Source organism: Lutjanus erythropterus, chromosome 7, assembly GCF_056507025.1.
Source record: "Lutjanus erythropterus isolate fLutEry1 chromosome 7, fLutEry1.hap2, whole genome shotgun sequence".
NCBI classification, from domain to species: domain Eukaryota; kingdom Metazoa; phylum Chordata; class Actinopteri; order Lutjaniformes; family Lutjanidae; genus Lutjanus; species Lutjanus erythropterus.
The window spans coordinates 12792524-12864612 of NC_139323.1; the positions used below are offsets into that span (position 1 = coordinate 12792524).

The 72089-nt window shown below is 40.1% G+C and overlaps 2 protein-coding genes across 2 annotated transcripts; both read right to left on the reverse strand.

Moving 5' to 3' along the window:
- Window positions 1–4979: 4979 nt before the first annotated feature.
- Window positions 4980–27671, reverse strand: pdgfra (platelet-derived growth factor receptor, alpha polypeptide). Its single transcript, XM_084722780.1, has 28 exons — window positions 27614–27671; window positions 27238–27528; window positions 25743–26003; window positions 25206–25345; window positions 24145–24307; window positions 22923–23115; window positions 21678–21793; window positions 21296–21592; window positions 20938–21204; window positions 20630–20760; window positions 19965–20133; window positions 19672–19861; window positions 19395–19510; window positions 19134–19260; window positions 18183–18379; window positions 16517–16611; window positions 15335–15467; window positions 14913–15017; window positions 13779–13889; window positions 13214–13370; window positions 10921–11081; window positions 10489–10604; window positions 9298–9420; window positions 8990–9101; window positions 8806–8905; window positions 8511–8616; window positions 7224–7459; window positions 4980–6931 (listed from the first exon to the last, which is right to left on the reverse strand). Exons 1-28 carry the CDS (start codon window positions 27669–27671, stop codon window positions 6784–6786), a joined length of 4419 nt encoding a protein of 1472 aa, XP_084578906.1. The 3' UTR covers window positions 4980–6783.
- A 10939-nt stretch (window positions 27672–38610) lies between these two features.
- gsx2 (GS homeobox 2) lies at window positions 38611–40153 on the reverse strand. Its single transcript, XM_084722169.1, has 2 exons — window positions 39598–40153; window positions 38611–39390 (listed from the first exon to the last, which is right to left on the reverse strand). Exons 1-2 carry the CDS (start codon window positions 39971–39973, stop codon window positions 39050–39052), a joined length of 717 nt encoding a protein of 238 aa, XP_084578295.1. The 5' UTR covers window positions 39974–40153; the 3' UTR covers window positions 38611–39049.
- Between the last annotated feature and the right edge of the window lie 31936 nt (window positions 40154–72089).

The following is a 72089-nucleotide window of genomic DNA, read 5'->3' on the forward strand; positions in this document are numbered from 1 at the left end:
CATGAAGTGTATCAGCAGCACACCAAATCACTTTATAAATAAACAAGTGTTGACACAGTTAATAATGTAGGTCTTTGTATCACCCTGCTCTCCCCTCAGCAAGATGGTATCTCTTCACATAGCACATTTGTTGGGTTAGCTTGTTAGGTTGATTTTCTTGGCCTGAACTGCAATTATGTGTGTGTGTGTGTGTGTGTGTGTGTGTGTGTGTGTGTGTGTGTGTGTGTGTGTGTGTGTGTGTGTGTGTGAGACAGTGGCGACATCAGTCTGTCAAGTGATCAAACACTCCACTCCAGACTGAAATTCTGTACAATCATTCATGGTCCCCAGAGGAGTACTACTGATTCTGATGATTTCTTGATTTTTAGTTAGTGTCACTAACATATGTGGTTTTGAGTGAAAAGACTCAAAACTTTCAGTCTTTTTTCAAACATTAAAATATGTGTATTTATATGATTTTGCTTTGAATCTACAAATCAAGGTATCAAATGAAGTAATCCACTGGTATCGTGTCTGTTTAAGGATACTGGTATGATAATTTTTTAAATGATACCCGGCCCTGGTGTCACCTATCCAACTATGTATTACTGAAACATATCAGCCAATCAGTTGTATTATTTTCCCAAGTGTACATGCACTCTGTGAGCCACAACGGATCGTTTTGTAAATTCATGAGCAAAAGACTCTGACATGCCCTCCACCTCAGACACCACTGGCAAAAGTACAGAGGTTGAGGCTAATACTGCTAACATTAGTCATGCTACAACTAGCACAAGTGAGAGAAGACGTGGGAATATTCAATACAATGTAGAAGGTCCCAGGTTTTTGACCAAATTCCTACAGAGCCCATAGGATTCCCATTAGCTACAGCTGCAGTTTATGTTTTCTGCTAAGTAGCAAATGTTAGCATGCTAACACTTGACAAGCAGGGCTGCCCCAGACAAGAGATTGCCTTAGTCGACTAGTGGTCTTTAGTTAAAGCCTAGATATAATTGACTAGTTGTTGTGCATTGGCATTCAAATATCTATTTTTGTGACATGAAGTGAGATGTCTGTTAACTCCTAACAGAAAAGGTGGTAATGATTTTGAATGTATCCCAACAACCAACAAGGAGACTAAGCATTTTGTTAATTTATGTCAACACAGTACCTCACACAAGTGTCGTTGTTTAAAACACATGAATAAATAACTTCCAGTTTCACAACACAAAAACTTTCGGCCTCATCAGTGTGATGGATGATGCATACTTATCAATTAAGTCACGACAAACTTGCACCTAAACTTCTTCGAACCTCCTCACCCTGCCTGAACTCGCCCTGGCTTTATCATCCCTTGAGTCAGAGTCCTGCTCAGAATCACTGCACATCACTCATCATCAAACCGGTCTGCCTCAGTCTCTGAGGCTGTGGCACACAGCTAACTAGCTAATGGAAGCTACGGGACAGTCAGCATCAGTCTCCGATTTACTACAGTGTGACCAGATTAAAGGTCAACGTTGCAACAACCCCTCAGGCCTAACAGCGTGGTGCAGCTCCTGAGTGGAGTTTGAGGCGGGGTTTTTTTAACGAGTAAATGAAAAGGTGGCTGACCAAGATTATTCTCTCCAACTGATGCTTAGTTGCCTATTAGGGAACAGCCCTACTTTTAACTTTGTTTATAAACATGGTAACCATTATACCAGCTTTGCATCAGCATCTTATAGTGCATTCCATTTCCACAGGGAAGTCTGAATTTCTGAGTTTCCTGGTCAGAAACTGGAGCACCCCCTGAAGTGATCATTTACACTGGTATCTTAAGTTTACTAAATCTGATGTGACATGTTCATACGAGCCCACCAAATTTAAGATAAGAATACGAAAATGTGAGGACCAATGGCTGGTTTACTTTTCTTTCGTTTTTTTGACTTTCCAACTTATTTACTGGAATGCTGCTGATTCTCACTTCATAGGTTAATGGAGCGTAGCTTTAGCACTGCTGTTGAGTTTGCATGCTGACGCTTGCTCAGAGCACATTCTCTCTGAGCTGTTAGCATGGCTGTAGATACTTTGACTTTTTAATTTCTCATAAATGCTTTTAAATCTTTTTTTTTTTCCTCCAAATATCTATTTTCATGTTGGGTCCCACAGTCTGAATTTTGATTTTTGTTGAACTGAAGCTGAAACTGTTAAATTTGTATGTGTAAACAAGAAAATAAAAGCTCCTCAGATACATTACCCTGGAATTAATTTCCATAAATGTAGTGGTTCTGCCAAACATACAGTTATTTTATGGCTGTAATGTGCACCACCACAGTTTGCATGCATATCTCACGTTAAGCAACGTTCAGTGAATGGCACATTTGTTATCATTATGTGGGGAGCTTTCCTCCACCCCGCACACCACAAGAGACTCCATTTTCCTGAGGAACAAAGCCTCCTATGTAGCCAATCTCGGCACAGATGTTTCTTTGAAAAATAAAAAATAATAATAGAAAATATTTTTCGGATATATTTAGAAGTAATGTGCACTTTTTGTGCAAAATCTCTGTTCCATTTGCAAGCCCCTGCTGACAGACTGAAGTCAACATCTGAGTTTGACAGACCCTCTCAATCATTTTACTGAACCGCAGATGTAAGCATACTTGTAATTTTTTTTGGCCCAGGTGCAAATGTATTTTAAAGACCATAGCTTTAGCAAATCATGTTGGCTGCAATAAAACCTGTATGTAACTGTTGGCTCTTTGCATGCTGATATATTTACTAGTAGCCTTCAGCACATCTCTATCACTACTTGTCTATCCAGTCCTCTGTGAGCTCTTTTGAGGTTGCAAGTTGTGGTTTGGAGCAGATATTGACCTGACTTTGTACAAGCGCCGGTTTATCTTCAGGGTTCAACACTTCGAACAAACAGAAGAAAAAAAAAAGGAAAACCAGTAAAACATGGCTGAGTTAGTAAGACAAATAAGGGATAAGTGTCTGTTGTTGAAGTTCTGTAACTGTGCAGATGTGGTTAAAGTATTAAAGCAATACCGGTGAAATGCATTCTAAGGCAAAATATGATTATATTTAATATTATTATTATGACTTATTGTTTCATGATTAAATGGCAGTTAAACAGCACGTAAACATATACCAAATTAAAGCCGTGGAACAGTCGGCCTCACGAGGTGGTTTCAAATTAATTGCAGATGGAACATAAGGCTGTTCACATTCATTAGGACCTTCAGAGGTGATTTTGTTCAGGGTGAGGGTCCGCCTGCCTCTGCAGGCACAAAACATCAAATTCACATCTGCATCATGTTGCTCTTCTCATGCTTCATCTCCCACCCTGAGAGCACTGGGTATTGTCTAGATGCTACCGCCCTCTAGTGGAATAAAATGTAAATGACAAGGAAGTGCCATTGTTCTTTTGGATTTTCAGATAGTTAAACATTATCCTGAAATTCAACCACAAACCGCCACTGGAGCAGTGACACTGAGAACAGGGCAGCATATTTTATGACTTAATGATTGTTTGCTGGCAGTGGTAGTTGGCAGGTGTGTGGTGAGACTGCTGCCCTCTAATGGTTGTCTGTCAGAGTGCAACTACTCACACTACAGCAGCTCACACTACATACTATATGTAGTCAAAGAATATTAATATTTAATCATTTATTCAGTTTAAATTTCATTAATTCGTTCATTTTATTAATGGTGTTGATAACTTATGTACATACTATCTTAGCAGTATGTGATGATGGAAAGTAACTAAGTACATTTACTCAAGTAAAATCTATAAAGGTGCAGTAAGTGATTCTGAAGAGGAAAATAGCTGTTGAGCCTCTTTCCTAGTTTCATACTATGTTTTGTGAATGCAACTCAACAATAAATTATCTTTAAAAAGTTCAATGTAGGGGAAATAAACAAACAAAGAGTTCTGACCTGTAGTTAAAATTCTACTTGAATCCTATCAGTTGCTTCCCCAGTTATTGTTAATGACTGATAATAATTTTCTGGCTTCTGTAGATGGGCATGCCTGCCACAGCTTTACTTTTAATTTCTACTTAAGTACAATTCAGAGAGGAATATTGAATATTGAATATTGATTACTCCACAACACTAAATCTGACAGCTGTAGCTACTGTTCCGATGTGAATCTTGTTCAAAATATTAAATATTATAAATATTAGGCAATATGAATGTTAGATATATTGCTAAAGATTTCACTAGTGATTTCCAACCTTTTTAGTTAATAACCCCTTACAAGAAAGCATCTGTAGTTGGGGTCCTTTATCACATTTCAGATGTTTCTCTCAGTTTAATTTAAACTTTTGTCCCCTCGCTCTTGCAGGGAAAAAAGGTTGAATAACTGGACTAATTAATAATTATTTGACTACCCCTTTGAATTATCTTGTCACCCTTTGGAGAGGGGCTGACCTCTAGATTGGGAATCATTGGACGAAACTACAAACTGTGTATTAAGTGGTTAAAACAGTTCTCAATGCAGCTTACACCAATCTAGTATTGTGCTACATATAAATAAGTCGCAGGGGAAATTTTTCTGCATAATGAGTACTCTTACTTTTGATATTATTTACATTTGATTTTACTAAAGTAATATTTTTAATGTGTGACTTTCATTAATAATTGAGCATTTTACATTAATGTACTGGTACTTGATGTGGATATTTCTTCCATCACTGGTTGTTTTTTTATATTTGACAACATACTGAAGGCATTTCCTTTTCCAGTCTCGTCTTATTTATATCAATGTTGTTTACCAATGTATTACATTGGCAAATATCTTAAATGAATACCGTTTGTCTGTTTTTTTATATATATTCTCATTATTCTTACCCAGGAATACTCAATCTTCTATTGCATCTAATATCCTTGTGGACAAAAATGTACAATACAGTTCTTTATTTGGCTATTTTTCACCGAGGCATGCACCTCATAAATCATTTTCTATTGCTCATGATATTTCTATATGGCTGTGTACTTTAACATCACAGAGAGTGTTTTTTACATTATAAATCATTTATTGAAATATAAATCATCTGAATGTACATGATGTAACATATGAAACATAGTATTAAATCATCATATTGGGGGTGATTACCTATAATTACAGATAACTGTACCGTCAACAACACATCACTCGCCTGCGGCACAAACATTCACATCCACACAGATTTAAACATCTAAAGCCAAAGCGAAACTTTTCTTTCTTTTTTTTTTTTCAGCTTAGCCTGGCTAACTCTTCTGCAACATCCAAACCAAAATGGAAAATAAGGGAAAGTGCAACAGCTAATTGCAGATTATATCACAGTTAACAGAGAGAGGCAGAGGCAGTGGCACAGCTGGATTACAGAGTTTACACATAACTGATGTATAACATCAGATCGACATGAATCTCTAGTCCATCTAGTGTCTTAGTATAACTAGAACCTGCTAATAGACTTCAGGACAGTAGATAAAATATGAGACAGGAGGACACAACCTGCTTGTGAAGCGCTGCTATTTGATATAATTCTAATTTTTGACATACTGCCATGTTTACTGACATGACAAACTGGGCTTCTCTTTCATTCCTTTAATGTATTAGCTAAATTTATGCCTTCCCCCCTTTTATATTAAAAACATGACAAAATATGAATATTTCACATACAACTTTCTAATCCACACATATTGTCAAAGACTATGTGCTGTCGACTATGATGGCAAATGTTTTCATGCTATTCCTCTTGTGGAATTAGTTCTGTTTCCTTTGTGGTGTCTGATTCATTAGCTTCACAGGGGCAAATGAGGGTGCAGAAGCTTCATATGTGCTCACATAAAATACTGATATCCCAATTAACTCTCTCTTATAAAACAACTCTGGAGCTATTTACAATACAATCACACTTCGTTTTTCAAAGCCCACATAACAGATACGACTGAAGTCTTTATCAGGAGGTGACATTTGAGAACATTATATTGTATTTGGGCAACAGGTGAGACACGGCAAAGATGCATGCAACTCAGAAAAGCTCTATTCTCATAACCATTCAAACAGCTATGGTCAATATCTACTCGGTATTCACAAATAATACACGTTTTACATAATGATGAAGTAAAAAAATAAATTTGAATTACTGCACGTATTTAGCCATTGAAAACATTATATGGTCATATACAAAAAAAAATGCACATAGTCCAGATTTTGTGCTTTTAAATCCGAGTATTGCTACTGATTGTGCCAGCATCAGGTGCTTCTCTTGCAGCAGGTGAGTGTGAAGTGAGTCTACCTGTCAATGCTGTTGCTAGTATTGGACTCATTTAGTTTAGTGCATCTGTAGTGGTTAAATATATATCATATGAATGATATCCTGTGGTGTTCATGTAGAGTTGCTGACCAACATTTTGAGTTCATCCCTTCTTGCTTATATTGCTGTTTAAAGAATGCCCGATAGAATAAAGCTCTGCAAATTTAAAAGACAATCTGTTTTTTCTCGATAGGTCCAACACGCAGGCTCGGTGGTTCTCGGTGGTTCTTTGAGTCCTTGATGTCACATTTTCATCAATCCTCACTCACTCCTCCAGCCCAACAGGGGGCAGCGTCCAGAGAGAAGTAAAGGCCGTACCGTACAGTCACCACAGACTCATCCAGACAGCGAAGTGGTTTTGTTCTGTCCTCTGAAGGGGGCGGTCAGGGAGGAGGAATGGAGGGGCTAGAGGGTAGACAGCAGTGTCTTTGGTTGATTTACAAGTCTTTCTCTAGTTTCCCATGTCCGTACACCCCTTTTTTTCTTTGCCGCTTCTGCTCTACGGGCGGGGTAGTTGTCACAGGAAGCTGTCCTCCACCAGGTCGCTACAGTCCAGACACATCTCGTCCAGCAGCGTTATGTCCTCCAGAGTCTCACCCTCGCGCTTAGCAAAAGTGGAGCTGCTGGAGCCCGTCTCAATTGCGCTCTCCTCGGATGTCTGAGAGCTGCAGGGGACAAGAATAACATTGGTTAGCGCCGTCTGCAGTGCGATATAGACAACTGATCCTTAAGTTAGCTAATGTCAGCAAAATGCTAGTCAACTACTGATTTCCAAGCTATTCTAGTTAATTAGCTAGGAATTTGTTTGCTAAAGTCTGACCTTATATGTTGCTTTTACAGGAAAAGGAGGAAGAGAGATACTAAGTTTGCTCAACCAGTATTGGAGCACAGAGCAAAAAGGGGTGGGACTTATAGGTCAAGACAGTGTAGCAGAGATGAATGCTTGGTTCCGTTTACCTGTGTCTGTTCCTCTTTCCATATTCTTCGTCAGATATGGGGTCCAAGTCAGGGAGTGGGATGATGTAGCCGCTGTCGGAGCTCAGCCGCTGCTCGTCGAATCCGCTCTCCCTGTCCTTCAGCTTGCCTTGGTTTTTGTAGGTGATGCCGATGTAGGCGTCGTCGTTTTCTACGCACACCCGAGTCACAGCGGGGTGGTCACTCTTCAGGAACTCGTGGTTCACCCTCTCATAATGCTGCAAAAGACAGATAGATATGTTCCAGTTCAATGTCATTATAGTGGAAACTATGATGGCCGACAAGGAAAAACACACTGTAACTTCAGAAAACACTGCAAATTGACCAACCACAGGTAAATTAAGAAAACATCTTCATCCTTTACAAACATGCTGCAAACAATATATAAACAACACAACCAAATACAAGAAGGCGCTGCGAACTGCTAATCCTCACCTTAATGTGTTGTTTGTGATGTATTTGCAGCAAGTTTGTGTATTTGCAGCACGATTTCGAAATGCTGTGCATGTGTTGTCAAATTAATGAATACTTTCTTGTGTTATTTCTGTGTATTTTGCATGAGTTTTCTTAGTGTAAGTTGCAGTGTGTGTACGGGCCACAAGGAAACATAGGGGACAGGAAATGTGTGTTTGCCTCATAGACGTCATGATGACACAATGCAATACAAATGTGCAAGTGTGATCACTGGTTATGCTGCCAGCTGGACGGTGCTATCCAAACTGGAAATCACACAAGCCTGAGGTGCTAAAACAAGAGTCAGTTCCTCCTCTGCCCCCCAGCCAGTAAAACTCTGTGAAGGAGGCAGAGGTGAGGCTGTTTTGATGTGCCATGTGTGGCGTGGAGTTTAATGGGGTAATTAAGGTTGGGTGGTGGAGGCGAGAACTGGCGCTGCGTCATTACCCAGACTGAGGCCAGCCACTCTGACAGCCAGCTGCTGCATTCGCACTCTAATCACTTGTAGGTTTGTGTTTTACAGAAAAACGCAGAGAGCCCACAGAAACACTTCTAGTGCACTCTGAGAGGAAGTGGAAAAGTTTTTAAAGATCTGCTACTTTAAGAGTGTATTAAAATTATTTTCGACCTACACTTTACGCTTTAAAAAAGTACAGGTTGAGGCATCTAAAAAAAAGACAGAAAATGCAAAAACAAAGAGGGGAACAGAATGTACAGGTCCAACCACAAGGTCAAGAATGAGAAGTGGTAAATTAGAAAGCAGGTGTTAAGAATCCAAAGAGGTCTGAGGATGTGAGAGGTCACAGAGAGACTCACCCTCTTGTAGCTGGAGGGCAGCAAAGAAGCTACGGTGTCACTCAGGCCCAGGAAAGAAGGCCTCTTCTCCGGCTCGCTGTTCCAGCACTTCATCATCATCTCATACCTGAAAAAAAAAAAGCAAAAACAGGCGTTGTTAACGGAGAGAACTGTATGACCCGTCCTCCACCGTGCAATTTTGCTGTGACTCATGTCAGCCACTCTACAGTATATCACAGTTCAGAAACAAACTGTTCTGAGTTTATAGCCCAGCGATGTCATGCACAGCAACAGTACAGTCGTCACGATCACGTACACGTCATGAGGTGCGTGCTCCGGTTTGGACATCCTGTATCCGCTTTTGATCTTGTTGTAGAAGCTTGAATCCACGACCATCCCTGGGTATGGGGTGCCACCTTCAGACCAAAAGAGATTCTCATGAGTTTATCAATCAAATCCAGTCTATTTCTTTGCTCTAACAGATGTTTGCAGGGGCTCACCTAAGGAGAATATCTCCCAGAGCAGGATGCCATATGACCAGACGTCACTGAGAGTGGTGTACAGGTTGTCAAAAATACTCTCTGGTGCCATCCACTTCACTGGCAAGAAAGTCTGTGTGATGACAGAGAGGGAATGTTCAATCACCCATGCTAAACAGTTATGGAGAAGAATAATAAAGCTACGTTGCAGGGATAGTTTTGATTTAACTGATGGCTACTGTAACTAGTACACAGACTATCCGTAAGTACCTCATACAACCCCACTTCACACATCACACAGTGATAGACCTGAATGAACAGAGACTTACACTCCCTTTGGAGACGTAGTTGTTGTCATGCATGATGTCTCGAGCCAGTCCGAAGTCACAGATCTTCACTATCTTGCCCTGAGAGAGGAGGACGTTCCTGGCAGCGAGGTCCCGATGCACACACTGCAAAAGCACAAGCAAAGGTGATTAGCAACTCATTGCATCACACGGTTGTTTTTTAATTCACAGTTCCATCCATTCCCAAAGCAGCACATTTCTGTCCTGCAGCTACTGACGGCATCTATTTCTGTGTGCATTTCGTTTTAGCTGAGTTCATTTTTAATGCCGTTTCATATTGCTTTATAAAGCACGGTCTTTGTGTAAACATGCCAGTTGGAGGGATGGCTGTGACCACTGGATATTTAGGGATAATAACTATGAAGCTGAATGAATAGCCTCTGGCTGCAGCGTGTCCCTGCCTGGTAATTCTAGCCCTGGCTGTGCTGCTACTATATTCAGCCCCTGGCCTGTCTCCTGAGTGGGCTCAGCAGCCTTCAGGGGACTGCTTATCACACAACTGCTGATTTCCTCAAGTCCCCTTTGGCCGGCACAGCAGCTGTCATCATATAGGACACAGTGCACAATCCACAAGCAGTGGGAAGCAGGGGAATGTGAGGGCTGCAGGAGCTAGGTGGTACACTCTTAAAAATAAACGTTCTAACTCTAACTCTAACCCAACCTAACAAGTTATAACTGCAACCATCTGTGAAAGGTTCTACAGAGAACCCTCTCATGGTGTAATGTATCCTCCTGTAAGCTTTTTATATTTTATGTTCTATATGTTTTATCAGGAACATTGCAAGGGGTTTTACTGAGAACCTTTTTATATTCTACAAGTTTTATCTAGAACACACTCAGGGGGTTCCACAGATAACCCTTTTATATTATACTACAAAAACACTGGATTAACCCTTGATGAAAGATTGTTCCAACTTTTCTTCACAAAAGGGTTCTTTGGATGAGAAAGGTTCTTAATTGAACCCTTAGTCTTACAAATGACCCTTAAGGAACCCTTCCTTTAAAAAAAGGGTTCTTCACAAGTGAATGGCTGTGGGTACAATCTTAGCCCTTCAGAAAGAACCCTTGTGGAACCCTTATTTCTAAGAGTGTTTGCAAACCCCTACAGTGCAAATACATCTGTGGAATAAAGATATGATTTCCATTCACTGTCTCTCTGTGCACTAAACTTACATTTTTGGAAGCCAGGAACTCCATGCCTTTGGCCACCTGGTAGGTAAAACTGAGCAGATCGGTGGTGGTCAGGCCCTCGTTCATGTCGTCTGACAGCAAGTCGTCCATTTCACCCTCTGGTTTAGAAAACACACACAGACAAACACCATGAGGCTCCACGAGTATATGTTCATCATGTATTGTAAATATAGTACTGGCTGCTCCAACCTGGCTTTTACTAATGGCAGGGAGAAACCGGGCATTATTATGCGTGTGCTACAATTATCCTCTCCGTGTAATTACAGGGCTGTACCAGGCCTAAATTCTGACAAGGGTGGACCCCTCAACCGACACTGACTCAAACACAGCACAGAAGCCAAGCCAGTGCACACCAATAACTCTGGGGAGACAGTGAAAAGGAGGACAGAGAGAAGAGGAGGAAACTGTGCGTACCGCTTGATCCTTGCTGAGAGGGTGGGTGGTCATAGTTGGACCCCTGGATGTCTGAGTACTTTGAGGCGTTGCTCATCTCCAGCATGGGCACATACTGAGTGCTGTCAGCCTGCTTCATGTCCATGTAGTCTCCTTTGCCCTCGAAGGACAGGATCACATAACTGTGTGCAAAGACAAGGGGGACACAGAGAGGGAACGCTGTCAATGATGAGGCGAGGACAGGATGTGAGAATGCTGAGCCATATATAGACTTACGGTGATAATAGACACAACAGAAATATAAACACTTTTGTTTTTGCTCCCAGTTTTTATGAGTCCAAGTTGCGGACTTTTTTTCTGTGCACACACAAGGTTTATTTCCGTTAAATTTTGTTCACAAATTTATTAAAAATCTGTGTTAATTCATCTGACAGGTGTGGCATTAACAGAATGATTACTGCACACGTGTCTTCAATTGGTCACAATAAAGGCTCTAAACTGTGTAGTTTGATCAAGCAAAAATACATTTATTAGGAACTGAATTATGGCTACTACACTCCCTCTACCAACAAAAGGGGACTAGAGCTCACTGATTAATTCACAACCTTTAATTGTGTAAACAGACTAACATTTCAACACTACTGCATCTTCACTGGACTCTGATGAAGAAACAGTTGTGTTGAAACCCTTATTCCAAAATAGTTGGGACAGTGTTAATCATAAATAAAAACAGAATGCAATGATTTGCAAAAACTTCTTGACCTATATTCAATTGAATACTGTTCAAAGACAAGATCTTTAAAGTTCAAACTGATCAATTTTAACAATAAAATTGTTTATTTTAAATACACGCTCATTCTGAATTTGTGTGTCAAATTCTTTCTTATTCTTGCTTGATATGTGACTTCATTTGCTCAGCAGTCTGGGGTCTCCATTGTTGTATTTTGCACCACAGATTTTCAGTGGGAGACAGGTTTGGACTGCAGGCAGGCAAGTACAGAACTTCTGCTGCTGGTTTCTGATGTGTCTTAACACTGTCTTGCTAAAATAATCAGGAGCATCCCTGAAAAAGACATTGTCTGGATGGCAGCATATGTTGCTCTGAATCCTGTATGCACCTTTCAGCATTAATGGCACCTTCACAGATGTGACAGTTACCCATGATGCCATGAGCACTAACACTACCCCATACCTTGCTTTTGAACTTTGTGGTGATAGCAGTCTCGATGGTCCTTTTCCTCTTTAGCCCAGAGGACACAACGTTCATAATTTCCACAAACAATCAGAAATGTGGCTTCATCAGACCGCAGCACACTTTTCCACTTTGAGTCAGTCCATTTTAGATCTTAACGATATATGACATTTGCTTTGCATGGTTGTGCTTATTGTCAATGGCTTTCAGAGATGTATTACCACATGAACCCAGGTGGTAATATCTTTTTTACAGTCGTGTCAGTTTTTAATGTGTGCTACCTGAAGAATCAAAGGTAACAGGAATTTAACACTTGCGCCATGAGCTGCAGAGATTTGTCAGAATTCTCTGAATCTTTTAATGATAATGAAATGAAATCCCTCAATTCCTTGAAATTGTGTGTTAAGAAATGTTGTGCCTATACTGTTGGATTATTTCCCCACGCAGTTTTCCACAAAAATGGGTCAGTGTGTGCACAGAAAAAGTCTTAGATCTTTTACTTCAGCTCATGAAAAATGGGAGTGTTGCATTTATATATTTTTTTGTTTAGTGTGCATGATGTTAAACATCATATTCTGTGCCCTTAAATCCTCTTACTCCCTGCTCTGGCTGGGGTTGGAGGAAGATGTGGTTGAGGGTAACATGGTAGCCAGGATTTAATCATGTTATGGTCAGTTTGAGGTGTGGTCACTGTGAGTCATCCATCAGCGCAGATGAGCCTCGGAGGGAGGAAGGGAGAGAGGGCTGCTGTTTCACCATGAACGTCTGGGTGGACAGAATTAACAGGTACCTTCGATACAATGAAATTAGGTTGAAAGCTGAGACCACTTCAGCCTGCGATTTGATTAGGTGAAGACGCCAGACAATCTCCTCAACCATGGAGAAAATGGCGATAGAGTTACCGATTAGGGGCAGGGGAGAATGTGAGAGAGACAATTTTGCAAATTGTTGTGACAATGGTTGTAATATTTGGGTGTGGCAACGGGGAAGTGAAATGTAGTAAAATTTGTTTTTTCTTTTCATTTCCCAAACATTATGAGCATCTGAATTTCACTGATAATCCAATATAAAAATTTGTAATGTATATGCATGTATGCAAGCACAAAAACATATATGTGGTACCTCCTGCTGCTCTCGTCTGCCGGGTTGATTCCAAAGATGTCCAGCTCTTTTTTATGATTTTTCTCGGGGTTCAGGCTGAGGAAGTTCTCCCTGTTCTTGTGCAGGTAGTTGACCAGGTCCCCGTAGAAGCAGTACTCAGTGATAATGTAGATCGGGCCTGAGAACAACGCAACAGCAGATGAAGTCGTGCATTGGCGTCAGTCTGCAGGCTAATCTTATCAGAGGCTCATAAAGGCTAAAAGCACAGTCAAGAGGGCAAGCCTCCACTTTCCCATAAAAAGCTTGTTAAAATACCACACCCACCACAAGCCGAGGCAGGGCTGTCAATCTTTTTTGGCTGCTAGAGCTGCAAATGCGTACAAATGGCAAATCTGAATGGGTGTGTGTATGTGTATGCATGTTTTGGCAGCATGAACGTGGGTGTTATTGTGTGTGTCTTTGTAGGATGGTGACTTAATTGTAAGGGAGAGGCAACAATGGTCAAACTAAACTGTTATTACACAGTATGTGTGTAACTATGAATGTGTGTATCTTCACATCTCAGAATCGTGTGTGTAGTATCCACCTGACTTGGTGCACGCTCCCAGGAGGTTCACGATGTTGAGATGTGGTCCAAGATGAGTCATGATCTTCAGCTCAGACATCAGCGCCTGTTTCTCACTGGAGCGTGCTGTGGCTGAAAGAGGGAACGGCAGCCATGACTATCACATGTGATCAAACCGCCAAACAAGCCAACCAACCGCACATTCAGCTATCTACATCTATTTCATCTGAACCCTGTAATCAGTCTATCTTTATTATTTTATAGTTTCACTTTTTCCACTTCTCTACGACCACACAAGGACAAAGTTCAATACCAGTTCAGCTGTCAGGCGAGTTGTTGTTAAACGTACTTCTTCGTTTTTTGTTCGCAAACATTTCAATATTAAATTACTTAGCAGGTCTAATGGTTTGTGCATTTATAGTGGGAGTTTTCCAGGCCACCTAACACCACTATCGGCCATTTGGAAATTTTGGCACTACTAAAAGTATTCTGAATTAGCTTTTAGCAATTCCTGTTTGAGGTGTTCTAATGGATGTACAGGCAACTATTCCTGATTTACTTTAATACTGAAGGAAGCTTGAAATTCTGATGACTCAGGCAAGTTCTGCATTTATAAGGGAAATATTTTCCTCCTGATTTCCTTCTCAGATTTTTAAGCAGATTTAAGGTTGTTTGTTTGCAACTGAGTAATAAGACGAGTGAAACTTTTATGCACTAGAGGTATTTGCCTCTTCGTCTCTACTGTCTGCTGCTCCAACTGCTGACCGAATTTATAAATGGGCCAAATCAGTTGTACAATAAATAACTTCCTGTTGCTTTTAGATGACCTATGACATGATACATTACAATCTGATATGATACAATAGCATATCATATCGTACAATTTTATTGTCAGTATACACTGAAATTCTTTTTACAACCTTTTACAGCTCCATTCATTACATACAGATTGAAAACACAGACACTTTCCACAAACGTACTGAAAAAACACAACAAACAGACAAGACACATACTCAAATAGAATCTTTGCCTCACTTCTCCCCTTCAACCTAACCAGTCCCCATAACCAGTCGTGGCTCACTGGTATAAAGAAACATCAGATGACTGTCTTAAATGAGTTGTAATTGTAATCCATTTATAATCTGCTAAACTCACGTTTCAGCATCTTCACTGCCACCTTCATGACAGGTTGGGAGCGGCTGAGTCCATAGGCAGTGCCTTCCACCACCTTCCCAAAGGCTCCCGAGCCGAGAATACGACCTGAGAGACACAGGACAGAGGATCAATTATCACCAAAGTAAAACCTGCACAAATACAGACGCACAAACACATGCATGCACTCTGGATGCCTCTGCTTTCTCATCTGTGACTTTTCCAGTAGCTGAATGTCCCCTTGATCACTGAGTCAAACCAAACCCCAGCCAGTAAACCCCTACTGCTCAAACCAGATTAGCTTATAACAGCCTCACTTCAAAGACAGACTGAGACATCCTGGCTGGAACATCCCTGCAGGGAGGCTGCAGAGCCACTGGCACCAGACCGCAGCTTTAGCACACTGAAAATGACAGTCGGCTCACCGAGGACAAGCCTGTCACGGGGGAACTCCCATCTGGAGTCGTAGGGAAGCTGCATGGGATCCACATAGATGTACTCGTGGCCATCTGGGCTCACAGACTCAATGACCCTCCAGCGGATCTCATACCGTGGTTTCTGGAAGACAAAAGACATATTGTATGAGGGCTAATTAATTATTTCAGTTAAATCAAGCCTGGGCATTATTGGACTTATTTGATCTCATAACTGCCCCAAATAACACTGTATGTGAAAGAGGCTGCCTTTAAAGGGACAGTCTGGATTATTTGATGTGGGTTTGTGCGAGGTATGCCCCCGGTTAGGAGCAGCAGAGAAGGGCACAAGCACGAAAGCTATGCAATGAACTACTGTGAACCAGGTCAGCGACTAAAGGTATTTTAACCATTTAAAAAAGCCCCCCCCTAAAAAATCAATATCACTTCAAGTGTACGCTGTATCTACAATAATTTCACCTAATTACTTTGCCGTCAGACAGCCGTTTCTGACAGGAAACGGCTGTTACATCAGCCAAATGTCATGCTCTTTTAACATATCAAACTCCATCAGTGAAATCAGTCATTTTACATTGCAGACCATGGGGGTTGATGGTCTGATTTGTTTATTTGTTTATTTAAGTTACTGTGTGACTTTGGTGAATGACTGATTTCACCTATGAAGTGTGGTTGGTTTGGAGAGATTGATTTTTATCTTATGTAACAGAGGTTTCTTGTCAGAACAGGCCGTCTGGTGGGAAAGTAAAGCAGGGAAAATATTAAAAAACATAGCATACACTTAAATTGATAGTGATGTTTTATGGGGACCTTTTTTAAGTGGCTAAAATACATTTTGTCGCTGATCACAGCAGTACATTCCTTAGCTTCCATGCTGGTGCCCCGCTCTGCTTCTCCAAACTGGGGGTGTGCCGAAAATCACCCAAACTATGCCTTTAACCAGTCAGAGCAGCAAAGCAAGCACAGTGCACAAATGAAATTCAAAATATGCCGCTGCTCATTTTTATTTTAAGACTGCAGGCTTAATCTGAAAACATGAAAGAGAAAATTTAAGTTTGAATTTTGAGGAATAATTTGTTATAAAAACAAGTGTTTGAACACATAAACGTGAGAAAGTAGAATAACAGACAAGAGAGTGAATATGTGAGAATGAATGCAGAATGATGGCAGCAATACCTGTTTCCAGATAACAACCAAGACAATGAGTGAGATGATGACAATGACCAGCAGCACCAGCACAGCAGCAGCTACAGTCAGCTCTGGGTGAGGCCCTGTTCAGGAGGAGAGCCAGCGGTCACACATGTTAGATGGAGAGCACACCGATCACATGTGTCAACATGTGTCTGTTGTAATGACAAATGAAATGCTTGTAATGAAATACATTCTACATCACGGAGCCTCAACTTTATTTGCCCGGGGAGACATTTTGTAAAGTGAAAAGGTGGCCAGTTTATAAACAAACATTAATAATATTTATCAGATAAAATGAATAAAAATTAAAAGGCCCACAGCTTATCTTTCTTGAAATTCTTTGTTTTCAAATGAAATGTCTTATTAACTTGTTAATGAAATAACTTGGTACAAGGATTAACACTGGGCTTATATGACAGATGAATCAGATATTTTACTGAATTTAATAACTGCAACTACATTTTAGTTAGAAATAATTTGGTAACATTTGAAAGAGTTTATACATTAAATATAGCTGGAACGTTTTCCAACATGCAATCACTCAAATCTTTGAATGACTTATAAATATAAACCATGAACATAAACTCTTCCTACCAGGGACAGAATGAACAGCATATTTAAGTTGTTTTAGCATGTGTAGGCTAATATACAACAACCAGAGTGCACCTTAAAAAACTGTGAATAACTCATAATTTTCTCACTAAATTTTTGCGTTTTTAGATAAACTCAAATCTTAAGTCTTGAACTAAGTTTAAAGGTTTTGCTGACCTATAATCTTTTGTTGAGATACTTTATTTTTCTTCTTTAGATAAACTTGAACCTTTGAGTTTAAAAACTCCCAAAATTCTGAATTTCAAAAATTGTTCACAGTAAGCGCTGAACACAATTTGTCGTCATTACAGTGCTTGAAAATAAAACAGTTGAGAGACATTATTCTATATTACTGAGCATTTTTATTTTACTGTGTAACAGCTAAGGGACATTACTTAACATTTACTAATTGGTATACATACACATAAAAATTCCCACTGTTAATCAAATTATTTTCACTGTGAATTAGAAAATGGTCAGTGAGCCCTGCAGCACCCAATTATGGGACAGATTTGGCCCCTGGGCCTTAGGTTGAGTACCACTGTTCTATATGCTGCATAAGATATGTTTTCAGGCCTAAAGAAACAACTGAACCTGCAGGGTGTCCAGATAACTGGGACCAAAATGTTTGCTGAGAAGATAACATGGAAGTGGGGGATGGGGCAGGCACTGGTGTAAGGGGAGTGGGTGTATAGGCAGGGGGTGATGATAGGGTATACAGCTCATCTGGAAGGAGCAAATGGCCTAACGAGCTCTTGCTTCCCTGAATTAGCTGTCAGAATAAGAGCCCCTTCCTCATGGCTAAAGTGCAGCCCCCTATCAGCTGTCCCACCACAAACTCATCATCTGACAGCTGCTGCTACACTGACAGCCTGCAGCCCCGAACACACTCACTCACAGAGCCTGTAACACTGTCACAGGCTCTGTGAGTGAGTGTGAAGGAGCTTCAGAGGAAACAAGGTGGAAACAACAACATTAAATGTCAATTTAAACGCAGGGTAACGAGGAAAGTCACTTCACAGGAAACAAACATGGATGAAATGTGTGTGTGTGTTCTTACCATTGGACACCAGTTTGACCTCCCGGCTGACAGCAGCCATTTCGTTCCTGGCCAGGCAGCGCACGGCCAGTGTGTTTTCCAGATGGCCAAACATGACCTGGCTCTCCAGGTTATTCTCCTCATCAAAGTGGGAGTCCATTGAGATTTCCGTAGAGTTGGCGGGGAGGGGGACCCAGGAGGACGAGTCATTGGCACAACTTAATGTGAACAAAGGAAAAGAGATATACAATCAATTTAAGTGTGTACTGACTGCAGGTATGCAGAATGAGTGTGCACATGCATGCTGTAGGGCTGGGTCTGATTACTTTGAAATGTAGTCAGTTTCTAAACACAAATTACATGCCAAATTTTGTAGTACAGTATAGTAATCATCTAATCTGAATACTTTTGGATTACGTCAAAATCAAGCACTGAAAATTTTGCAACTTACACTAAAAAATGGATGAAGCCACAAAAACTTGTTCCACCAACATTCTTTTTTTCCTCTCTTTAAAAGAGAACTATTTAATATATTTACTGTAGTAAATCATTCAGTGGCCATGATACGTCATCAGAGATAAAGAAAACATGCTAAATTGAAATATTGGCCTCTTTGATAATAACGCTAAATCCAGCATGCTCTCCCTTGAAATTTTCATTGCAGTGCAGAACATCTGTTTTTGTTTGCCTGTTTCATGAGTTCAAATTAATTCCAAATGTTCAGATATCATTAATAATCTTTTAGAGGGAGTAGATGTTTATGACAGCTAAACTGAGCAACATGTTAATGTAGTGTGGGCAGTAAGGCCAGACAGTCAAAGGCCTTTTGTTTTCAGGACAACAGGCTTAACTTATATCAACAGACTAATGACAGAGTTATAAAAAGCTGACGAAGGTAAACTGGGTGACTTAACAATTACAATTAATCCATTATGACCACACCCTGGTTGTACTGCAGAAAATTGAACTTACTGTTTGATGTTCTTGCAGATGAACCACTCCACCACAGGAGTGGGCTGCCCTCTAGTAATACACACCACAGACTGGCCTGTGGCTGAGCCATGGTGGATGTCCATCAGATCCACAATGACTGCAGGCACTGTAATATAGAGGCGGGGGAGTAAGCGTCTGAAAGTGTGTGTAAATATGTGAGAAAAGATTGTAGACTGGGCCTAAGAGCAGTATTCAAGAAAATAAAGGTAATGAAGGGCTTGGGGCATTCCTCTCTCTGACCTTTGACCTCCAGCATCAATCCGACGGTGCGACTTTGGTCTCCATTCTCTACTCGCATGGTGTAGTTCCCACTGTCCTCCTCCTTGGCGCGGATCAGGGTAAGAACACTCATGTAGCTGCACAAAGCAACAAAACAAGAAACTGTAACGAGCGCAGTCATAGAATTTCACATTTGCTCTAAACCCCAAATGACAGACCCGGCTAATGTGTGGGAATGTTCACTTTGAGCTTGTCATTAACTCTGCTGTCATTAGTCGACTTTGTGTGGGAGTCTCACCTGGTCTCGCTGACCTGCCGCAGGCTGGTGGAGATCTCCGCCGTCACATCACTGAGCGGGATGCCGTCTTTGAGCCAAGTGACATGTGCACTGGGGAAGGAGCTAATTTCAGCCCTGAACTCCCGAACCTCATCAAGCTCCGCTGATTCATATTCTCCAAACTGCGGCTGGATGGACAAAAACTCACTTGCTGTTAGAAAAGAGGAGAGGCAGACAGACAGTCAGAAATGTCACCACAGGACAGAGAACAATTTTATGAAATACTGCCACTAAACAAAATACAGCTTCCATACCAAAAACACGAATAGCCAGCTGCTTTGTCTGACTCTCATTACTAATAATATCAGTGATGGAGCAGGAGTAGATGCCGCTGTCTTTGGTGGAGGCTTGCGGGATCATCAGGGTGTAAAGGATCTCCTGATTCCTTTTGTTCTCATACACTGCTTTAATTCCACGATCAGTCTGTCAAACAAAAAGGAACAGCAGTGAACAACAGTAACTTTTAGGGATGTAACAACAGCAAAAATTTAAGATACTATAATGCCACTGTAAAAAGTCCATGACACAACATTTTTCACGATATTAAAAACCAAATGACTTAAAAATAATGTCCTTTACTCAATAATAAATCTGCTGTGTACAGCACTTTGGTCTGTAAAAATGTTTTTCCTTTAACTTAAAGTGCTTCTGCTTTTCTTTATGATAACATAAAGCCATGACCTGACCATGTGCAAAAATGGCATGGATTGTCTGGCAATGAATGTACACATGCACAACAAAAACAATGCAGCAGTCAGCAGCAGTGCTTTTATGAAATAAAATGTTAATATATAAAATATAAATAAATAAATAACCATGTAATATCATGTGATATCATGATACTGTATACATTGTTACATCCCTAGTAACTTTTGTTTGAATCATGTTTTTTGTTGCCTGGGATGGTGTGTGCCCTCACCACTTTGCCGGGGTATTTCCAGTGGTCTTCCAGAATCTCAGATCCTCGAGCCACACATGTGACTGTGATGGTGTCTCCCACCAGCAGAGCAGTCCGCTCAGCTGTCAGCTCAACGTGCAATGCGGCGCCACCTGAGATACAACAGTTGACAAGGTCAAAATGCCTGTCGGAGATCCTCCAAAGGAACAGAGCTGACAGATCAGCTTTGATATGTAACATGCCTCTTTTTTTAGCAGCAACCATGATGAAAATTGTAGAAAATCTTAGCAGAATATAGACAATACTGTAACACTGTCACAAATACACACCTGTCCATCCGTGGACGATGTATTCTTCACTGTAGTGCTCCTCTCCGTTTATGAGGGCCTTACAGACGTAGGTACCAGCAGTGAAGATTCCCAAAGCGCCTCTCTTGCTGTCATAAACACTCGGCACTGCCTGCTGGGTGTCAACGTTTACCAGGGTCACGTTAGCACTGGGATCAGACACTCGACACTGGATCTCCATCTCCTCATGGTCGGACAGAACATGATTGCCAAAAGGCACCAGCGATGGCACAAAGGGAACATCTGGATCTGAGTTGGAATAAAATGAAAGTTTCTCAGACCTGACAATGAACTCAAATATTAAAAACACATGAGCTCAAAGCTGCTGTGTACCCAGTACCTGGCACATAGATGTAGATGCTGCTGTCCTCTGTATCCTCAGTGCTGTTTCTGCTGTAGAGGCAGGTGTAGTATCCGGTGTGCATTGCATTGGCGTTGTCCACAGTGATGGTGGTGACAAAAAGGCCACTGTTGTCCTCCTGTGTTTTCTCTGGCACATCGGATGGCGTCTCCCAGACTAGTTTTGCTTCTCCCCGACAGGTCAAGGTGAAGGCAGTGTGGAGGGGGACCACCATCTCCTCCAACTGTGGCAGCAGCACAGGGGCTGAGGATGGAGGGAACATTGCTGCGGTAGGGGCTGAAAGAAAGACATGTACACCACTCAGTCATAGATAAAAAAAAAAATCTATCTATCGATCTATCTATCTATCCATCTATCTTACCTTTCACTTTGAGGATAAAGGAAAACTGAGCAGTGCGAGAGCCACTGACGACTGTGATGGTATAATTCCCATTGTCTTTCACCAGAGGCTGGCGGAATGTCAGAACACTTTGATACCTGTGAGAACAGTGAATTAAAAGTTATCAAACACTTTTATTATTTAAAGGAACTGTTGATTTGTGTGCTACGCTTAGCTGCTTTCTTTGCGAGAGTTAGATGAGAGGATTGATGCCAATGTCACTCCATACTGTAAATATGAAGCTGGAGCCAGCAAGGAGTAGTTAGTAAAGCTCAGCATAAGGACTGGAAACAGGGGGGAACAACTTGCCATGCTATGTCTAAACAGGCAGCAGAACACACCTGCCACTACCTCTGAAGTTCACTGATGTCATTTATTTAGTTGCCAAGTTTTAAAATGACACACTGTAGTCTTACAGGGGGTTGTGCCAGACTATTTCTCCAGGAAGTCACAGCTCCCAGCTTAGAGGTAGTCCATCACATCAACAGGAGCCCAAAAGGTGTCAAATTATCATCAGCACTTTGGTTTTTGTACAGATTCAACAAATGAGATGCTACATTTTAATTAGTGTGCTGCAGAAGTGTAATTAGACAGATTTTTGTTACCTTTGGACACAGCCAGACACACTAAGCTAAGCTAATCACCTCCTGGCTCCAGCTTCATATTTATATCACAGATGTGGTATCAATCTCGTCATCCAACTCTTCACAAGAAAGCAAATAATTTTGTTTCCCAAAATGTCAAACTATTCCTTTAAATATATCAACTACTGTCAGAGCTTAAACTGGAAAGCCTCATCCTCCAGGAAGTTGCTGCTCCCGGTCAATAGTTTTAACTACTCGTAAAAAGTCAAACTGTCATTTTAAAACATTGTTTTTTATACATATATTCAACAAATGAGATGTAGCATGTTAATTAATGAGTTTTAGAAATGCTGGTAGATGGTTGTTGTTGTTGTTGTTGTTACCTTGACACATAGCCAGGCTAGATGTTTGCCTCTGCTTCCAGTCTTCATGCTGAGCTAAGCTAACTGCCTACTGGCTCCAGCGTAATATTTACAGAACAGACATGATATTGGTATTGATCTCAGAATCTAACTCTTGGCAAGAAAACAAATAAGCTTGATAAATGTCAAAATATTCCATTAAAGGTATTAACTGCAGTCATGAAAAAAAATTAAAAGCTTAATCTATCATTCTGTTACACAATCCAAATCTTTATTCTCACCGATTCCCATCGAGATGGCTAGTTTTGGTGCGGACGTAGAAGTTCCCTTGTAGGTCTTTGCCATCTTTCAGCCATATCACTTTGGGGGGCAGGTAGGCATCAATGAGGATGGTAAACTCTGTCTCCTCTAGCAGGCTGACAAACTCTGTAGCTAGAATCCCACTGTGGTCCAGTACCACGAAGGAATTCTCCTCTGGAGGGAGGAACAGAAAATAAGAAAACCATAAGCAGGTGACAGTGGGTGAAACTGGCTAAAGAAAGGGGAACTAGTGAGTAAAACTAGAGGGACAGCGGAGCAAGACAAGGATTGAGATCGCGACCTGACACACATCTGCTGAAGCCATCCCATAAAACACAGTAGCTAATGTTGAAAGCAGAGGTGAAGCTTTACGGTCAGATAGTAGAAAATGACTTCCACACGCCACGCAAAGCACCTTGTGCACATATGTGAAACCATGACAATTTAACTGAATGATGATGAGAATATTACATTTGGACTGAGTGGGTATAAATCAGTGGTTTGAGCACTGATTCACATTATTACAGTTCTGCTGAAAACTCATTTCAAAGGTATCCAGAAAACCAGGGCTCCAACTAACATTATTGAAAAATCTGTTGATCATTTTCTCAATTAATTGATTGATTATATCGAAAGAATGTTTATCACAGTTTACTTTAGCCCAACATTATGTCCTCAAATGTCTTGTTTTGTTAGCAACTCAAAGATATTCAGTTTACAGTCATAAATGACTAAAGTAAAATAAAATATTTATAATTTAGAAGCTGAAATCGGAGAATTTTGACTTTTTTTGGTAACAAAAAAAAAAAAAAAAAAAACTAAAAACAATTAATCAGTTACCAAAATAGCTGGTGATTCCATGTCCATTTGCACTCGGGTGAGAATAGGCACACTGTTAAACAAAAGTTGGGGTGGGTGACTGGGTTTAGCAAAGATCGTGGTTTGTCTCTGCCATATGGGTGTAAATAGCCACACTGGCTATCTATGTACACCCTGCGTGCAAATAGCACTGTTGGCAATGGACAACTGGGTGCTTGTCTCGGCCATGCTAGGCGATATACACCTGCATGTAAATAGCCACATGGGCTATTCCATCCCAGGTGCAAAAAGCATCTGCCATAATTTAATAGTTGACATCTAATGAATTAATTGAAGAATCGTTGCAGCTCTACACAAAAGGTTTCTGAGCGGATTAAGACTTACCGATAACGGTGACAGCTGCACTGCTGACTCTGACCTCGCCACTGATTCCGTGGGTGATGGAGCACTCATAGGTGCCGCTGTCCTGAGAGGTGGCTTGTTGGACACTGAGGGTGTAGATGACCCGGTCCGGAAAAGACTGTTTCATCTGAAGTGCATCCACAGCCTAAAGAAACAGAAGAACAATATGGGTTAGAGATCCTGCTCACTGGAAAAATAAAAAAAGTCTTGGTAATAAGATATTTGAAATCTTTTAACTCTCAGTGTTTTTCCATTTTACAGGTACAACATATATGAGACAGTCGCTGTGTCGCACTGCTGAAGGCTAATGGTTAAACCACTTGCTAGGCCACAGGAGATAAATCAGGATCACAGAGCCTTTTAAAAGCCTGTAATTGCAACTGAGACCAAAACCAGGAGTCAAGACTGCAGCATTCCTACCCTCACCATCTCTGGAAAAGGGCTTAGAGGAATCCCATGCAAGAGACAACATTAGCTGCTGTATAGATTAAGAATCTGAAAATAAATATAAACAAACATAAATTGCATGTGAAACTCTCACGGATCTTTGCAGCGAACACTTCAAAAGCATTAAATGTTTAGTTGGCTGTCATGTGCCGACAGCATCTGTCCTACATGTCTCAAGGTTACTGGGGTCAAAGGATTTACTATCCTTTCTTTCTTCTTCTTTTGAACTGCCTGCTCCCCTTAAGCCATTTGTCCTGAACTTTAACTTTCCCATCAGTGTCTTTCGCACAGGGTTAACTGCAGCAGGAGCTGTTTGGCTGACGTCCGCGTAATGAAGACACAACATTCAGTCGCTGCTTTCCTAACACATACTTTGTAACCACTAAGGGCCGTCCACAGAGTTATATTCCACTTCCACCGCTGCTACGTTTAGGTCCAAAACCATTATTCGCTAATTTAAGGCTCAGCACTGCTGGGTCGGAAATGACATGGAAATATGACAAGGAAATGGGGCAAGACGGCTGAGCAGCTATGGATGAAGCCATGCAGGAGGACTAAATTGGAATATGACAGAAAGGAAAAGTGTTACATCTTGCCTGTTTTTTAGGATGGAGCCACTGCTGCTGGAAGCCCAGTCCAGTCGGAGCAATGCAGGTGACGTTAAAAGGCTGCCCCGCTCTCACCGTCTCCTCGCTGACTTTTACTTCCACAGCAAAGTCCTCCATATCCGCAGGGCCTAGAGGAACCACCAGAGAGCAGATATCAGCACCGTCATCATCTCACAAGTCCCAAGATAGTGACAACTTGATTAGCATGAGCTCATTTGTCATAGAGTGGTGGCTCAGTAGGTCGTCATTACTCACTCACACACACACACAGAGTGAAAACAGGCGTGTTAAGTCATCTCCCCCCTGTGATAATGACATAATGTCATGGCTCTCATGCAGTGAGATCACCCTGCAGCAACTCTCACGGTAAACAGACTTGAGGAGTGCTTCCAGCTGTTCAGTTTTCAAATCCTTATCCTATCACTAACATAGAAATAATCATTCTAAGTTCTTTAAATAAATAGAACAAATATCAATCACATGAGGTGAAGATCTCATCTCATCACTGCATCTTTGCTGACTTACCCTTAGTCTCCACGGTGTACACGACACTTTTGAATATCTGCCCATTCACAGTGGTTTCGCACTGGTACTGCCCCGGCAGGAGGCTTCCAAAAAAGCCCATCTTGTTGTCGTAGTAGGCTGGCATCTCCTCTCCACTGGGGACGCTCCTCAGGATGACGTGAGAGTAGGGATCTGACACGCGGCAGGAGATTGGGACTCCAGTGGTCTCCATGGGGACTACCAAGTTATGAGGCATCTCAGGGACAAATGGAGCCTGGGCATCTGGGTGAGCAAGGAGAGAAATGAGGTCACACTGTGCACCGAGATTTGGTTTGATTGAAAAGCATTGTGTGATTCATTGTAATGTTACTTATTTTTGAGTCAGACTTGAGTCATGAATTTGGTGACTTTAGACCCATCTTGACAAAATCAAAACAGACTTGCAACTCGACTCAGACTTTAACACCAATGACTCATGACTTTACTTGGACTTGAGCCTTTTAACTTAAAAATACTTGGAATCTTCCCCTAAGCCCAAAGATGAAAAAGGTTGTTGTTTAAAAATCAATTAATGTCCCTTCTTTCTCAACAAGTTGACTAGATCCACTTTGTTTGAACCAATCCAACAGCATCCAATCAAACTGCAGGAGAGAACCATGAGGGACTAACATTACTTTACTGAGCTCCAGTCGGAAAAAACAATACCAACGATAATTTCACTCACCTTCAAAAACCATGCGGTGGTCAACAAAAACTAATATGCAGAACATGCAGGTTGATAAGTACAGACAGAGACACAGCAATATTCAACATTGTTCAGCATTCTAAGTTGCACAAACAAACAGTAAAATGGCCTTGCATTTGGTAAAGAGCACTTTCTGATTTGTTTAGGACTTGAAACTCAGTTTAGGACTTGTGACTTGATTTGGGATTTGTCAGTCTTGATTTGGAACTAAGGTACAATGACAAGACTTGCATGTGACTTGTGAAACAACTTTTTTCAAAGCAGCCATTTTGACATGAAATAGCAGAGTGAACGCAGGTGTTACTAATGATGCTAATTAATCAAGGCTTTGAGTCAGGGTGCTACTGAAAGGGGTCTTCCTTTAGCGTATGGTGGCTAAGGTTAGCTCCTGTTAGCTAACTTTAGATAATGCTATGTAACTGATAGAACTAAGTTAAATCTATGATTTCGACAAACTTGTTATAACCATAGAATTCTTTTCATAGCAGCCACTTTGACGTGACATTGTGTTAGTGTTACAAATAACACTAGTCATGTCATTCAGGACAAACAGAGTCAGGGTGCTGCTCTTGTACATGCTGTCTCACTGAAAGGCTCTACAACACTAAATAGAACAGGGCCTTAATTAGTATCGTTGGTAACACCTGTGTTTACCCTTATATTTAAATCAACATGGCTGCCATGAAAAGTCAATTATGCTGCAGTGTGAAAGTTGCCCTCAATATACAGTTTATCCATGACTTTTGGCACCATGTGAAAAAAAAAACATACCTGGGACAAAGACATATATTCCGGCCTCATTGTCTTCTCCCAGCTCGCCCTCCACTTCACTCTCCTGGGTTTCATAGGTGCACATGTAATAGCCGGTGTTTTCCACAGTCGCGTTGTAAATGAAGAGCGTCGACGTGTAGTACCCTGGGTACACGAAGGTGTTTTTCAGCAGGGGATCAGCCCAAGCCACGTTCCTTTTTCCGGTGCAGCTGATGTTGAACACGGAGTTGGGCTGCAGGATGAACTCCTCTTGATTGGACACAATGGTTGGTGGCGACAGCCCGGAGGTAACTGCAAGAAAGGTTTGAAAACGTTATAGGGAATGTCGACAAAAATAGAAAAAGTATTAATGTCACGCACATAAGTATATATTTACCTGAAATCAGCGTCACTAAGAAACACCCAAAGACGACATACGTCTTGAGCCCATCCATGATGGATGTTATAGCCTGTAAAGACAGAAGAGCGAGTTATTTAGTCAACAACTTAAGCAAACACTTGTTTTGTGGCCCTCCCAGATAAGATATGATACCACTGTCTCCATATTTGCTACATAATTATTTGATCAATAAATCAATTGCTTATTGACTTCTAAATTTCATGTCAATCCCAGTTTATAGACTCTGGTAACATGCTATTTAAAAAAGACAAAGACTTATAGAGATTGGGGAACTTAAAAGCAACACTTGTGGTCTCCCACATCACTTAAGTGCTGAAATTGTAACAATGTAAAATTTATCACAGGATTTAGTTAATTGTATATCCTAAAATATGGGGTTAGGATGGTATGGCTGTTCAGTGCGATACATGACTCCACAGGGCGGTGGACAGGGTGTAGAGGACAGAGGACAGACAGGGCTCCTCTCTCTGCTGCGCTGCGCTCCAGCTGAACATGAAGACTGCCGGTAGAGGGCGACACACTCCACCCTTTGAGGGCACTAAGCCTCCTTGGATCTCAACATCTCCAGTTTGCCCACTCGCCTTTCTTAAGTTTTTTCTTTTTCTTTTCGTCTGATTGAAGAAAATGTCCGCTTTTTCCTCGCTTTGACTAAAAACTGGAATTCCCTCAAAAATGTTGCCTTGAAAACACACAAACGACCCGTTTTTCTTTAGTTTAATCCAACCACATTTTTTAAACGAAATGCCTAAAAGACGCCTAATTAAGACATTCTCAAGTTTTGTCCCCACAACTCATTTCACAGATCCTGTCAGGTTTTGTTTTGTCACGGAGCTCTCCAGCGGACATTCCCTTGGTCACTGTCTGTCTGTCTGTCTGTCTGACTGACTGACTGACTGACGTTGGATCAGGCTTTTCATCAGGGGCCACACAGTTTGAGAGGCGCTCACCCAAAGAAAACACATTTTAATTTCCACAAATCATAGCTCTTCTTTCTTAAATCATTCATAACGTTTCTGTTTAAGGACATATTTATCTTAAATACTCTTTAATTTACCCTAAAACTATTTTCTTCTTTTCTTATTTTTTTACAGTTCTCTGTGTATATGTTCTCCCATGGTCACTGTCCCCAAACTTTGAAACTTTTGGCCCCCTGCCTTGCTTCCTGTGGCTGTCCGCTCTGGCTCATCCGAAACGGGCCAAATTATCCATGGGCAACCTGGGTTTGTTTAACTCTATAATTAGCGGGCCCACTCCGCACAAAAGTACATATTCGCGTGGGAATCAGCTGACAAAATGCTTAATCCATTTTGACGTGTTTGTGCACACGCCTTGTCTCAAAACAATTTCAATAAAGGATATTTTTTTTTTGCCTTATTGGCTTGGCGGAGATCCTCCAGCCACTGCGCGTAAATCTAGACTGCTCTGCATGTCCTGCTCTTCTTTCAAGCGACTCAACAAATGTGACAGATAGCAAATGCATCGCTCTGCAGGCCTGGATACATTTGAGCAACAGCTGATAAAACTTGTCTCAACTTTCTGCCCTCCACGAATGATGATGGTTCAGGCAAATCCCGCGTCAGAAAAGCTGATTTCCATGAAAATGGATTTGAAAAGAGAAAAGGCATAATGCACTTCTTAAAAAGTTTTTTTTTTTAATCATTTAATCTAAATATTCAAGCGGTTTCGACCACAAACAGTATTCCTGTGCAAAATCCCTTGGTGACACAGTGGGGTAGGTGGTTAATGAAGAATGCGTCGTGGCTCCAAAACTTCTTCTTTTCCCCCTTCTTTGAATCCATTCAGCTGCCGCTCAGACGGACTCATTCCAGTGTCTCCAGTGCCGATTTTCCATTTTAATTCCTCAAATTCCACGACCAGACGAGAAAACAATGTGATGTACAAATTTCCAATGTGTTTCCCATTTAATGCCAGGCAGCATCTCTCACAATGGTGCCTTCAGTCTTCGGAGGTGACACCTCCAGCTGTGAGGCCGAAACGGAGCGCTTTTATCCAGCAGAGTCAGCGACATGTCCCTGCTCGGCGTCCAGCGGTGAGGCCATATGGAGCAACAGAAATCTAATCTAAAATAAAAAAGTGTTTGCCCAAAATGCAGAAGCTGCAGGGCGACAGAACACTCTCTTTTTAAGAATAAAACTTTTTAAAGAAACTTTTCCACAGCGAACGCTAATCTAATAATTGAATTGAAGTCTGCAATTACACTCCTATTACACCTATAGAGTAAAAGTTTGTCTTAAATTCGCTGAAAAACACCCCAAACTTTATGAAAACACTAAGAAAAAAAATGTTTAAACCATCTTTTGGATTGCAACAACCTTTCAATTACCTTTCAGTAATCCCCTCTTTATATTCCTTTCGTGTAAGTATATCCACAGTGAATTGTCCGCTCCAAAAGGCGCAGTGAGGGTCCTTTGCTGCGGCTGTAATCCTCAGAGATCCTGCGCTGTGAGAGCATATGTGCGACCCTCTGTCCGCATCCGCGACCGTCCTCACAACTGCGCTCCAGCCAAGCGACCTGTAACTGATTCAATGTTACAGTCCACCCTCCTCCCCTCCGCCCCGCGCCCTCCGAAAAATCATCTGGCTCAAAGTAAATAACTCTCAGGAAATGACACCCCCCCTCTCTCTCCTCTCCTCCCTCCGAGCGCTAGCTGGACCCCAAGCTTTTCAAAGTAAGAGTCTTCTTTTTAGGGGGGGAATGCGGACGAATGTCCCCGCCGAAATGAGGGGAGGAATGGTATTTCTATGTGGACACGAGAACTTTTGGAGGGCAGAGGAAGGTCTGATGTGTTTTTGGGGTGTTTTATGTTGCATGTGATGATGCTTTGCTGTCTTGAATTCGCGCAGATGTTCTTGCTTGTGAGTTTAATAGTTAGCAGTTCGTCTTATAAAGCGTTACCTGCAGTTTTGCGCTCATTGCTGCTTTTTGCATGATGCATGCAGCTCAGTGAGTGGACACAGTTCTTGTGCACCAGTCACAAACTGGGAACAGTGGAGCGCGTTACTCATAGAGGGCGCTCCAACACCATCATATCACCAGCCACATCTCCCTCTCTCACACTCACTCGTACACATACACACAGACAGACACACTATCCCTCAAATTTCATGAAAAGAAAATACATTATGTGGGTCTTTCTTCTTTTCTGCACCACATTAAACTAATGGCTCCCCTGTTTACCGGCACACATGCGTCAGCTGTTTACCGAGTCCTCCTGAAGCTCAGCCATTATTATGTTTTGTTACCCCCAGGCTCTTCTGGCGGGCAACACAAGAACAATTGGCCCAATGAATCACCTATCTGTGGGCAGAGCAGAGGGGCATCAGACCGGTGTCTGCGTGGAGCAGCAGAGCCCCGGGGCCGATGATCAACCCCCTGCTCCCCCCCTCATCCCTCACCCCCTTCCAGCTCCGTGCAGTCCGCTTGGCGCAATTACTTCCACATGTTGCCGAAAAGAACAGTGTCCTTGTTCTGCGAACAAAGGATCTCAACTTCGTAAAGCCAAACTTACCTCAAACTGGTTTGAGGTTCTCACTTCTGATGGATTTTCTTCTGACACATTTTGCTTTAAAAGCGGTTCCACTTTACAATACGTCTACCCTTATAAATTATTTACAAACGAGTTGTAATTAGGTTATTAATAAGGTTGTAAAACGTCATAAATCGTTAATGACCCGTTATAATGCTTAACATAAAAAGGGCAACAGTGACCTTTTGTTTGCCGAGTACTGAGCCCACATTTATCTGTACTGCTAAGCCTCGGATCTCACTTAGCTTATGTTGTCTTCTCCACCAGCAGCATTTATACCTGTTACTGGCATTTGAACATCTTAATAATCAAAAAGTTTCTCTGGGCATATCAAATTACCATATCAAATTGATATCTTCTTCAGGACAGAATTCCTGATGTGTCACAGTTTAGTTATCTTCCTTTAATTGGAGTAATTTAACTGATCACCGATTCTTAGTCATCAATAAATGGTGAAGTGTTTCACACTTTACATTAAGGCTCCCTTTTGGTAATTATGAATGTTAGTAACTGATTAGTACGACTAATTAGTAGTAAGTTGTAGCTGGGTCTTGCCAAACATTGAGTGCACATGGATTTATGAAAACTGTTATAAATTGTATGTAACTGCTTAATAATGGTTTGTAACATGTTTATGTTCATTTACACATTGTTTCTAAGACCAATTTTATTGTAAAGTTGTCCCAAAAAGGGTTAAAAAAATCAATTTATGTCATAAATTACAGATACATTAAATTCTAGAAGTGAGTTTGTTTTTCTGGGGAAAAAAGTTTTGAATGAATTCAGTGTGATAAAAGGCAAATATCTACCGTCATCAAAACATAAAAAAACTACCAACAGAGTTACTTTATAACAAAAACTCAAACAAGTCCGCAATCAGGTCTCTCTTATGCAGCTTATTGCAACTAAATATCACTGAAAAGGTGCTGAGTCAGTTGTATTCTTGTCTACAGAAGATGATGAGGCACTTATTGTTCCAAAATCTTCCATTGCATGAAGGCCTAAGTGTTGTGTTTGCTTGTGAGACACATGAATGTGGAAATTTCAGCAGCTGTACAAACCCTCACAGTTATCAGCCCTTTACCAAAATTACTCATCTGCTTTATGGTGATTTACACTGTAATGACCCCAACTGTCCACCAGGGGGCTTTGGAAAATGACAATTTGTATTAAAATAAGTGACCAAAGCTATGGTCAAAAACTCAAATGAGTTTGTACTGCATATAATTCCTTCCTGTGTCAAAACTGGGCCTGAAATCCGACAGTAACAACAGCCTGACATGCTTTTAAAAACTTCGGTTTTTAGGCTGCACTTTAAACTGAAATAATACAAACATTTAGAGTTCAGCCTGTTCCTTGTTAGCACGCGTTGTTTTTATCTGAAAGTTGTTAGTCGACAACGCGACAAGTAAGTGTTTTTCTACTTGCAAGTCAAAAGAGTACACACAACATAACAGGCCCGTGTGAAGAAATACACGCTGGTGCACAACACAGCGCGTCCTGCAGTCACACAGATGTGATCAGCGGTTGAAGAAGATTCCACAGACTGTCGGTGGCCTGTGGGCGGCGGTCCCTGAGGGAGCTGTCCAGCGTGCTGAAGCGTATCTGTACCAGTCACCATGGCAGCGCTTGTCCCTCTATCTATCTATCTATCTATCTATCTATCTATCTATCTATCTATCTATCTATCTATCTATCTATCTATCTATCTATCTATCCTTAAATAATAAATAAATTCTTCTCTTTTTATATTTTTTAAAGCTCGGACTTCCTCCTCATATTCAAAGGCTATGTGGAGAGTTCATATGAGCCAATCATCATCCATAAGTGGAGGTGAGTTTTTATTTATTAAAATAATAAGAAAAAAAAAATTAGATATTAAATAAATAGATGAATTAAAAAGAAAGAAACTGTATTTTATATATATTTATGTTCACACAGCACAGTGGCACAACGTTTCAGTTAGAGCCAGACTGATATACGAAGTGTCAGTTGGATCATATTATCCTCCTGATATTGCCCAAGGGCAGCTATTTTGGTCCATACACGTATCTGTGTACATGTTGTCCAATACTTATTTACAGAACACAATGCAGATTGCTTTTATTTTTAATTTTGTTTTTATTTTATCAGCACAAATTTATTTTATGTGTATTTAATCATTTTTCAATGTGTGATTTTTTTAAACTCTCTAATATTCAGATCAGTGAGAGAAGTGGAAGTAATGATGCTACCAAAAGTTATATACATTGGCTAGCAGTGTCACAATAAAACAGTATTGATGATAAAAGTGAAAAAAATGAAATATTTATATTTTGTTAATAATATACATATGAAAATATTGTGTATAATCAGCACTTCATAAACAAACTGTATGCAGGTGGTCAACTGTGAGTGCCTTCCTTTTCCCTTTCTTTTTAGATGGTCCCCCACAGGGTTTGTGTATCTGGGAATATTCATTGCACTGGCATCACACCAGACATTCAAAACTAATTTTAGTCCTTTTTTTTTTTTTGATAAAATCAAACAGGATCTTGACTGTTTGAACCCTCTCCCTTGTATCCTGACTAGGCAGACTTTCACTTCTCAGAAGGAACATCTCCCCTAGTTTGCTCTATTCAGTGAGAATGATTCAAATTTTATTTACACACAAAACCATTTGTAAGATGAGTGTATTTGGTTTAGCTCTCTTATTTGATGTAAAAGTGAAGACCTCTCACCTTACAGCTCTCAAGTGATGTGGGAGGTTTGGATCTCCCAGACCTAAAAAAATATCAATGAAGTGTCCTTTTGCATTATGTAATGGACTGGATGCAAAACAAAATCTCCTCAGTTTGGCTGGGAAGCCTCTCTGTCAAAATGTCCTATCCTTCTGAACAGAAAAACAAACAAACAAAAAAAAAAACAACAACAACAACTGAAAATTGTTGCAATAATAAGTTAATATGAATAAGGCTTGGGGGGCAGTACAACTGGGTTAACATTCACTAATACTCCAATTGTTAATAACCCCGATTATTTTTACCAGGTGTCTTAAATCCAGGATTCAAACACTTTTGAGGATGGGGCCCTTATGGCCTTTACATATAGTGCAGAAATATGATGTGTCCAGGAATGATCTTATTCTTTTTTTTTTTTAATAGAAAAAAGAAAACTTCTTTATTAACTAATTTTAATGCCCGATTATGAAAAGCAGATATTTTGTACTGCAGGGGATACATCAGTGTTTTATACAACATTCTGAGGAAATATCCTGCTGTTATTTTTTGGGAGCTTGAACGGACCTGGGAGAAGGAATTGGGTATAGTGATAACAGAAGACATGTGGGAGGATATCTGGAACAAACAAACAAACACATAAACAAAAACAATCTGTACCCAAACCAGAGCATTTCAACTCAAAATATTATCGCCTTTCTAAATTTAAGCTTACCATCTCACCATTTTGTCTGAAATGCAAAATAATACTCTCTGATACTGGGAAACTGTTGTGTATGAGATGCAGAATATACTGAGCTTTAACTGTGTTTTAAACATTTAAAAGTGTTTCTTCTCCTTGGTCCTCCTAATATGCACATTACTAATAAACACCAGAGAAAATTGTTTAATGTTCTGACATACTGGAAGGAAAAATATATAATTTCAATGATCTGGAAAAAGATGCTCACGATCTCTGGGAGGTATTGGATAATAATGGAGAAAATTTCATTAGACTTCCTGAGTTGTCTGACACAGTCCAAGACAGTTAATTTCAGCAAAATGTGTAAACACTTCCTTGAATATGTGAATGTATCTGTATATTAAGTATAGGGATGAGATGCTGAGATGCGAGGGCTCAGCTGTGGTGGTTGTTATGGTGATTCTGTGTGAACTGACTCAGATATGCAGTGCTTGTCTGATAGATGTACCTGCAGAGAAAGATGTTTGTTTCCCCCCTTCTATCTTTACTAATTACGCTGAGTTGTAGTGTTGTTTTAAATTGTTATGTCTTTCTTTTTCTTTCTTTTTTGAATGCTGTTATTGATTCTTTTAACTAAAAGATTATTTGGAGTGTAATTCAGTTGCCAGAAAAGAGACAAAACCGCAGAGAAACAGCAAAGAAAGTTAGAGATAAATTTGACTGATGGCATTATTTATTTATTTATTTATTTATTTATTTTTCACAAGTCCTATCAATCATTACAATATCATTAAAATGAATTCAGTGAAAATCTGCTATTGTGACAGTCCTAAAATTGTCTAATCATATGAAGACCAAGCACAAGGGTAAAAAAAAAATAGCCTAACAAAAATAAATGAACTCTAGGCTTCAACTGCCCTTCTGTTTGAATGTACCTGACCTTGTTTAAATACAAAAGACAGATTTATCCACTTGACTTGTACAAGGTCATCATCATTATGATTAACTACCCCCAAACACACACACACACACACACACACACACACACACACACACACACACACACAGAAATTAGCCCTTCAACACGTGATGTTTGCAAATTAGTCCACCAACTATTCACAACATGGCCTAAATATTAGAACTAGATTACATTAAACCATCATCATCATCTTTGAACGCGCACATTTAACTGTCCAAAAGTTTGTAAAACGTGGGGCTGAAAGGTGCGGCACCAAAATGCCAGACTGTCGGGGAACAAACTAGTCCCTCAACCCCCAAAATGTAGGTAATTCCTCAGAATTGATTAATTTAGGAGTAAATATCTTCCTTCCCCGCATGGCCTCACACTCTCTGGTGTGTCTGAGGTTTAGACTGGAAACATAGGCCGCATTTATGGAGGATAAAATACCGTAAAGTAGACGTCTCTCCGGTAAAGGACAACTCTGTCCTGTCCTCTTTTCCACACCGGCACTTCAGCTTCTTCTCTCCTCTGTCTCTCCGCATGAGACAGCAGCTGCAACCGGCTGAAAAGCGCTCTTATTAATTGTCTTTTGTCATGCGTAATTGCCACATTTTCAATGGTGGCCGAGGCCTGACGTCCTTGGAGTGCTCTCAGTTCGTCTGTGCGTCAGTAGGTATATGGTCCCTTTCATCTGAAATTCACACCCGCGCACTCCTGCATGATTTTGTAGTTTGTTTGATCAGGAGTGTGATACAGTTGTAGTGAGGGAGATCCGTTTGACCTGGGCAAACAGATCAGCCCTCAAAGTGAGCCTCAGTCCATTATAGCGGCCTTACAGTCTGAGGTCACGTCCTGTGGGGGCTGGAGAGGGTGGTGGGAGGGGGGGTCTTTCTCCAAACTGCAGTTTATTCTATTGTTAATAGCTTTAAATGCTGCATTGGTCTTTCACACCTGCAAGGGAACTCTAATTCGATTAATAGGAACTTCAATATATATTCATTAGGTGGCTTTCCCCCAATAATATATGATCATCAGCGGGATGTGAAAGGGGACCATTTATTCCCGCTCTGAATGGGTCTGCGTGGGACCAAAACTTCACCTGCTTCCCCTCTCAATTAGGAATGTATCCCAAACTCTGACAGAAACGAGTTAAATTAGGCGTCAGCTAATTTCCAGTGGCCCCTCCCACGTAATCCCCCCTCAGAGTCTTTCCATTTGAGCGTGCCCCCTTTAATTCACCATAAGTTGAAAGGTTCAAATAGTGCCTAATGAAACAGTGACTAAATCGTTCTGTGTCGCTCGGAGGAACCCTGTAGCTGTCTCTCAAAGCTCTCTGAGCACGCAGCCGTCGGGGGGTCTCCGGCTAAATGCGAGTCCCAAGGCAGGACAATCTAACCTGTCAAAGCCTTTGCCCACTTCTATATATCCTTCTTCTGTGGTTTCAGGCAATAGCAGCATAATCAACCGACGTGGGACCGAAAACGCAATTAAACTCGCTTTGGACAACCAAAATCTTTTCAAAAGCGAACATTAATGGACCATTGGCTGCTCCCCAGGGGCGTTATCGGGTACCCTTTTGTGGTCAGATCTAAGGAGAAATTACAGCTACACTTTCATATAGCTCACTCCATCCATTTTGAATTAAATAGCTTATATCATGTAAATGGGGCTCTGCTACGTTGGTCTAATGTTTCTATATAAGAAAAAAAACGCACAGAGAACATTGGATCAACTAGCCTACTAATAATAACACCAATAGCGTGGTAATGACATCTTAATAATTACAATAATAATGATAATAGCTGTCAGTTGACAGGATGTGTTTCAATAGAAGATAACTGCACTCCTAGTTGATGATTATTTGCTTTTCCACCAAGAAGGCAGAAAAAAAAATCCAGCTTCTTCTGTGAAATGATCATTTTTGACTGTGTCGGTACAATTTATTCTTTTTTAAAAAAATATATGTAGTTAGTGCTGGTGTTTTACTGAATTGCGTGATATTACTACTCCTATGTAATGTATGGGCATGAGGTCGGATAAAGTTCTATTTTTCTTTGCATTATAAAGGAGATATTATTCTTTCACTGTGGCACTACAGCAGTGCTTTCTCGTACGGCATTTTCTTAACTTTTTCATGTCATGGACCCCCACAGTAGATGCGTTTTTGTTTCAAGGAATCACCTCTCAATATGTTTTTTTTAAACTTTATTTGAAGACAACAAAACTATGATCACTGTTAATTACAATCAATCACCGATCAATCCTCTTGCTGTTTCAACTTTTCAATAAACTGATAAAAGTTAAAATATTCTATTCTTTCCTTTGCTGGGAGCCCCTACACTCACTGGTGGACCCCTGTTGATTCAAGGACCTTAGTTTGAAAACCACTGTCCTAGTACATGTCATGACAAATTGATAATAATCATTATTTTTATTTTATAATAGAATTCTCTGCAGTAGAACTAGACAGATATATCAGTGGGCTGATATTATCTTTGCACAGGTATATCAGTCCATACGGTGCAGATTGTTTTCGTATTTATTTATTTATTTTTAATCACATAGGCAATATTTTTGTTATATTATATTATAAATTTTCTTAATTCAAGTTGTTTGTTCAATTAAAGGTTGTGGATTTTTAGTTTTTTTTAGTTTTTTTTTAATTTATAGTTATGAAATTTGCCTATTAAAAATATCAATGAAAGTTTACTGTTTCAGTGCCCTGTAATTTTGAATTTTATACATATATATGTAAATAAAGAATATCAGCTGGAATATTGCTACAGGAAATTTCTTACATTCTAAGATTGGTATTGGCATCAGCCCCAAAAAATCCAATATCAGTCGGGCTCCACTGTGCAGAGTATTTACATACATTTTTAAATGTAAAAATTTTGAAGAAAAAAAATTCTGTGGCCCAGTTTAACTGAAGTTTCTCAGCTTGCATTGATGCAAAATTTCATATATTCTTTTTTTAAGATCATATCAGTGATTTAAAAAAAAACAGTATTCGGTCCTTCATTAATAACTGAACATATGATCGATCATAGTAAGTCAATACACAACTTCTTCTTAGGTCAACTCGTCATGTTTATTACAATAAATACAGATATACATAGTTTACAAATTGTTGCGTACAGGTTCCACACAGGTTTGGCCTATACTATTTCTAAGGGCTTTCATAAGCACACAACCTCACTCATAGTGATGGGGTGTCGGGCAATAATTGAAGACATTTACTGGGAGTTATTTACCAGACCTGGGTATGTGAGGCGAGAACCCTGAAGGGATCAAAATACATCACGACATACAGGAAGTCAAGTTTGCCAACATTTCACGACAGTGTTGATTTTTAAAGTAGGATAAAGTTGAAGTGAAGAACTGACATTTTCAACAATTCTTCTCAGACTTCATGCGGGAGATTTTTGGGCCGGAGGTTGTGTGATAGCTGCAGCAGAGCAGGTGAAGTGCCAGCGGTGGGATTTTGGGGGAGTCGCCTCACTCTCAGATGGGTGACACCTCTTTCTCCTCCTCAGCGGAGGCCGGAGACAGAGACTCCTCGTCCTCTGACCTCGAATAGTCTGTGTGACCGCTTGTGCACTTGCAACCGCTGTGCGCGCTCCTCTGGGTGGCTTTGCCCTCCTTCTTGTGCTTCACCCTGCGGTTCTGAAACCAGATTTTCACTTGTTTCTCTGACAGGTTCAGATACGTGGCGATTTCGATTCTTCTGAGTCTGGAAAGATACATGTTCGTGGAAAACTCCCTTTCAAGTTCCAGGAGCTGTGTGCTTGTGAAAGCCGTGCGCATCCTCTTGCCATTCTGTATGTGGCTGCTCTCGGAGGCGCCTGTTGGAAGAACAACATGTTTATTTCAGACGGTTGGCTTTTTATTGCTACAAGTTTAAACTTAACCAAAGACGCACAAAACATTGCGCGTAAATCTTGTGCGTAAAAGCCGAGCTTACATTCATCTAACTGCCTGAAAGTGCATCGTGAAGTGGAGGAACACGATCAAACAGGTGCGGAACAGACTGTAGCAAACAGGTGTCTTACCAATAGAAAGACAGTGGTATCTCCTGGGATCTGTGACGCTGAAGGTGGGCGTGCAGACAGGTGTATGTCCCGGGTGCGGGAGTGCCGGAGACTGCTGGTGCGCTATTCTCTGACAATACTGCGCCTCCGCTCCTGGAAACTGGTTCTTCAGCATGGGAATGCCGCTGCGGGAAGAGTGGATGTGGGACGTTACGCACAGCGGGCAAACACAGAAAGTCCCATTTTTCCTGGACGGGCACACCGGAGCGGTGACCGTCATGACGCTCGGAGAGTGCATGCTGATGGGAATAAGGAAGTCTTGTCCTGGATGCTCAGTGGGTCCAGGTCGCACCGTATCCTTGATTATTAAAGAGTCAACGTAGAAAGACCTCGACATGGCTGCGCCGCTGAGAAGTGACCGCTCCGTGCACAGGATGATAGCTGTTTCTCATCTGAACCCCTCGGGATCTCCAAAGGTGCTTATGTTTGATGGTTCAACAAAAGGGACCCCGAAGAGGGTTGGCCCTGCAGCGTCACCCACGTGCGCACTCGTCTCCAAGGGTTTATACTGTCAGCGACCCAAACCACGTGATGTCTCCGTGGGCCTCCAATCACAACTTGCAGATTTACTCTTTTTATCCCCGATTTTAGAAGAGTCTTGGACACTAGAATCATATGACCAGCCACATATAAAAACATGTTTAAATTTTATATTAATTGTACATTGTTCTCCACTGGCTGTCTAACAGGCTTTAATTATTCAATAACAAAACCAGAGTAACAAAGTGAAATTTAGCTTTTTTTTTTTTTTTTTTTTTTCCACAGTCATACTGCTTATATTTGTTTTTTGGATAGGACTTCCTTAGGAACAGTTCAGAAAGAAATCTGAAATTGTATAATCTAATTTGAAAACCTGCCAACAACCTAACACTTAAAAAATGAAAACATGTATTAAATATAGCAGATGAACTAAACAACTGAGAGAAGAACCTGTTAGTGGTGCAAACTGCAAAAAACAGACCACAACTTACTGGTTATTCCTGATTTTCCCTATTCAGTCAACATATACATTAGACTTATTCTTTAAAGCTGACTATATATATATGACCATCATCCAAACCTACTTTTATTCCATAATAGATTTATTTTCCCTAAATACGATTTAAGGAATTGTGCACGGGACTATAAGCACTAATTGCTCTGCAGCCTAATCACACTTTGAATCCGGTTGGTCCAGGTTTCACTTCCAGCAATTAAAGAATTATGAACTGATGGCGAGTCTGGGCTGCAGGTTATTCGATGGCGATTAGGATTCAATTAGAAAGTGTTTATAATGGCCGCTCTGTGCGGGGGTAAACAGGCAGCTATTTCAGAAATGCGTTAATCCCTCATCTTGTGACAATAATTAGCGAGTTTGATCCGCAGGCGGGTCAACGGCAGGTTTAGCTTCTGCTTTCATCTGCCAAGTAACGCCTCGGACCTTCAGACAGAGCAGAGGCGAGCCGTCAGTGGGTGCAGGTCCAACACAACAGCTCACCTCAGACCAAAAGAAAAAAAAAATACACAAACACAAGTGGAACAGGCCTGTTGTGAAGCTCAAGTTTGACTTGTTTGTTTATTTTGCCCCAGTTCTTTAAAAATCGTTCTCATTATGGAGCAAATAGGGGAGACTGGGACAGCTTGTCACACTTTTGATTTCATTTCAATTTCTTGGTCTCAGTGCATCACAATCACTCATTTCCCATTTTAAATTAAGTAATTATAATAATGATTATAAAATTATTGTCCATAAATGTAAAATATTTAGATTTTTACTTCTCACTATTATATAGGGTTATAAATTGTACAGAACTGTACAGTACAGAACTCGAGAAAGTTACCCTATCACTAGATAAGCTGTCATACTATGTGGGGTAAATTGTCACTTTATATTTTTCAGTGAAAAAAAAAAACATGTATAAAAGCAGAGGTGTTCCATATTCTGGTAAAAATCTTGCTGGTAAAAATCTTATTTATTTAGGCACTAAAATATTTTAACTAATTAAAGGTTTATTATGTATTTTGACTGCGTGGTCAAACCACTGATAACAACTATTGCTACTTTTAATAATGTGTGAAGCAGTATATTAGCACCCACATAGTTCTTTACATGCTACATAGCAACTACCAACTTTAGCAGCTGGCAAAGGGAGCTTCTGCAGGTCTGCAGCTGGATAATGCATACTGGGGCAAATTGTCTCATGTTATGATTTGCTCTGAAATCAGTGAGACAACTTGCCCCAGAATGACACGTGCTAATGTTAGCTACATTGCATGTCGAGAGCAAAATAACTTCACAGCAGTGACTTCCACATGCAAGTGTTGTGCTATGTTTTTTGTTTTTTTTCTTGTTTGTTTTGTTTTTAGACTGCGTCCTCAGGTGTTGGAAATATAACCAGGGAGACAACTTACCCATGTTACAAGATGCCCCACTCTCCCCTACACAATTAACTGAAGCACATATTGAACTGTAAGTTAAGATGGAGTCTTTGAAAGAATCAGAAAGTCTTTAAAATCCAACCATAATCATGATTAAAAACAAAAAAATAAGTCACACAGATACGTGTTTTTCTTTTTAAATGCACCTCATTATCGAGCAAATACATGATAAAATGGGCAACTGAAGAACTTACTGAACTGTGAGTTAAGATGCAGCCTTTGAAAGAATTAGAAAGTCTTTAAAATCCAACCACAATAATGATAGAAACAAACATGTCTGTCACACAGACAGTAATTGCTCTAATAAAGTGAATCCAGTGTTTGACATGAAGACGCACAGAGTTGTTATGGTACAGATAACAGTCTGAAACAAGAGGGAGAGAGACAGAGAGGGAGGGAAGAGAGGGAGCAAACCAAGCGGAATGATGCGTGGCGCGCGCCCTCATCACACCATGCGAGCTCTAATATTATTTTTCCATAATTCTGCACGATAAAATTTCATTGTCTATTAAGTAATCCCACAAATGAGATCCTTTATGAGGCTATAATGAGGCCTAATTGCCAGGACTAGTGGAGCCACGTGGAAGGATTTAGGAAGCATTAAGCCGTCGGGTACTGAGCACAGGCTGTTACCTAGCCATTACTTTCATAATTCAAGGAGAAAATTAGTCCATTTAAGGGAAAAATCCTTTGATTCCCTTTATTCTGCTCGGGGTGACAGGGCTGCAGTTTTTTTGTCCGCTTCGGTTAAGAAGCCGGTGCAACAAATGGGGCCGGTGCAATATCACTCACTGTTTAAACGTTAGATTAAAAAGGAAAAAAAGAATTTCAGAAATGTGTAAAGCTCTCAGGGCCCCACCTCTCACTTGCCTCCTCTTTCTCTGCAGCCTCTTTCTTTATAGTGCAGCAGTTACCCTCCACTATTCACCCCCCTTTCAAATCATGCTGATGGGCAATTAATCACAGGCCTATTCAATAACATGAAAATTAAATTTAAACAGAGGATTTTTTAGTTGACTATTTAGTCTAAGCTCATTCTCCTCCATGGGAAACAGCATTTCTTATAGGGGAGAGTGGGGATGGCTGCAACGCTTTTTGCATTTCTATAAGTTATTAATAGACTATTTGTACGCAACCAACCAAATCTGCATATAATAAAGCCACTACAAGAAGTTTTTAACTCGTTATGAAACAGTCTGAATTTGATACTGATGTCTCTTTATGGTGTAGATAAGCAAACAAGACCATCAGTGAGAACATGTGCCATTTCTGTGTAGTTATTCTTCATGCCTGCTACCAGATTGGATTCCTATTGACATCAGGTGGAAAAAGCCTGAGTTTACATTTATCTAAGCAAAGTCACAGAGAGTTGTATGTTAGCCTGTTAAAAAGAGGCAGAAGAAGATTTTTATTTACATAATTTTATTTTGTCCATCGGGGCCTCCAAAATCAACACTATATGAAAGTTTCTTGTAGTAGCTTTAAACGTACATCATTCCGCATACCATTTAAAGATGATTACATATGACATATCATTCATAATATTTATTTGAATAGAGGAAGTCAGACGTTGCAGCTGACCCAGCCCTAAGAACAATTACAACACAATTAGGGGACAGTTGCAACATGTTAAAAATACATTAAAATACATTAATACATTAGCTTTTTGTCTGAGTAAACTAATATTCCGAAAGTATGTATTGTTTTAGAATAATATTATAGTATTAGTTATTTATTTAGTAATATTTATCAAAAAACAGTTGATTTTTGTTTGCTTATGCATAGGACATAGGCATACCTTGAGTCAATGTGCAGATGTTAAAGATGCTATTCAGTCTCTCTATGTTTCAGTGTGAGGCAGGAAGAATGGAACAATTTGCAACACAACAAAATTTTATTAAACACGCATTTATTGTACAAAACTGCAACAATGTTTAGCTTATGTTGGAAGATACTGTTGAGTCGTCTGTTTTGATATGGCCGCTTAGCTTGCAGCTTAGCTGAGATTCATCAAATGGCCGTGACGTCAGATAACTCTCTAAATAATCCACCTGTGCCTATTTCCGTACACTCGAATGAGACCCTTTACATTAGCATAATTTACGCCCCAGCAGTACCGTATAAGGCTGTGCTTCCTGCCCCATATATCAGGAAGCATTCATTTATGAAAATGGCATCAAAGAGTGAAAAGTAGAACTTCATGACTTTGGAGTTTGAAGCCCTGCTTTCAGAGATCCATGAAGGAAAATCTGTTATTTTAACAGCATCAGCAGTGGAATTAAGGAACCTGCTAAAACCAAAAATGGGAAAGGAAAAAAAAAAGCTGCCCTTCAGTAAGGGGGGATTGATGACTGCAACGGGACACCATTAAATATGGTGGGCTTTGTGTGTAAATTAAAAATTATATTAGAATTTGAAATGCACTCAAACAGGACAATGTCAGCATAATTCTGAAGTGTAATTTATTTTACAAACTCAAATTTTCCTCAAAGTAATGAAATGTACAGTTATCATGAAACAGCAGACTGCACATAACTCTGCAACAGGTCCTGACCTTGTAAATTGTGGTGGTATCTGAAAGAAAATTCACGGTTTGTGCATGAGGCCCACAGACCCAAACTAAGATGATATAAATCAGACAAAAGTTTTGGACAGTTTGACAAAATAACATGAAATAATTTCATTCATACTTCCCAACTAGTTTTACTTAATAAATGTTGAATCTGTCTTCTGTTTTCCTGGTGAGAAAAGGGTCTAACTGAGCACGTGCAGTGCAATTTCTGACTGGAGGACTTGTTGCAGCTGATCCCTGTTGCAACCATCCCCAGTCTACCCTATGAGTATGAGAGTCTGCGCAAGTGCATCAAAAAGGGTGAAAAAGGTGTGTGTGTGTTTGTGTATGTGTATGTGTGTGTGGGTGCGTGTGTGTGCAGCTCCTCCCAGTAGTAAAAAACACACAAACTTGTTAAAGTGCAGCGCTAAAGTTCCCCCCTCTCATTCACATCGCATCCCATGCCATATTATACCGTGAAGAAGTCCATTAATGTTTTGTTGAACAAGCGTCATTAACTTGTATCAACGCCTTTTTACAAACCTTGCATTGTTGTGCAGGGCCAGTCTGCGGCCCATCTTGGCCAATACAGTGGATGATTTGCCCCTTTATTAGTTACCAGGCAACAGATCCTGAATACCAAAACTCAAAGGAAACACTCTGCTCCTCCATATAGATCTCAATGGCGATGGGGGGAAAATGAACAATGATGCCGTGGACAACATAATGCCACGCAATGACTTTTCATTAACAATTATCTGCTTGATGTGAATAGCAGCTGCAGTGGCTACTCTCCATCTCATGGTTTGCAGAGAAAAAAGGGGAGCGGCGAGAGAAAGAGGCTCGCCAGTGAATAGCATCCTGCAGGAGTTTAGGGGGTTCATGGTCCCCATGAATGTGGAATCTAATTTATATCTCGGTGAATAATTAGGTTTCTATGCAAAAATGAGTTGGAAATAATTACATTTTAAAACACCGTGACAACTTAGCCTGATAGACAAAGAAAAGCAGCCCCTTTTAATGTCTCACAACAGGAGTTTATGAGCTTCTTCAATTCACCGGTTGAGATCAATAAGCTAACGTTTAAAGTTTGGTGCAAAAATGGATCAGGGGACAAAATCTTTCAGTAGAAATAAAGGTTCTAAAAGAGTTTTTTTTCCTGAAGGGCTGAGGTTCTACCCAGAATCATTTGCTTCTGAAGAACCTTTTCTGTGAAGAAATTGTTTATCAAGCGTTCTTTGTAGACTAGAGGTTCCATTAAGAACCTTTTTTATTCAAGGGACCCTTCTTGGAGGAAAGAGTTTTATCAATGGTGCTTTAATACAAACGTTTCCTCAGGAGAACACCCTGATTGGGTTCTAGATAAAACCCTGGAATATCAAAGATTTCTTGGTAGAACCGCCTGGATGGGTTCTTGTTAACACTGTTAGAAGGTCAAAAGACTCTGGACAGAACCCCAGAGAGGGTTGTTGAATTCCTTGAGGAATTATTTGTCCCATAATATAAAAGGGTTCTCAGTAGAACCTTGTTGATTGGGCTCTAGATAAAACCCTTGGAATATGAAAGGATTCTTGGTGGAACTCCCTGGGTGGGTTTTAGAACCCCCAGAGAGGGTCCTACTTGGAACCATTACACCATAGAAGTGTTCTCTTTTAGAATTTCTCACAGGGGGTTCTGGGTGAAACCTTCAGCAGATGGTTCTAGATATAATCCTTTATGTTGGGTTCTAGATAGAATCCTCAGAAAGGGTCCTGAGTGGAACTTTTATAAAAGGATAAAAGGTTCAACCAGGAACAAAAAAAAGGTTCTCCAATGGGGACAAGCTAAACAAGGGTTTATAATAAAGCCTGTGGAATATAGAAGGGTTGTCAGTAGAACCCTCTGGCTAGGTTCTAGATGAAGCCACTGGAATATAAAATGGTTCTTGGTAGAACCACATGGAATAGTTCATGTCAGCACTCTTAGAAAGTGGAGAAATTCTGGACAGAACCCCAGAGAGGGTTGCTGAATTCTTTTGTCAAGGGTTCTTTGTTCCATAATATAAATGGGTTCTCATATAAAACCCCTGTGGGTGGGTTTTAGATAAAACTTTTAGAATATAAAAGGGTTATTGGTGGAACCCCCAAGGAGGATTCTGGATGGAACCATTACACCATAGAAGGGTTCTCCTTTAGAGCTTCTCACTGGGGGTTCTGGGAGATATCTTTTGTAGATGGTTCTGTGCATAATCCTTTATGATGGGTTCTAGGTAGCACCCTATGAAATAGTTCCCGAAGCCTTTCTAAAAGGTTAAACTAACGACCAGAAAGGGTTCTCAGTTGGGGACAGGGGACAAAGAACCCTTTATGGCTCCTTTAGCACCTTCATTTCTCAGAGTGTGGGGATGTTGTGTTGCAGCCCTGTCCTTGTTATTGGGAACAGACAACACAGTTAGGGAGCTCGGCCCTCGGTCCTATAGAAAAGTAAAGTGACAGGCTCAGTGTAAGAAGAGGCTGCTGAACAAAGCCAGCCAGGGTCCTGTTGATGGCCTATAGAGATGTCCTGCACCAGGCTCCCTCTAATTAGGGAGACGCTTCTCAGTCTCACAGAGCTGCTCAGACCAGACACTCCAGACTGAAGTGTGCCCCTGCGCCAACGAGTGCGTCTGGATGTCCACACTCGACGCAGCATGTGTATGTGTCTGCGCTTTATGGCGCACACAATTAACGAGCCTCTGAAATGAGATAAACACCGACTGATAGTGACGCCGATCACGGTTAAGTTCCCAGAGAAATGTCTTTATTAAAGCTTATTGTTCGAGTGCTGATTTCGTCCCTCGGCCTCCTCTGTTGTTTCCAAAAGACTAAGCAGATGCCATTACAGAGACAGCACAGAACAGCCCTTATTTCAATCTTTTCTTGCTTGAGTTGTCAAATAGTCCTGAGATTCCATCTTTTTTTTTGTAATAGGAGGCTTGCCTATTGTTGGTCACTTCGTAGTGCATGTTGTCCCTGCAGGAGTTATCAGCTGTAAGGCCTCATTATCGTGTTCTGACAGAAGATCAAGATGCTGTTTTATCTTCGTTAATGATTGGCCTTTTACCAGAACTATGATGATTTTAGGTTTTTTTAATAAAACATGCACATTTCTACCATGGACAAAATTTTGGTTGTACTTTATTTTACAGTACACTAACAAGATGTACCAAGCCCTACTTAGCATCAAATAAAAACTAGAAATAATATGTTCTTTATTTATTTATTGTTCCTAGAGGATTTTAAAGGACACATTGCAGCAGTACTGTACTGTAAACTAAAGTGAAATCACATATCTGCTACTTCCCCATTTAAAAGCTGTATGAGAGCCAGAACTACCAAGTAGGTCAAAGGCCAAAATTATAGAGGCTGAGAAGTATTTTGTGTATAGGTGACTGCACAGACTTATTGTAATCCATTGGCAAATAATGTGATTTGATTGAAGAAGTAGGCATCTGTCTAGAAGTACCAGATATGTGGTTTCATTTTAGTTTACAGTACAGTTCTGTTGCAATGTGTCTCATAATATACAAGTCTAATAAGAGTCTAACAGTGAGAAATAATACACTTTAGTTTACGGTACAGTTCTGTTGTAATGTGTCCTGAATTACCCTCTAATAAAGTCGAATGAGGGTCTAATAAATGGCCTCATACTGTGTAGTAAAGAACATATTTCTAGTTTGATTCAAAGTACGGCTCGTTACATCTTATTAATGTGCTGTACAATAAAGTGAGACCAAAATTTCTTACTCAGATTCACAAATTAAAAACAGCTGTAGATCAAGATGGAAGCCAATCACCTCCCCCCCGAACCGCCTCAACCAAACCTGAAAGGTTCTCACCCCTCCTCTGCTCACAACAGAGAGATCCTGACTTCCCGTGAAAACCTAAATCAGGAAACGTTTCAAAGAGTGAATGACAGGAGTCCCTCCACCCGGTTACCCCGACCAGCTTCTCCCTCAGTCTAAAGGAGGTGATATTGTAGCCCTTTTTCTCCCGCTTGAAAGGGGAAATCCCTGGGATTGAGCTTGTGTGCTGGAGCGGAAGCAGACTGGAATGTGTGTCCGGGCCGCATCTTTTGTCACCGGCCAGGGCCGTGAATAGACATGGGCTGCAATCTCTCTGTCCTCAGTTTATCAGACTGTGAAGAAGCAAACAAACCAAAATGTTTCATCCGCATGTTACCGGCACCTTATACCTGTCAATCACCTGTTTTTTTCCTGCTGTCTGATGGGATGTTTGAAATTTTCCTTTAAGAATAACTTTCACTGAGCTACATCTTTAGTCCAGTCAGCATGTAGGAAACATGTCCAGGAACCTGCAGCTTTTTAGTTTTAAGAAGCATCCTCTTTGCTGGACTCACTAATAATAAACAATTTGTTTTAACTTTAAAAAAAAGTTAGTGTCTGGGCTACTTTAAAGTGTCAGGTTAACTGAATTTGAAAAGACAAGTAAGGTAATTTTGCACTGCTTCAAAACAAGTAAACTCTTTTAGTCAGACTTAAATTTAATCCAATTTTACTTGTTAAAAAAACATGTCCAACAAGCTTAAAGCTATAATATATAACATTTTAAACATTAAAATGTCTAAAAACAGGACATTTATGTTACATCTTCTGTTGAATTGTGTATTTACTGACATATCATCCCAAGTTGCTAGTTCGCCCTAACTATTGATTTTAAGTTGACTGAATTTGAAAGTTTTAGGATTTTTTTTTTTTTTTCAATACAAACTTATCCACTCAAATAACATTATATTAATTTAGGTGTACTTGAGCAACATGTTCAGTAAGCTTAAGATGATAAGTTAAACCAACAACTCTTCAGTCACACTGAGGAACATTATAAACACATTTGATTTCCTGTCACATTTTCTCAGTTTGAAGAGTTAGTTTTCCATTTCTCAAAAGAACTTCCAGCTCCAGCTGCTCCTGTTGGAGACACTTTGTTCCAGCATCAGTACAAAGACAAGATGTGAAACTGCTCCCAGTGAATATATCAGATTTTAAGTTTCAGAGGGTTAGGGACTGAACTTTATCTAACCTTCATCATGGTCGGCAGTGTTCTTGTAATTGTGAAAACAAACAACCATGACTTATCTTAAAGTGACACACAGAGAGTTTTTTCTTCAAACTAGAAAAAAGGAAGACTCTGAATGCATGCTGGGAAGTCTGCTAATATGCTGACTTAATTTAATGAGTTGATTGAACTCTGTACATTACATTTATTTAACTCATAACACAAGACTTAGAGTTAAAAGTTAAAAGAACTCTGAAAGTTCTGAAATATTCAGAAAATATCTTTTTAGTTTAATAAATAAATGAATAATAAATAAAATAATAAACTTGTACATTTACATGAGTAATAAGAAAAATGACTTGATTGTACTAAATCCCTGCATGTTTGTTTTTATAGTGCTGTTCTCCATAATTCATGGTAAATGTAGCCTGTGAGGACAGATCAGGGCTTTCATGGGTCCAAACTGCTGAAAGTGGGACTTTATTTTTAGATAAATAATATTTCTGATTTATTTTTCTGTGTGTAGATGTAATATTGATTAGGAAAAGTGTCACGTTGGGTAGAGTTTGTCATTATGTTGATTTTCGTTGTTGCCTGTTAGTGTCTCTCAGTCATCCTAGTTTTCCATGTGCTTGAGCTCAAATAGAGGCTTTGGAAAAAAAATAGGAAAGCTTAGACGTTCCTTAATTGAGATGATGCGCACATTTTTCCATCTATTATTATGGCCGCAGAGTAGCTTTAATGTGATTTATTGGGAGATATTCAGAAGTTTAAAGGGAGGTAGAGAGTGAGCTGTCAGGATCCAGCTGCACTCTGAGACTCTGCCTCTTTCTGCTCATTTGGACAATGAAGAAAGCATCGATCTGATCTTTCCTCGGTTTGTGTCTTCATCATCGTTACAGCTGTTGGCATTTCTGCATTCATTTATATTCATTACACTGTTCTGCAAAAACACAAGCCAATGTAATTGAAATCCTCTGTGCATTTCTCCTGAATGCGTTCCTTCCCGCCAGTGCGTGTGGTTCTTTTTATGAGAGGATTATCAGATTTATATATGTTAATTGGCAGCAGGCAGCCACAGACAGTCATTTACTGTCTTTTCTTGAAAGCTATAATGTTCTTGTGTAATTTTCAGATACAGAGCCAAGACAAAGCTTTTGAAATCTGCAGGAAGACTGGAGATCCCGTTTAAATAAAGAGTACAATCATTTCAAAGTAAGTATAACTTTTTCTTTTGCTTCCACTCAACAGAAGGCATCTATGGAGGGCATCACAAGGCTTAATAGCAGAGAAACTCATAAAGTGTTGTAAGCCCCAGCAGAGCTTATTATACAACAGGCGGTTAATTGTGTGGTGGGTAGTTTGGGGCATCACATGAACTGGCTGGAGTTTGGAGGGCAGCTGCATCCAACCTCCAGCTCAGTGAGTCAGCAGCAGCAGCACAGAGACGCCCTCCACAGGAACACCGCCCAGAGGGCCGCTTTGTTTTCTATGTGTGATATTCACAGCTTTTTAGAAGTCATGTGATTCAAATTAGAAAAAGCTTTAATCCTGTTCAGAGGTATTTTGAATTTTCTTCACAGTCCCTCATAACATGCCAAATAAAGCTGTTTAATAAGCTACAGTTGTCCTGTCAGTGTAGGATATGAAATATCCATGATAAAAGGTTAAACCTACACAAAGCTTCAAATGCTTTGTGCTGTTTGTTGTACTCACAACTTCCCTCATTTCAGTGTCAGATTGAAAGTAAAACCACACAATTGCCCCTTTACAGTTTTTTTTTCAGCCTGGAAACTAATCTGTCAGTTTTGAAGTGAAAATTTAAAAAAAAATTATAAATTTAAGACCATGTCAGTCAAGTAAAGGATTTATTGATATATTTATTTTAAACACTCTCACTACAGTCACCACAGTCTCCAAAATAAGTGGTCCTGTGGTGGTGCTGAGTTGGTCATTATTTCTTTTTAAATCAATAGAAAAATGACATTTTAATCTAAATGTTTAATTAAATCTCTGAATTAAATTCTGCATTTTTATCAATGTGATGTAATTATTCACAAAATATAGAAAATTTTCACATTAGAAGAGGAAAATCACAGGTGCAAAAAAAAGTTAAAATGGTGATTTCTAAATTTCATTTAGCTTCCCCAATTTCAGGGTCACATGACCCAGTGGCTCTGTTCCATTCAAGTGTCACATGACTTACTGGGAGACTCAAATGGAACAGAGCCATCGTTAGTGTTATTAGTAACACCTGTGCTTTTCATACAGCACTATAACAAAAACTGTCTGCTTTGAAAAAGAAGTTTCAAGTGTTCAAGGAAGTGATTAGTAGTAAAATACAGAAAGAGTGTGTAATGTTAATAACCTGTAAAAATAAAATCTATATTATACGTATGTATTTTCTGATTAGTGTAGATTGTTAAAGAATCTCACCAAATAAAACAGACATTTCAGCTCTGTACTGTCAGTAGTGTGGGGTAAATATGGTGTAAGTAGTGGTGGAATGTAACTATTACAAATATATTTATTATTTATTTATTTACAGTGTGCTTTATTATTGTAGTTAAGTACAAGTTTGAGGTTTGTTTCACTTATTCTTTTTTTCTTTTTCAGTTTTACTCTGCAGCACTTTACAATATTCCAGGAGTTATTTGCATTGAAATATGATGTGCTGGCAAAGGAAAAACTACCTGACAAAATTCAAAGTATTAAAAACTCCACCTTGAAAACACATAACACACATTAACACATCAGTAATCATATTGAAATTATATATATATTAAAAATAACATTATGAATGGGTCACTCTGTGTTATTCATTTACTTTATTTCTCAGTTCCACCCCCAGATTTAACCCTTCTGTGATCAAAATGTTTCTTTCCAACCCTAGATGTAACTTACTGTCACCATATGGACAGACTGTCTGCATCAGACACTAAAAAATCATCACATGTTCAGCACACAGTAACCCTCTCTCTAATGCACAGTGATGTAAAATGTACACAATTCACACATTCTGCGCCACATTATCGTATTTTATAACAGAAACAAAGTAGTTTTTAAAAAAAGTTGTCATGCAGTAGTAAAAAAGATTAAAAGTCAGATTTTTTCAGTAAGCACATGACTAAGACCTTGTTCATGACCTCAACCACCAGCACAGCCTTTTATGTAGTGAAGTAATAAGCAGCTGTGTAGCAGTGTTATTTACCTGAAGTCCACAATATCGTAGCATGACTGGCATGAAATGACACTTATATCAAGTTGCTTCCGTAAATAAGTTTTTTGAAATGTAAATTATACATTTTTGTATTTTGTAAGTAAGCACTCTTGTAGATTTTTGTAAAATAATTGTCTAACGAGACTCTGCGCCACCCTTGTCATTACCAGCCATTCATTGCAGTGCTTTTATTCTTTGGGAGTAAGTTAATTCATAGAAGTGTTTTGCTTCCCGCTGTTTGCATTTCCAAGTGCAGCGGGCTTCCTTTTCAATGTATCTAGACGGTGGAGGTCAGGGCCAGGAGCTCCTGTCTGCACCGTCCCAGCTCTGTGCCAGCCAGACAAATGAAGAGAGTGTTTGTAAGCTGGCGGCTGAGCTTTGTGTTTGCACAGAGTCACAACTTTGTGTGGGGTTGAGGGGGAGTCCGGGGCAGCTACTAAAGATTTGTATGCAGACTACATCGCTGAGCCCCCCTGGTCCATTCTATGTCCTCTCACCTGCCTGTTGCAGTAAATCATAGAGCCATCAAGTGAAGCGTGTTGATGGGGCTGCACGTGCAAGAGCTTTGCTGCACCTGTCGTGTCTGTGTGTGTGCGTGTGCGCATGTGTTTGTTCTGAAGAAAGTAAAGAAAGGTCTGTGCGACTGTTTCTATGGATGTTTACTTCATCTTTTCGCTGGTTCTTTTTGCAGGCCTGGGGGTCGGTGATAAGAGAGCTTTGGAGATCAGCCTAATGGTTTGGTAAATGTGTCTGTGTCTGTGTGTGTGTGTGTGTGTGTGTGTGTGTGTGTGTGTGTGTGTGCGTGTGTGTGTGTGTGTGTGTGTGTGTGTGTGTGCGTGCGTGCACGGCTCTCTGTGATAGCAGTAGGCATGGAAATAGAGGTAGCTGGGTGTCAAACAGGAGGTCTGCAGATGCCTGTCCGGCTGAGAGCTGCAAGGTCCCTCCCTTTGACAGAGTATCCATTCAGAGTCAATGAGCTGGGTCAAAGCCTGCACGTCAGGCTGCAGCTCGGCCGAGCACTGGGGCGGTCCAAGAGGTCAGTCTTATTCACATGGCGCTGTCATGCAAATGAACCCACCCACGCTTAAACAACTCTTGGAATTTTTATGTCTGCTCCCTGGCCTTTTTTCCCTCCATTTCCCCCTCTCTTCCCCTGCTTTCCTCACTCCCTCTCTCCGTCTCCTCCTCTCCAAACTCTCTCCCCTGTATTCACAAAGTCATTGACGAGACATTCAAAGCTTTTTAAATTGGCCAGCTTCATTGTGCCAGCACTAAAGTGGGGGGGAGACGGAGAGAGGGAGAGTGTAAAGAGGAGTGGGCCTAAATATACTCTGGTCTGAAAGTAGTTAGATCATGTTCTTTTCATGGTCCGATTAGAATCAAATCGATCCCCCCGCCCCTCCTGACACTCCAAGGTTTGAAGAGGAGCGGCCAAACAAAGATAACTTGGCGGAGACAGGGGGAATGAATGACCAAACCTGAATGCTAAACACACTCTTAAAAGTCTCATTCTGAAGCGTGACAATGCCCAAGAGAGTAAATTTGTTTTAAGTGTGAGTGAGGGATGTTTGTGTGGACGGAGAAAAGATATCTCTACAGTGGAGATACTGTAGGAGCATCTTTGGATGAGACCTGATCTGCATATAAATCAGAAAAACACACACAGACGTCAGTGGAGGATCTTCTCCAAAAAGGTTTTAAGCCCCATGATAATAAAAGAGAGGATTTCAGACAAAGGTACTTTATCACAAAGAAGTATCTTTTCACAAGAGAGTTTTTTTTTTGTTTAATCGTTAATAAGTTTCATTCAGGAGCAAGGTTACACATACAAAGTACAAATAAGTGGGTTGGGGTGAGGAGGCCGGACATTCGGCCCGTGGTGTCCGATGACGGAGAGGACGACCGCTGGACACCGTGACTCTACTTCAGGGAGGCGACCGCTGCGGGTGAGGGGAGGGGTGGGTGGAGGGATTTGAACTTGGTGACACCATTTTTGCACCTGCAGCTCAGCTGTGGTAATCATCAGCTTATTCCTCCACCAATCGGCCATAACGCTCTCATTTTATTGGCTTCTACTGTGTTTAAAGCAACCACCTGATGCTCTGTTTGACCCGTAGTTTGCTAAAGAAAAAATAATATGGATTTTTTTTTTTGAGCATAACATTATGTTTTCAGCTTTTCACTGATGTCCTCTGAAAACCCTGCACCTCCAATCTAATCTCTTTTAGCTAGGAACCCCATTTAGCACATTATGAAATTAACTCAACTTTTAAATCAGACCTTCTCTCACTTTCCCAACTACTCCTTTAGCTGCTTTATAGAAATTAAAGCCAGGAATTCAGTTTATCAGCTTATCAATAAACCTTAAAATATTACACATCATTCATATGTTCTTGATACTATTCAACTTTTAAAGTCAGCAATGGAACTGCATCCGGCATTCACACAATTTCTCTGTGTTAAACAAGTACCTAAAATACTATTTGAACAGTATTTTTTAAGAAACTAACATGAAATATTCATATCATTCATACATTTTTTTTCTTTACTATAAGATTTTCTTTTGTTTTTAACTTTTCATGGCTGTCCTGTGAAAATGTCAACTTATGATAACAGAAGAAAAACAGACTCATCTTTTGGTTTGTATTGAATTTTTTAGGTAAACCAGTTGGGTTAAAATTTGTTTATTTGGGTTTAGAAGTGCAAAAAACTTTTCCAGTTAAAAAAAAAATGTGGAAAATGTACCAAGCCTTGGATTACGTGTTCCCTGATCACATCTTGCCATGTTCAAATAATAATACTAAATAATAAACTTAAAGAGGATGTCAGTTGTTTTCAGTGTATACCCAGCTGCCAGTTTATTGGGTACACTTTGCTAAAACTAATGCAGTCTAATACAACAGGCCTGCAGTAAATTCTGCCTTCAAGAAGTTTACAATGTTCAGTTATATTAAAATGTTTTAAGGGGGAATTCATCATTGGAGGCTTCAGTGCTGTTAAATTGTATTGTGCGATACTGACAGGTGTTTCTATTATTTTGTCTACTCCTTTATATTAATGAGAGACGTCTAAATAACAGAAACACCTCTCGTTATAATGCAGTACAGCTGCACCACAAACTGTAGCCTCCAAAATGATAAAAGTGAACATTAATAACCTTTATAACATTAAAAACTTCATGAAAGGAGGATGTACTGCTTTATTTCTAGATCTACCCAGTTAGCATATATATATATATATATATATATATATATATATATATATATATATATATATATATATATATATATATATATACATTTTAATTAAGCCTCTGTTTTTTTGTTATATTTTGTGTGTAATATGAAAGAACTACAACTCTAATTTCTAATTTCGTTGTACAACTCTGTGTTGTATAATGACAATAAATGACCTTGAATTCCTCAAATATTATATAAACAGAGCAATACAAAGAACCAAATTCTTTATTCCTATAATTAAGATTGAACAGATAAATGAGTATTTGATTGATAAAAGGTCAATAACAATATAGAACAAACTCATTTAGGAATGCTGAGGATGAGTCTCACAGACTGAGGGAAGAAGCTGCTCTTCAGTCTGGTGGTACAGCGGTGGATAATTCTGTATCTCCTGTCAGAGGGCAGTAGGGTCAACAGACTGTGGCTGGGGTGGGTGTTGTCTTTTAGCATCCTGCCTTTGCGCTGGCACCTCACCTCTCCAATATCACTGATGCTTGGTCAATCGGTACCAATGATGTTCTGGGTAGTTTTAATGACCTGCTGTAGTTCTTCAGCTTTCTTAAGAAATATATCTGTTTCTGAGCCTTCTTGACCAGGGTGGACATGACTGATGTTCATGACAGCATCTCTACGATGTTGAAAACAGTTCACCTCAGCTCCCCTGAAATAGACAGGGGTGTGTGTCTTTGCCTCCTTTGTCTGAAAAACAGCAATCAGTTCCTTGGTTTTGCTGACACTGAGCAGTGGGTTGTTTTCTGTGCACCAATATTGTTGATTTCCTCCTGATATGAAGTCTCACTGTTGTTTGAAATCCAGCTAATGATAGTGATGTCATCAAGAAAATTCACAAGAGTTTTCTCCATGTCAGGGGCTGCAGCAATGGATGTATGACGTGAACATGAGGGGGCTGAGCACACAGCCCTGGGGGACTCCGGTACTGTGCTGGTGGAGTGTACCAGCAGTGACAGGCTTACTGGACCTTAACTGCGTTACATAAGTCAAGTGACATAACACATGTGACACTACACACATGGTTTACATTGTTAAACAGTCACAGTATGGTTAGGTTTAGACACATATGTTACATATGTCATATTACAAAAGTGACATCACTCATGTGACAGCATAACTAACTGACATTACACACAGTCGCAGTTTGGTTAGATTTAGCCATAAAAAACTACTTGGTTAGGTTTAGGAAAAGATCATGATTTGGGTTATGTTACATACCCTCACATTATGTAAGTCACAAGGTAAAAGTCAATCACGTAATGGAAGTCACATCCATAACAAAATTTTAAGTTATTCAAAACTTAATATAAAATAACTCTATGTTTACTTTTCATTCCTTACAGGACTGGAAGCCCGGGCTCCTGGGCAAAAGTCCTGTGCTTGATTGCAATGAGTCTTGCATGTTCTTTCACTTCCCAGCTGATAAAACAATCAGAAGTTGAGGTGAGATAATATTACAAGGAACAGAAAAATTGGTGTTGATGTATATTGTGCAACACAAAAGATGTAGCTCAATGAGTGGTTTCACACAAAACTTAACTGAACTACAACAACCCTACCACAAATTTAGACTTTCTCAACTTGTAAAATTATCATTTAAATTAACAAACATCATATGTCTCTTCTCATCTCTCCTGTACATTTTTTTCCCACAGAAAGGTTGCACGGGCACACCAGAAGGGGAGGGACTTTCACTCTCTATTTTGGGGAATGTATAGGACACTCCGGTCATCTTGAATATTTTCACCTGGTAGACTGGCGATGCAAACAGCTCTGCACAGACTGTGGTTTGAATATTTCACAGTGTAAAGATCTTATGTCTTGACTGAAGAGCAATCATATGGAATATTCAGTCCAGGATTCTGTAATAAGCTGATTTTAACCATCTTGAGGGGAAATGAAGTGAGGAAATTGGATGTTCAGGGGTTTTAATAACTTCTCCCTCCTGATGGTTTACATGAGAGTCATCTACGTAAACACACACACCTCTGTGCACATTCTTCCCCCTCGTCTGTTCTGTCGGTGGAATTGCAGGAACACTCTTCTCTTGTGGCATGAAGTTGTTTGTGTTCTGAATCCTAAGAGAAGCCAAACAACACTGTAGAGGTGGAGGGACGGAGGGGTGGGACCACCCTGCAGCTGCCCCCTTCTCTCTCTCTCTCGCTCCCACCTCATCCCTTCATTCCCTCTCCTATTCATCCTGCAGCTGCAGTCCTGTGCCCCTCTCTCTCACTCTGTCACACAAACTTTCTCCCTCTCTCTCTGTCTCTCTGTTTGTCCCTCAGACACAAAGATGGATGGAGAAGCTCCTGGAATGGGGCTCACAATAGGTTGTGCCACAAGGTGAGCAGCCTCAGCTGCATATGGCTCAGTGCTGCCTCTTTTAGCTCCTGCGAGGCTCCTTACTCGGCTGGAGTATGCGTGTGTGTGAAGGGGGGTCTGAACGGCACAGTATGGCAACAGATGCTTTTGTTCGGCCAAAAGTCTGAAAGGGGCCTTGGGTGGGGGGCTTAGCAGTGTCAGAGCACAGAGTCATTTTTCTCTCCCTCTGCCTCTCTTTCTGTGCGTCTCCCTCTCCCCAGCTGTGCCTGCCGTGGCGGCTGAGCAAGAGGAAATGTGAGGGCAACGGCGTGATGGAATACGTAAGTGGGGCGCGCGGTTTTGGCCTGTTTTGTGGGCGACTTCATTAAAGGGTCGTTTATCTGGCCTGTGATCCCATTGTCCCGGGCCTTCTTTATCAGCCCCGGTGTGTCAGGGGGGCGTAATTGGCCGATTGGCCACGGTCTGCGCATGCTGAGGTGATTTATAAAGCTGTGAATGGAGCTGACTCCTCTCCGGGCAGTGCTCCCTGCTCCCATATAGGAGACACTGCACCGCAGAATAACACTGACTAAATGCAGAAGAAATGTGAAAAGGATGAAACGTCCCCAAAGCTCTTTGTGCGAGTGTGAAATCAGAGGCTTGAATAAAAGCGCTCCGGAATCACTCTTTCTCTTGTCATCTATTTTCTCTCACCTTTATACTCGATCTGACTTTGTTTCCCTTCTTTAGACTCTACTCTCTGCTGATCACCCGCTTTTCACTGTAAAACCCAATGCTCCAATTAATAAATTGTAATAAGTAGTGAAGCTTTCTTCAGAAGTTCAGGTAACATAAAAATTTTGAGTGCTTGAAGAATTTTCTGTCTTCAGTTCTTTTCTGTTAACTCATTGTAATGTGAGAGATTAATGAAAATTCTGAGTCGTGGTTACTGAAAGTATTTGAGTTGGCTTAATCAATCATCTTAAATTAACTGTCATCAAAGAGTGCATGTAACACTAACTCCAAATATTTAAACTCTGATAACCTCCAACTTTTGAAATTATGAGCTCAATTTTATTTTTTTAATTTCCTTTATATTTTTTCCTATGGAGCACAAGTGTAACCTCCTTATTCCCACACTGTAAAAAAACATAGAGGAGGAGGAGAACTCAATGATCAATCAAATTTGTTAGTGTTTGTTAGTGCGACTGAAGAGTTGTTGGTTCAACTTAATATCTTGAGCTTACTGAACATGTTTTCTCAAGTGTATTTGTGTTGAATCATTAAAAAATTACCTCAACTTGTCTTTTCAAATTCAGTCAACTTAAAAGTCAGACCTAAACTGCTCAAATATAACCTTCATATTCTTAGTCTGAGAAAAAAAAGACTATATATTGTGTTTTTTAACTAGATTACATACTACAATATGTCAGGTAGTTGCTTGAATAAAACTAAACTAAACTAGTTAAAATCCAAATGAATAAAACAGGATATATGCAGTTTTTTAGTCTGCTGTGTTTGAATAAAAGGCACAGTGCAGATTTTGGGGTTGCAGGTGGGAGTGAGTGCTGGTTTTATGTGGTCTCATGGTGGGTTGAGGTTGGCTCTTAATGACCTCCTAATTAAAGCAGGCCCTCCTCTCAATGGGCTGATCATGCAGTGGAGGTCAGAGGTCATTTACAGGGCTGCTGGTGGCCAGAGTTCCTGCTCCGTGCTAATTGCCCTCCAATATACACAAGTGAACACATCATAATTCTGACAGGAGGACATTAACAGTATATATGTTTCCAGTTAGCAGAAGAACCTAAAAGAACCACATTATTTAAAGAATATAATTGCTGTAACTTTTTATTTTTTGTATTTTTGTTGTTATTTCAGTTCAGTCCTGGTCCCTGGTGAATTCACCCTCCTGTCTGTCTTCTCTCATTGGACACAGAGACTCTCTCTGGGACTTCTGCATTGTCCTGCCGCCACAGTTGTAGAGCCTGAGTTCATTAAGCCAGACTGAGTGTTTGTCTAAAGGCTAGACGAGACAACTCAAATCCCCAACAAGTGTTTGTGGACATGCAGATAAGGTCTGCAAACACACACCATTTACAGGAGGATTCAGAGACACACACATTCACTTCAGGAGAGAATCAGAGACATGTATTTAAAGACTGCGCTAAAATTTCTCTTATGAAACATCTTGCATTTTATTTCTGTTTTAATCACACTTGGTTCATTTCGTAATTTATAGTAATCTATACCATCCAAATTGATTTCTTTATTTAAGAGATAGTTCACCCCAAAATCAAAAATACTAAATTTCCCTCTTACCTGTAGTGCTGTTTATCCATCTAAATTCTTTTTGTGTGAGTTGCTGAGTTTTGGAGATACTGGCCTTAGAGGTGTCTGTGTTCTTTTGAATATAATGGAACTAGATGGCACTCAGCTTTTGGCGCTCAAAAAGCCACAGAAATACATTCTAAAAATTCTACAGCTATTTGTACGTGTTACCGATAGAAAATTGAGTCAACAGAAATGTCTCTTTCTAGAAATCATGACCTGGTTACTCAAAATAATCCACAGACCACATGGTGAGCAGTTTCATGTATGGACTATTTTCTTTCTAACTGCTTTCAAATGCTCCTTCAAACTTCCCCTTAAATCTGTTATCTGTCTGGCATTATTGCTGAAACATGCATCACATATGACAGAAATACACTTGGTGTCTTTGGAAAAGGAAGTGTGGGGTTTGGATTACTGAGCAGCGGACCTTGAGACAACCAACACAGCAGTCAGCATCTTTTGAACATGCAGTCAGATCAGCTGGACTCTGGCAGGACGATGTATGGACTCTGTGTTTACATCGATGATGCTTCATGCGCAGACACAGTCTGTGAAGTTGATTGACTTGAAACTTGATAGACACCGTTTCCCAGATGTTGAACTTTTAATGTGAAGACCATATAATCCTCACCATTCAAAAAATGCAAGACAGAATTATTTTCTGGGTACGTGTATATATGTCAATAAATATATATTGGTTAATTTTATTTTTGTTTATATTGTGTCCTACTCTATTCTGTATTTAATTACTTATTTGTGTGATATTTCATGCGTAGCGTGAAGGAATTACAACTCTAGTTTTGTACAGTCCTGTGTTGTGCAATGAAATAAAATAAATTACCTTAATTCCTAGATTCCTTGATTTATTTATTTATTTATTTTATGGCTCTCTGTGGACCACAAGCCGAGGGCCATCTAATTCCATTATATATTCCATTATAAAAGCACCACAGGTTAGAAGAAAAATAAAAAGAATATGTACTTTTGATTTTGGGATGAAATGTCCCTTTAATATACAGAAACCACTGCAGAGATTGCAGGAATTTCTTGATGAACAAAATGTGGTTTTAAAAGAAATGAAATGCAAGCTGTTTTACAAGGGACATTCTAGCACAACTTCAAATATGTTGCCAGCATTATTTTTTATGTTATATTTATTTTTTTACTACCTTCCAAAGTTCTCTGAAAGCGGGCAAAGTCCCGGAGGAGCCTCCGTCTACAGGCGAGGGAAGGCCAGGCGAGGAGGAGGGGCCTGGCTCGGGTTTAATGTAGCTGATTGTGCTCCCATGAAAAAAGGAACAGTTTCTTCTGTGTTAATTTTCAATTTTGTTGCTGTCTGTGTGCCCAGCCTTTGTGTCCAATTCTTCTTCCCTCCCTAAACGGCACCACCACCCCTCTCTTTTTCTTTTCTTTTCACTCCTCCTCTCGTCAGGCCGTCTAGATTATGTTGCTAAGGAGATTTTTTTCTTTCTTTCTCTTTTTTTTTTTTTGCTTTTTTCACTGTTTCCCATTGATTTGGTGTTAATGCGTTTTGAATGCCCCTTGGTGTGTGCCGAGCGCTGGGGGAGGAGGGGAAGCACAGGGTCTTGCCGAGTGGAGGAATTTCAATCTGAAGCGGTGAGGTGGGGGTCCGTTTGGGTTAAGGCCCAAAGAGAGGCACTCAAGTGAGAACTGAAGTGGTTTGCAGAGCCGAGGAACCTCTCGGCAGCCACTCCCCCTCTTCTTCCCCCTCTCTTTTTCAGGGTCACTCCTTCATTGGCAGCCCACAGGTGCACTGTCAATCTTTCCTTTTCAAACCCAAAAACTAACCCATGAGTAAAACAAACATATTTTTCCCCTCAGTGAGAAAATGGGGAGAAATGTGTCCAGCAGCCTGCATAGCAAATTCACTGCAGAACAGTTCACAAAAATCCAAGGCCCAATACAAGTTGTGGTTTGGAGTCACGGTTCAGCAGATTTTTGATACGGTAAGAAAAAAAAAAGATTATGTTTATTTTAATTTAATAAACTAGAATTTATTATGATGTTCCTGCCTAGAATGTGTTGGGTGGAGTGGAGTAACCCTAACCCTTCCTTTCACACTAGTAACCACAGTTCAGTTGATCTATCTTTTTTTAACCATTACCACAATGGATTAAATGACTTTTGTGTTTAAACTGAACAAAACACTGACAGTTGAGGTGGCAGATCAGAAAATCCTCACATTAAAGATTTTGTAAAGCAACAATAAATTTTGTTTGGAGTTTGTCACACCACAGAAACGTGTAATTAACCACCCAGACAAATTTGAATGATTAAAAAAGCTAAGTGTATAAAATTAGGTCTCAAAATCATGGGAAAAATGAGCAGTTTTCTCTGCTCTGAAACACAGGGAGAGTGTCGGCTCCACTGTCTCAATGTCAAACACCAGTACAAGCTGAAAACAACCTGAAACATGGACGCTCCATCTCACAGTTTTATTGGACATGCCACCGGTGTCCGAAGACGGTGACAGGATGGTATTTATTTTTTTTTTATCTGAGTTGGGTTGTTGGAACTGAAGTGAGCTGACGTGAACTGCTGGGCTGATTTGGACTGAGAGAGTCGCTGAAGGTACGTTTGTAATTGACTGTTAGAGAGGGTGAGGGGAGGGGGAGGTAGTGCCCTTCATGTATCGGTTTGTAGGGCTTAAATAGCGTAGAGGTCCATGGCTCTGGGACGTCACTGAGCCATGTTTCATGTCTGCCCAAAAAATCCTGAATGCAGAAACAGTGAATAACAGTCTACATCCACAACTCAGTACTACAAAGTTTTTTCAGATGTTTCAGCAACTAGTTAGAACATACATGTATAATGCATTTAGGAAAAACTTTTTCCTTTATACAGACTTTAAATAATTTTGTAATGGTTATGAGTTTGAAAGCTCTCACAAACAATTTTGTCCTGACAATAGGGATGCCAAATCACTCATATGGGACATTTTGGAAGACAGTGACAAAGTATTTTTCCATTAAGTTTGGAGGACTTGTGTGGACGATGCTTGCTCTCGAGTTTTCAATCAGTGAGTATCGTCTCAGCTATAAAATCTCCGGTGGCTTCAAGGACTTCATATAGGTGATGCTACCTAACTTTGGTTGAACAATGTTGACCCTAATGAAACTAATGAACAAGTTAGCTTCTCAAAACACACGCGTACATGCAAAGTATAAACGTGCACAGGCTTTTCAAATCACGTACAGTCTCCCAGGTGATGTTCTCTGTAATTTAGTCCTTTATAACGCAGCAGGATAGTTGTTTCCTCTGCTAAGACTTCCAAGGATAAAAAAGCCTCACCACAGACACACTGGATCACGTCAGAGTAGACGAAGGATTTGATCAAGGGGAATTTCTTCAATACATCCATCTCGAGACTCGACTTGAGATAGTTCTACTCTGTCCTCTGTCTCAAATGCAAAAAGGGTCACCCTCAGAAAGACCTGCGCAGAGATGTCACTGTTTGTCTCTGATCTTTATTCAGAGAGACAAGATTTAGGAACTGTTTGAAGTTAACTCCAACACTGATTGACATAGTTTTCACACCCAGTGTTTATCTAGTGTTGACATAGGTTACCAAAAAATCAATCAACTGACACTGCTGAGACGTAATAGGTGGAAGTTGAACTTAGATGCAAACTGGGAAAACAGTCCTGTGCTAAAACAACACAGGGCACTTCTACCGCAAGACTAAGTGTAATAACTTTTGTTTAAATGTCATTTCATTTCATTTTGTGTTTACTGAAGCATATAATTTGCTTACTCATCTCTTCCTCTCTGTAATTGACTCTCACTTTCACCCACAGAAGCACAAACACATCTGTCTCTGCCCGGCAGCTGTGTGAGAAGTATCCCCTCATAATGACCTCTCAGACCATTTCATCTACGGCGGCTCTGAACATAATTAGACAATCAGAGATTTGCCTCCAGCAGAGGCTGCTGTTCCCAGGAAGACTCTGACTCCTAGCAGCTGTGCACAAACGCTGAGTTACCAGAGGAAACTACAACACTTAACCCTAATCATATGCCATCCGTCCTCACAGGCTTTCTCACTTACCTACAATCATAGACGGTTGCCTGATTCATTTCACAAAGGAAGTGACACAAAGCCACATTTTAACCAACTGTTTATCTTAAAAATTTAAATGGTAAACCACCATTTTAGACCAGTAATGTCTTGTGAACATAGTGTGACAATGGTAACATAAAGAGGCTATAAGTAATATTATTATTATATTAACAATGTAGGTGAAAAGTGATGAACCCACAAGTTGTGGCCCACAACTTCACCGACTATTTACTGGTTTACTCTTGTGTTTTTCCCGAGCAGCTATTGTCAATCAAAAAAAGTTCTAATAAACTGTTCTGCGACTTTGTGTTACCTGCCCAACGACAATCGTCAGAGAGACAAAGTTAAATAATATTTTTTTTTAAAATAAGAGGTATTTCCACCTATTTCTGTGTAATATGCATAGTTCAAGGCACAAAAACTACTTTTCATGTTGACATAGGCATAAGCTTTGTCAACTTAGACATTGAGAATATGTCACTGTTACAGCTTTTACCGCTGCTCCCAAACTGGCCTTACAATCAACTACTGAGTTTTAAGTAAAAGTTTGTAAGTGAATGGGAACAAACAACTGTAAGGATTTAGCAGCAAACAGTATTTTAAAATTTTAAGCCGTCTCTAGACATGTACTTTGTCTTTACTGTACGTTGGGCTCCACAAGACTCATGTCTCAGGCTGAGGTGGTTGGCTCTATGTCAATTAAACCTATTCTACACTAAGGCAGGGGTGACCTCTGACCTGTGACCCTAATTTAACTAACCCTCACCAGTGTACTACAAGGAGACAAACACTCCCAGCTGCTGAGGCTCTCAATGGCCTTTAACTAAAGGGGAGGAGAGTCTATTCTGCAGCAGCAGGCGGAGCAGACTCAAGATTCTTGTAGTACACTTGTAGGGAGTCACTTGAGACTGTTGTGTCAGCAGATAACAATAATTCAAATGTGCATGAATGATGAGCTCATGAATGAAAACGATAAAAATTGGAAATACTTTTAATTTAGCCAGCATTTAGGAAAAACTGAGTATAGTTCACGTCAGTAGTTTCAACATAAGTACCAAATGCCAAATTCATGTTGACATTCCTTGATGTTTGCTCTTCCTTCTGTGTTTATTTCTAGGCTTTGCTGGGAACCTCTCTGTGTAAACCAGTTTATTTATGCCCGGCCTGTTGTGTCACTATAAATCACATAATGTGTGTACAGAGAGAAGAAAGAGACAAATCACCTGACACATTTCTGATTTGCTCTTTTATTTAAATAATGTCACGGGTTTTGGTGGGAAAACAGTTGGAATTAAAGATTACCATCCAGCTTCATTGTCAATTATGGTCTGCCCTGTTTGTTTAGTTGGTCTCCTCTTTGATTGGATAATGACACACTGAGCTGTAATGAGAGATATGGATGAACAAAGAAACATTTCACTCTGCATGTACACCAGCAATTATCTCTTCATGCTTTGTGCCCGCTGGTGATCTGCAACCTTTTGTTTGAGAAAATATGACATGGTTTAGCAAAACTTTCAGAAAAACTCTCACAACTGTGCATCAAATGTGATGTTTTGGGTTTTGCTGTGATATCATCCCAGCATAGACTTGAGTAATTGTGTGAACATCCAAGTATTTGCCCGCAGAGGACAAAATCATTGTCAGTAAAAGCTTCAGCAGGAGACACTGCAGGCGAACAAGATAAAAATCTAAACTAGTAGATATCACCATGAAACCTCCCCAGTTAATTACTTATAATAAGACAATTCTTTTTGTATTTTACTATTTTCTGGAATTGTGAGGTTAAATATACTAACGAAGTGTTATCTAATCAAATAAGTGCTCATTTGAATACATTTCCATAACAGAAATCTGAACATTTCATAAAACCAGGTTCCAATTCTTTACTTTGTTCACATACTAGAGGTTTTTACTGAGATCATTTTAGATACCTCTTTTTTTTATCACTACATAAATCAGAAAATACTGTCAACAGCCATAAAACAAAGTGTTTTCTGCCATGTATTTGGGAATAACATGCTGTATAAATCAGAATGTGTATGATATATGAAAAAATCTCCCAGAGAAAAACCCTTTAGAATAAAGAAAGGAATAAAAATTGGAAAGAATAAATACATAAAATGAGCTAATCAATAGATATCATGATGAAAGTTCCTCAGAGGCTTACTTTCTTTTCACCAGTCTGAAAGAAGATGTGCTATGGAAGGGAAATACAATTGGATGAAAAAATAATGTTTTTGCTAGTGTCCCTCCATAAGGGGTCTCTAATATTTCTATTTTATTTTAATAATCACCTCACCAATATTCAGTTTACAATATTGCTTACCAGTCCTTCAGCTGATTGGACAATAATGGAGGCAGTTTTAAATTAGAACTAAGAAAATTTTGTTAGATGTACATAAGTACCTTTTTTGAGTAAATTGTGGGAATACTTTGAATATTAATACATGCATTATTTATCCACATTGTGTTCAGTCAGGTCATGTTCTACTCTTTTCTTCTCAAACTCTGAACAGGCTGGTGGTCCATTGAACCCAGAGAGGCTTTTTAAAGTCCAGATGAAACAACACTTCAGGAGTATTTAGCTTCTGTCTCGTGACATGTTTCCAACACAGGATAGACAGGTGGGACATAATGAGGGGAGGAATTCCATTTACAAAAGTGGACGTCTGGGTCTGAATCTTAGCTCTGTGCCACTAAGAGTTAAACACTGAATGACTGATTGATTGATTGATTGATGGGTGGATGTCATGATATTATATTGGTTTAAACCAGTTGATTAAAGCCTACGTAAGCACACATCATATTTTGTCTTGCAGACAGAGAGAAAGCATGATTGGATTTTAAAATAGGAATACACAGAAACTGACATTTTTGATTTTTATATTGTTAAATAGGTGTACAATATGACCAGGGAAGTGATCTTTCATTTCATCTTGACTCTAAATGGACTTTTATGACATGAGAGTTAAGCCTGTGATCACAAAATACAACAATCAAATACATCACAAAAATTACATTTAAATAAATATATAGGAATTTGTGAACACTTTAATGGAATAAAGACTGAATAACAGAATATATTACTGGTATGGCAACTAAATATCTAATTAAGAGATGATAATGTTACATTTAATCACAAATACTTTCATTTCATTACCTTTACCTGAGGATTCACATGTAAAATTTACATATAAAAAATAATTATAATTGTTGTGACTGAATTAGTTGAACGTCACTGATCGTAGTGAAGGTTGAGTCAATGCTGAAGTTATCTTCATGTCCTGTGGGAAACATGACAAACATTTCACTCATGTGGACGCCACTTGTTCAGAGGCGATTCCTGACACAAAATTCACAAGGCCAAAAATGTTTACAGTCATACATTCACAACATGTGCATGCACAAGCTGCTGAAGACACCTGTTTTTCCTCCTTTCCTTTACATAACACACACCCGAGAAAATGCACACATACATGGGACACACACACACACACACACACACACACACACACACGCACTCACACATATCCAGCGCAACAGTAGCTCCAGCAGCTGCGGTGGGGTGCCATCACTGGTCATGTCTTCATACGTTTGATCCTTTTGGCCGGGAGCTTTACTGCTGGAGGAGAAAAAACAGCAAAACTGAGCTAATGTGCGTCTTTGTCCTCCATGGGAGGGGAGAGCCTTTCTTCTCCCCAAGTACAAATCGCAAGACTTTGGCTGCATTCTCCCCAGACAGAGGGAGGCAATGGCGGAGAGAAAGATCCCAATCAGACATTGATCTGAACCAAACTAATCCCCCATTGGTGCCAATGTGACCTTAAAAAATCGGCTTAGAGCAGCTCGGTTAAACTGGACACGGTTTTCTATTTAAGTGGCCCCAGCACAGCCCACCCTAATTTTGCCACCCACAGACATTAGTAGAAGAGAATTAAGACACATACATTCATAACACTTTTCATTACAGCGAGGGTGGGGCTGTGGGTGGTGTATCTGCCGCCCTCACACAGCGAAACAGCTCTACAAGCAGGATAAGCCAGTGGGCCTGATGAGAGGAGATGGGATGATATCTTCCATTTTATCTGTGAACCAGTTCTATTTCTCATTGTTGAAGTTTTGAGTTGGAGGTTTTTTTTTCACCAAGTATGGAAATGAAGGCCTTCTTTGGACTTATGTGCTGTGGGCTGCATACAATGGATCTGGAAGTTTTTCTAAAGTGTATGGATAGAAATAGAAATGTATTTATTTTTCGCAAAGCTGGTCCACATTGGGAATTAGACTTTAAAGTTAAATTGGAGTCAGAGGTTAAACCCAACCTTACAGCTGTCAGCTCAGCTGCTCGGAGAGTTTTAAACAGGACTCTGATAGACAAACTATGTAACGATGCTTCTATTTTTTTAATGAACTTTTAAAGGAACAGTGTGGAGGGTTTAGTGACAACTAGTGGTGAGACTGACAGTTGCAACCAATTGAATATCGCTCACTTCATCCAGCAACTCATGATTTTTTACTAATGACAGCACTTTTTCATACATAGATCCATCCATCATACTGAATATTATATTCTATTTCTGCCAGTAGATCCTTGTAAATCTTACACACTGGACCTTTGAGCACTATTTAGCTACCCAAATCGCATGGTTCTGGGGCTGGCATTGTCTGCTACTTTGATCACATTGAAATATCTCAACAACTATCAGATGGATTGTTATGAAATATTGTGCAGACAGTCATGATCTCCTCTATTGCCACCATGAGTATTATATTTTTGTTTATTTTTTATGGTGTGTCACAGGTATTGTAATGTTATTTGGCTCAGACATTCATGTCTCCCTGAGCATGAATTGTAAAAACTCTGGTGATCCCCTGACAGCTGTACTGTATTTAGTGTCAATCAGCAAATGTTAGCTAATTTAAATGGTGAACATGGTAAGCATGGTAAACATTACCTGCTACATACCAACATGCTACAGTAGTATTGTCATTGCGTGTAATAATATGCCTATAATAATAAGCTACCTCCTCTGTCAGGTTAGGAAGGACAACTTGTAGAAAGTCGCTGGTTGCATGGCACAGTTTAATGTGAAAGTGAGATGGAAATGTGTGTATGGTTGAGGAAAAAAGGAAGTTTCAGGAAAAAACTAATCAACTCTTACTTCATCTGACCCAAGGGGAAAGAAGGAACTCACCCTTATCAAGTTAATTTAAGGACTTTAATGTGAAACTCCATCATGAAAGCAAGCACAGATCTTCCAACAAGTTTGTGCGTTTTCTTTTACGGCCCCTCAGTCATTTGCTGGCTCCCTAAATTGGCACTGAGTCAAAACTTTGAGAAGCCTGTTCTAAAAACATACAGTTACAGACATATATTTTTTGCAGAGACACCTCTTATTGGTTCATTAGTCTTAGCTTTATCCAAGATGTAGTGAAGGCAGGACATTTATTGTTAAAAAGAGCCAAAGGTCAGAGGTCAGACCTGACTGTGCTGCTCTCTCATCAGTGGTGTGATATATTCTTTCAATGCACTTGCCTCAGAGAGTTTTTTAAGTTAGTCATCCTGACAAATTATGTAATCATGACCCCATTTGAAAATTATCTCAAGCACTTTTTTTTTTTTTAACAAATTCTCTGACTCTGAACCCTCTGGTATATCAGTCTGGCAGTAGCAGAAAGCAGCATGTAGGACTTGGAAAACAATAAAACCCGTGAAGCACAAGCAGAAATCCTCCTCAACAAAAAAGAAGCAATCTATGAACAGAAAACATTTGTTCTGTGTACCAGCCAGTGTCACATAAGCTTCCCTTGGCTGCGACTAACATCTTCACTTCTGCTTCTGATTAAAGAGCGTGAGCCCCGACAGCTATAATCTCAGCTCCTCTGTGTCTGTGCCCGCCTGCCTGCCTGTCTGTCTGTCTGTGACTGTGTGTAGGAGGTTAGTACATGAATGGATAAGGGGGATACTGGAGGGCACTTTGTTAGAGGGGGACTGTTATATGCTCGGCTGAAACTAACGAACATTAAAGAGGCGACAGAAACATTAAAGAACTGTGTTGTGGCCTGCTGTCTCACAGGCCTATCTGAAGACAGACGACTATTTTAAGCCTGGCTGAAAAGTATCTCAGCTTTGTTAGAGAGCCGAAGCCCATTGTAGAGATGTAAAACATCAACCACAGTAAAAACCGACCATATCCTGTGATTTATACGAGCACCAATACGGCCACGATCCTCCACCACCACTTCCAGGGATCAACGGCTAAACCAACAGCCAGTAAGAGGCATTTGGGGTTGCTGGCAGTGGGCCAGGGCACATAGAGAGGGTCCCATTATGAAGCCAGATCCTCCTATTATACAGCCCACACCACAAAGACTCCTCTGACACAAGAATCACTCAGATACATTGAACATAGTTACACATGACTCTGGGTCTGTGTGCCATTCATTTTATGACATTATTCTTGCATGACACATTTTCTCTGTAATTACAGGCACAGTCCAAACACTCACATGTATATAAATAACAATGGGAATATATTTCAAAGGGTCACTTGAATATCCCCTTTGAATATGGAGAATTATGATCGCGTTGCATGCGGAACAAATGTGAGATTTTGTTTGTTTAGCTCCAGTATGAGGCAGTTCACATGGACAATTATGTAAACTGTGACTCTGTCCCGGTGAGGTGTCTGTTTACTGTTTAGTCTGCGCCATTGGACAACACAGGCCTGGCCCGTGTCCTGTCAACTACTGTGCCTCTCTGCAGGGAGGCAATGAATGTGTGTGTGTGTGCGTGTGTGTGTGTGTGTGTGTGTGTGTGCGTGCGTGTGTGTGTGTGTGTACCGGCACCCTCATAAATCACTCAGTGGAGTTCTTCTTAACGTCTGGCTGACACATCAAAAGACTAGCAACTTTATCCAATCAAGACATGAGCAGTAATCTTACCCACCTACAGCAAGAAAACACACACACACACACGCACACACACACTGACTTCATACAGTTCATACACTCTGGCTCAGAGACATGCAAAACCCTATTATGTCACAGGTTGTCATGGCCACACATTTGTCTTGTCTAAGAAAGAGGCAAGGCGGCACACGGAGGGGGATTTGATTGCTAATCTGTTCACGGCGACGCAGAGAGAGGATTTGGTTGTCAGTTAAGGTCATTTTTGGGTGAAACCCGTTGCGTGTTGCCTGACCCTAAGTTACCAACGTTTTATTAAACTTGGAAAAACTTCAAAACAACAGTTTAAGCTTGGGTT

Bases quoted from the DNA above. Each gene is read 5' to 3' on its own strand.
- pdgfra (XM_084722780.1), bottom strand. From the start codon at position 27,671: ATGGATGGGCTCAAGACGTATGTCGTCTTTGGGTGTTTCTTAGTGACG. The intron at 27,529-27,613 runs GTAAATATATAC...CCTTTCTTGCAG, and splicing joins CTTAGTGACGCTGATTTCAG to TTACCTCCGGGCTGTCGCCA. The intron at 20,134-20,629 runs GTGAGGGCACAC...TTTGTTTGACAG, and splicing joins GGAAATACCCCGGCAAAGTG to ACTGATCGTGGAATTAAAGC.
- gsx2 (XM_084722169.1), bottom strand. From the start codon at position 39,973: ATGTCGAGGTCTTTCTACGTTGACTCTTTAATAATCAAGGATACGGTG. The intron at 39,391-39,597 runs GTAAGACACCTG...TTCTTCCAACAG, and splicing joins ATACCACTGTCTTTCTATTG to GCGCCTCCGAGAGCAGCCAC.